The sequence below is a fragment of the Bactrocera neohumeralis genome, chromosome 6 (assembly GCF_024586455.1).
Source record: "Bactrocera neohumeralis isolate Rockhampton chromosome 6, APGP_CSIRO_Bneo_wtdbg2-racon-allhic-juicebox.fasta_v2, whole genome shotgun sequence".
Lineage (NCBI taxonomy): Eukaryota > Metazoa > Arthropoda > Insecta > Diptera > Tephritidae > Bactrocera > Bactrocera neohumeralis.
The window spans coordinates 66,332,428-66,404,516 of NC_065923.1; the positions used below are offsets into that span (position 1 = coordinate 66,332,428).

At 35.0% G+C, this 72,089-nt stretch overlaps 1 protein-coding gene across 1 annotated transcript; it reads left to right on the plus strand.

Annotated features, from left to right (window-relative positions):
• The first annotated feature begins 535 nt into the window (after nt 1–535).
• On the plus strand, nt 536–43,868 carry LOC126761256 (somatostatin receptor type 5-like). Its single transcript, XM_050477261.1, has 2 exons — nt 536–1,350; nt 41,536–43,868. The coding sequence occupies exon 2, from the start codon at nt 41,739–41,741 to the stop codon at nt 43,287–43,289; it is 1,551 nt and encodes a 516-aa protein (XP_050333218.1). The 5' UTR covers nt 536–1,350; nt 41,536–41,738; the 3' UTR covers nt 43,290–43,868.
• Nucleotides 43,869–72,089: the final 28,221 nt, after the last annotated feature.

Below are 72,089 nucleotides of genomic sequence, written 5' to 3' on the forward strand. Positions count from 1 at the left end.
AAACGAAGACGTTTTGAATTTCTTAAAAAACACAAAAAACCTACTAAATTAGAATCAAATCGAAAAGAATTCGAGAAATTACAACAATAAGAACAACAATTTAAACATTTTTTATAAATAAGCGAAGACGTTTTGAATTTAAAACTAAAAAAAACACAAAAATGCCAAATTAGAACGAAGTTGAAACAGTTAATGTAATTACAACAACAAAAGTACCATTTTAAAAATAGCTTAAAAAATCGAAAAGAAAATATGTAAATAATTTCGAGTAATTACAACAACACAAGTAATTTTTTGGAAAATTGCTATAAACAATTGGAAAAAGGTTAGGCTTCTTTCAAAGAGAAAAATAGTGAATTGAATTTAAATATTTAAATTAAATAAAAAAAGTTGCAAAAAATGCAATAACAAAAGCAACATTTTCAAAATATTTTCAATACGGAAAAAATGCCAAAAAATATTATAAATTACAAAAACAAAAGCAACATTTAAAATAACTACTTTTAAAAACCATTCTAAAAGGAATAGTGTTTACATGTATTTTTAAGTCATAAGAAGTATAAAAACATTAACTTAAATATACAAAATTTTTCTCTTACATTTAAACTAAACAACTTGACAACAATTACAGTTTAAATAATAATTTGTTAATATATTTTTAAACTAAGTGTGTGTCAAGGGTGTTGCTATAAGATATACCACAAAAATTGCAATTAAAGTACGGCCTATTAGGTAAAAACCAAAAAACATAAAACTTCGAAATCTCAATTAAGTGTTTAAAATCTAAATTAAATGTAAAAAACTGCAAGAAACTAAAATTAAAATTAAAAAATTTTGCAAAAGTAAAAAAAATTAATTTAAAAAAATTAATAAAAAATTTGGAAAAAAAATAAAAAATAGCTATCAAGCTGAAAACATCGTACGATTTAAAAAAAAAACCGGAAAAAAGTAATAATCGAAAACTACACTGAATGTTTCAAAATATCAGTGTTAAAAAATCATATTTATTTATACAATTTCGCTGGAAATATTTTGTGACACATGTTACCATTTTATATATTTAAATATTTTATAAAAATTAAAGCGATTCAAACACAACGGTAGTCAAATTTACAACAGTGTTGCCCGTTATACTAAACTTGAAAGTTTTTCGAGGCACATAACTAAATATTCCAAAATATAATATATTGTTCAAGTATTCTTCAAAACTTTATTATAAATAAACAAAAACAAAAATCGCAATTATCATATATAACGGATGCGCCATTTCTTTACCTTTGATCTTAAACATAAATTTATGGACGCCTTTATGAATGGTACATAAAGCATCAGCGCGGCAAACCATATAAAGTGAGTACCAAAAAAAAGTCAGAATTTTAAACGACAATATAGCTAAACAAGAAAAACCGTTAAGTTCAGTTGCAACGAAGCTTGCATAATGTTCACAAATAAATACGTTTCTATACAAGGCCAAGATTTTCATCAAACGGTTTGTATGGCAGTTATACGCTATAGTGGTTCGATCTTAAAAATTTGTTCAAATATTGTAGGTTTTCTTTAGAAAATAATATATTGCAAATTTCAAGGTCTTGAGTGTGATCAGTAATTTGTACGGCATCTACTACTATGAGCAAAAAATAGTTAGACTTGGTCACGACACGATTTTGGTCGAAAATTTGCCGAAAAGTCCATAAAGAATCAATGCAGTATGCGACATTGCATTATCGTGATGAAAAAACCAGGAGTGGTCAGCCCTTTATGCCGGCCTCTTTTTACGAATACCTTCACGCAAACGGCGCATATGGCTCAAATAGTATTCTTTGTTAACAGGAAGGAATTCGGCGTGCATCACACCACCTAAATCAAAGATAACTTTCAAGATAACCTTGATTTTTGACCTACTTTGACGTGTTTTTTTCGGCTTCGGTTCACTTTTGCCATTTTTTGATATTCCGGCGATTGATCGTCTGCTTCGCCGTCTTATGTCCAGATATAAGACTCATTGCCAGTAATAATACGTTTCATGACATCCTAGTAGTCGGAGATCATTGTTTTAAAGACGTTAACGCGACTGTTTTTCGAAAAGAATTACTGAATTTGCAACCAATTGTCCTTTCACTTTTTTCGACCCAAATGATCTTTCCAAATGGGTTCACTGTTCCTTCCGATATTCTAACGATGCCAGTAAGATCTTTGACTGTTAATCGTCGATTCCCAAGCAGCAATTCCTTTATTTTTTTGACGTGTTGATCATCAATTGATGTTGATGGTCGTCCTGGACGTTGCTCGTCGCCAACGTGTTCTTGAACCTCTTTGAAGAATTTATACCAATCAAAATACACTGAACTGGCGCAAAAGGCGGTTATCGCCAGGACTGATGTTCAGAAATGTTTTGTTGTACATTTGGTGTTACTAACAGGGTATCATATTCTATGAGCTGGTCTCCTATGCCTTAACTCTTAATTGCGGCTTGTGCAATCAACAATTAGACCGACCGAAGGAAGTAATTGGCCAGAAGCGGCCAGTCATGGCCAATAGCGAAGGTATTGTGTTCCATCATGATATTTAGTGACTTACCAGAATCTCTGGGATCTCAAGTCGATGGCAAATGATTTTGCGTACGAAGAAATTGTCTAAAGAGAAGCTTATGAAAATCGACTGTAACCGGTTTTTGCCAATAAGTACGAGTAAATATTTTTATTAGGAAAAACACATTAAAACTAATAAAGGGCCGATCAGGGCTCATTAAACAAAACTTTTAACTCGTCTCATCATCCTGATCATATGCATGTATATACATTAACTCCATATCTACCTCAATTAGTTGTAGGTGATACGAATAACCGTTTGTTGAACTAAACCATTAATTTTTACAATCAATATATTTTTCGGATTTGGCCTGAAATACTATATATATTGTCGAACGTAAGAACAATCTTAGTCCTTAGTTGAAAAGAAATTTGACGAAAATCAAATAAAAATCGCCGAGACAGGTCCTTATTACAAGCAAACGACAGATTAACATTTTATTACAAGCTTGTAATATTGCTATCCAACTGTTGATGTCGATCAGTTACTGTCGTTGACAGCCAAGTTTCTATTATTCTTACGATAAAAAAAAATCAGGAATTCTGATTATTTTAGTTCATGAAGGTCAACTAAAGTCATACTTTTTATACAGTTTCCTAAAAAAAACTTACAAGTTAAAGAACCTGCAAGTTAAAGAATGAATGCGCCAATTTTATGTTTCCTGACACTAACTTATTCCTCTTTCTTTTGTTTTTTTCGGCGCTTCGCTCGAGCTTCACTTTGGAATTCACTTTTCATTTCTTACTTGTAATATTTCCGAAAAAGAAAAAACAGGAATTTAATTTACCTGACAATCTTTACAGTACTGAGTTATTGGTATTGTTCAGCCAATCGCTGCTCACAGCTCAAATTTCATTGCATTGTCAAGTTGGAGCGATTTTCCTAAAATTTTCCTTTACTGATTTCGTATTTACGTACTTGACTTGCAACCTAAAACTTTGTTGGTAACCAAGGCGGCCGACGACACACCCATCGGGCCAAATGTTGAACGAAATTGGCAAACAACTACAAAGTAAACCAAAGTCAATTGCAAACGAAGTCGCAGATCAGCGAACGAACAAAGAAGCAGCGGCTGGCTAACGCCTTAATGCCGCTTGCGGTCTGAGACAGATAACTGCCAAACGTCATAAATATATAATACAACAACCAAACAGTGTGCACAGCACACCACAAATCGCCTTTGCAGGCAGTCAAATTCCTTGCGAGTCCTTTACGCCCTCCAACTGCCGCGCACTCACCTTAAGCTGAGCGCGCAATTTACTTTCACCGTTAGCTGCTTGCTGCTTTCTCATTATATTCTCTGGCAGTGCGGTGTTTATTACCGTTGCAGCTGTCACCGCAGAGTCATCAGCGCTGAAGTTGTTGTCATTTGAGCGCTCTTACCAGCCAAGCACTCGTGAAATCGCACACACAAAGCACTCTTCGCATCGACACCACTCACCCACGCTTTCACCGATTCACTCACCAACTCACTTAGAAATCGTTTATAAAGTTTACGTGCAACGCAGCGCAAACCTGTTGCCGATAATTGCGTACAGTGGTGTGGTAAGTATTACGACTGAACGAGTGGAAGACATAAAAAGAGGCACGCAAGCGAAATATTATTTAAACGCGCGCGAGTTACGAGCGCATTAATGTGGAAATTCGTATGTATTTGTGAATTTGGATGTACTTTGTTCCGTTTTTTCGATAATGATAGACTTAGCCGCCGACAGAGCATGAAATGAACCACCACACCTGATGACAGGCGTATTGAGCCGTTGCCGTTGTCCATAGCTATAGTGGCAGCCATTGTCATTGTCAATGTCAATGCGCTAGTAAACTGTCATACTTCACGCCACATGCCACACGCTTTCGCTCTATGATGATATAGTTATGATTTTATTCAGCTATAACCACATAACGACACAAAGAAAGATATCAAGGAGTTTTAATGCATTATTCTATTGAAATGTTTATTTGTGTCATCAGGAAACTAAACAAATAATGGGGTTAATGATATTCATTTCAACCATAATACATACAAGTAAAGTGTCTTGATAAGCGTCAGCTATTGACTTTAATGAATATTTATGTATTATAACCATGATATCTACAGATATTAACTCTCATCCTTTCATTTGGCCATGTTTCACAATTTAAAGTTGCATTAAGAACTGCTTTAATCCCAGTGAACCGTAGTTACTGTCTACTTATCAGTCTAAACATGGTATGATCGGCACCGATGAGTCCAAAGCCAAAAAAATACAAGCAAATGCAGTGCCGTAGAACAGGCTGAAGTAGAGACTAACGGGTGATCCAAGCAAAGAAACTTTTTTCAATAGCCTTTTTTTGACAGATCACGCGTGAGTCGTGTCAAGCTGGTATACTAATTTTGTTTAGAATTGTTTGGCATTTGATCGTGGAAAGACTTCCGCCTAGCAACGACATCGCAATCGTATGATATCACACCGTTAAACTTTTGTAATATTTTTGGATATGTAAATAAAGTCTATGCGGACAATCCTGTTTCGATTCAGGCCTTGGAGCAAAACATCACGCTTGTCATTCGCCAGTTACCAGTCGAAACATCAGAACGAGTCAAATGCCAAAGAATGTTTTTTTCGAATGATAATACACATTCCCCATTGTGTTTGAAGTTTTTTTCTTTAAAAAAGTAGTAAACCTCGAAAGAGTGATGCATTTATATAGGTTCAGTTAAGCGCCAACCTCAATTGATTTTGATCTACTTATAGTTGCTCTCTTTATTATAAATTTAGAAATTCCCAGGTACATAGATTGCTCCTTAACTAGTTGTAAATGTAAAGCCTTCATATAAATATTTATGATTATTATAATTTGGAAAGCATCTTTAAAATATTTACGCTCTCTGAGAGCGCGAGAGAAGGACGAAATTGTACAGACAAAATATATTTCATTGACAATATTAAATGATAAAAAAAATTTGGATGAAGCATTAACTGTCCTATGGCTTAAATAATATATAATATTCGAGGTTAATATCGTGAAGATCAGTTTATATCTTACGACACATGCCCATATAAAGCTTATTGAAGTACGAGGTTGTTCTGATATGTGCTTAGCTCCACCGACCTATGACATCACTATCTAAAGATAAATTTTCTTTAGCGCAGTGTCATAATTTCATCCGAATCAGAGTTTACGTTTTATTTTGATCGCGTATGAAATCGGGCGCTTTCGGGAATTTTAGAGAAATGGAAAATATGCAATACCGGTCTGTGATTAGATTCTTACTTTTGGAAGAAAAAAAAGCATTGAAATCAAAGATCGCTTGGACATTGTTATTGCGCACGTTGCCTGCCAAGTATACAGTATGTAGTATGCAACAAATCGTCCAGGTCATATCCATTATCAAATCTTGTCTACAAGAAGCGCAAATGTGAGGCCACTTCATAGCAGAAGCTCTTAAAGCACAATTCGAAGGTAGTTTTGCGGTCTATGATTAGATTTTTGCTTTTGGAAGACAAAACGAAGCACTGAAATCAAAGATCGCTTGGACACTGCAATTGTCCACTTTGCCCAGCAAGTATATAGTAGTATGCATTTCAACAAATCATCTAGGTCATATTCTTTATTTATTTTTAGGTGTTGACTGTATTATCGTGGGATAAGGTAATAGTAACGGCTTTATGTGGTCTACATCGTCTACCTGGTGAAGAGCAAAGTAGTCATAAGGCTGTACTATGACGTATTATTGGCCCGATACGACGCCGAATTGCAGAAAGTTTCGATCGAAGTGGTCTTCCACTCTGACAGCGCTCGGGCTAACACTTCCGCCGTATTTAAGGAAAAATAAATCGAATTATTCAACCTTATTCATATTGCGACCTTCTTTTCTTTCCAAACTGACTGAAAATGATACTCGCTTGGCAAGAATTTCAGTTGACTGAGCAGGTTATCACCGCCAAGGAGCACTACTTTTCGGGCTAGAATACTATATTAAAAATTATTATTAATTTTAATTTTCGGGCTTCTTTCGTAGGCTATTTTTGATGTGGCCGCTCTCATAATGGCGTAAAAGCTTGATGAATGAATTGAATGAAACTTAATTTGTAAAAAAGCCGAAATTATTTAGAATTAGTAGAAAATTCTTATTTTATTATGAATGCCGTCGGGACCATTCTTGAGAAGAGAGTGCTACAATTATTCAGCGATATAAAAATGAATAAAACAATTTTGTATTGTAACACGTTTTAAAATTAGAAATACCCTTCGTTTTGGCAGATTGCTTGTGAAATGATGAAAAGGTCTTAGATTTCATTTCTTATACATTGATCCAATGGTTTTGACTCAGAGTTGTCTTTTCATTTGAAAAAAATTTTTGATAGCTGTTATGAGAAATAGCTTTTCAAGGTTATACCTGCAAGAGAGATGTGATGCTAAAATGAAATATAATTCTCAAATTTAATCAAAATGTGTTCTGTTTTCTTTTTTTTTTTTTTTGAGAAGATAATTTTATGTCATTTATGATTTAAACAAGATGTTGGCCAAATGACCACTACGGCTCCGTTTGCATATTTCTACCGGTTTACGCCAATTTTCAATGACCCAGTGCAGCATTTCTGTTTTTATAGTAGGTGAGAGCATCGAAATCCGCTAAAAGTATCCTACTTTCATCTCATGACTCTCCTACGGAACCACCGGTTAAGTTTCACTTCGTGGAAGGGACGGAATATTTAAGTCTCCTCTATTGGGCGGTTTAATCTGTTGAATGTTGTTGTTGCGAGGGTAAAAAAATATTACATGGTCAGAGTCTTTTATATATTGTATACATGTTGGAAAATTCGGACTAATGCCATTGTGGAATCTGTAAAGGTTGCTTCTAAAGCACTCATGTCCACTAAGTGTTTGGGTCAGATGGAAATCCAGGTCTCCAAGTCGTATGTCTATCCACAAATGGATGTCCGGCATAATTTTGTGCGTCCAACACCCTTTGGATGAGGAATGCCACCACTGCTGCCACATTTTGGTGCTCTTTTTCCTCCCCTCTATTTTTGCCGACACAACTTTAGGCGCTGAAAGCTGATACAATCGCTCGTGTTCATCTCCCAGGATGCCAATGGGTGGCATACTGGCTAGTACTTCAACAGCGTCGATTGATATAGTCGGGAAAGCACTTATTACTCGAAATGCAGATAGCCTATGCTCTGCAATTATTTGTTTAGCATACACTTTTATGTCCATTGCATGTAACTGTAATGCTGCTGCATCCAATATTATGGTACGGTGCAGCATTTCGGCTGTTGTGTGTTGAATGTTTTTTTCGTGCTCCTCGAGCGTTGCTCATTGATTGGCGTAAACCTTTGATTTAACATACATAAAAAAAAACAATAAAGTATATTCATTAAACTGAGTGATCTTCTCGACTATTTGACCGTTGCATCCTCAGAAAGTCACTGCTTGGTGTGCTCTATAAGCAAGAGCAATCAGTGGTCTATATTTGTTCAAAAATCAAGCCGGGCATAACGTTAGAGGCAATGGGGAGCGATATAGAGATATCATTAACGTATCTTTCGTATCTCAATTGGCAGATGTTGATGTGGACGACCTTATGATTATTCGCTAAACAGCAATTTATTGAAGAATATTTTGGTGGGCGGATTATCTCACATCGGGGGCCTGTGGCGTGGTGTCCAAGATCGTGCGACTTAAGCCCGCTGAACTATAATTTGTGGGATGTGTGTGAAGTTGCTGTCTATATAGATAAGCACGAGATGTTGCCTTGGGAGTGACTATTCGAAGCTGTTGCTGACATACAGTCTCAATTGGTACACAAAGTGAACGAAATTGGAACTCTCCGGTGGAATTTATTCCATCCAGCTGCGGGACCCGTTGCCCGAAATTATTTATAAAACATAATATTTTATAATAAAGTTAAGTCTTTGGCCATAACATTAAAGGATACGTGTTTTATTTAATCTTGAAAACCACATGTCTAAAAAAACACGCTGCACTTATTCCAAAATTTGTGCTGCTCTATTAAAAAGGATAATTTTCTAATAGCTAAGAGCTTTTAGCTATAATTTCGAGTTAAATTAAAACAAAGATAAAAGCTTAACACTTTTTCTTATTAGCCATTAATTATTGTATCTAGATATGCAACACAAATAACAGTAAAATAAATACTCATAAAAAAGGATTAAAAATTGTGCGCAAGTAAAAATTTTGTTGCGCTTACGAAACTGGCTACGATTTGCTGAAACCTGATAAATTCGTTTAACTTTCCACAATTAAATTGCAGTTATATAGCAAAGTATATATAGTTTGGTATATATATATACGTACCAAAAATATTCTGCGCTTGTCGACTATAAACTGTAGATACAAGCTAAAAGCTGCAGCTGCAACATTTTAAAATTTAGCTTTTCAGCACACCATTGAGACGGTAAAAGCAGATGAAAATCTTGCCGGCGACGCTACTGCGAGCCAGCAACACAATTACACCTACTACATTTGCTGCAGTTAATTTAGCAATTTATAGACAAACTCTAGAGCTGCAGAAAAAAAATTTGGACTTTGTGAAAGAAGTATAAAGCTGCCACCAAAAACGTGTTGTTGTTCTTGCTTTTGTAGTTGCGTATTTTAAATGGCAATTTTTAGTAGCCACCGGCGAGTTGCCGAAATCTGTGTGCAACACAAACAAAGCGGCACACGCTAACTAAGCAAACCACAATTGCTTGCAGCAGGACGACGGGGCGTATGAGTGATAGCGTTTTTAATCACAATGAACGAAGAACGCTTTGTTGTGGTGAGTGAGTAATATAAAGCGCGCTGAAAAGAAAAAAGTAAATAATATACAACCAGAGTATTCAACGCAGCAGATGAAGCACAAACATTTGCGGCAACCACACGTTGGCACGCACCACATCGCACCAATAACACATTGTTTGCCAGTATATGCCACACGGCGTTGGCAGTTTCTCACAACTACCATGCTACGTGTATTTGCAACGCCTTTCAGTTATTTTTTTTTTTATTCTTTGCACCAAATAACCCCTTTGGCCTTTGGTCTGTCTGCACTCTTGTTGCCCTTCTTGTTGTTGTTGCCCGTTTGTATTACAATGTTTTCCCTTTTGTAGGTCACTTAGCACCAGCGCAATAATGTGGCCGCCAGTGCGCACCCGCTTTCTTTGCATTATGTTGCATTGGTTGCTAGTTGGTAATAATGTGGCAAGTTGTAGCTGCAGTCGAGTTTATCTGTTGTTCAAGTTAGTTGGATAAATTGCTTGCCTTTCCTAATGCAATTTAATGTTGTGGCAAAATTGTTTCGCTTTGAGTGCAGAAGGCTAACAAGGTTTAAGATTTCATAATGGGTTTAGGGTTAGAAAAATATTTTATTAATTTTTTTACAATCTTTTAGATAATAAAAATTATGTCGCTTGATAACTTAAATGTAGGGGTCATTATAAAGAGTTTAGATATTTATTGGCATTCGAAGAACTCTTAACTTAATATACAAGGTCTGTCGCAAAAGAAACAGAACTTTTTAAATATAACTGTTTCTGGTGGCGCCACCTATTGGTGGGTATATGAAATAAAAAGCTTGATCTCTTGTTGACATTTCGGAAAAATTTTAAGACAATTGGATAACTACAGTCGATGTTATCGATCAAAAAGTGACAGCAGCTTTTGGTCATCGGTCGTAAAATGCATTTTGAACAAAGAGCAAATATTAAATTTTGTTTTAAACTTGGGAAAACGTTTACTGAAACACTTCAAATGATGAAAAAAGTTTATGGTGATCAGTGCCTATCCCATAGTAACGTGCATGAGTGGTTTAAGCGATTCCAAGAAGGTGGTGAGGACCTCTGTGACGATCAGAAGTCAGTCGTCTTCAGAAGTCAAAAACAAAGACAATGCTGATTTGTTTTTACGATTCCGAGGGTATTGTACACCGAGAGTTCGTCCCATCTGGCCAAACGATTAATGTTGTGTTTTACCTTGCTGTTATGAAGCGTCTTTTGTCACGCATTCGTCGTGCTCGACCACAATACGTTGAGGCAGGGTCCAGGTGCCTGTTGCACGATAATGCGCCGTGTCATCGGTCGACGCTTGTCACTGATTTTTTGACAAAAAACTCCATATTAACCATTAATCACTCAGGTCAGGTGAGTAGGGTCCCTGACCTGCATCCTGTGATTTTTAACTATTTAGAAAACTTCATTTACCCAAGAAAGGACATTGGTTTCAGGACATTTGAGCTGTCCAAAATGCGACGACCGATATTCTCAAGAGCATTCCGAAAAATGACCTTAAACACTCATTTGAAATGCTAATTGACCAGGCTAAACGCTGTATCGAAGCACAAGGAAACTACTTTGAATAAAAAATATAACTTTTGAAAAATATTAATTTTTTGTTGTTTTTTTAACAGTCCTGTTTCTTTTGCGACAGACCTTGTATATACATATTCTCTTAATATATACCAAAAAATTTAAAATTGATCCAGAAAACAGTTTCGGAGATATGAGCTATTTTTAACAAAAAGCTCAATTTAAAAAAAAAAAATTTTAAACTTTTTTTTTTGGAAAACCGCAATTTAGTCAAAATTTAGACCAGTCCTTTGATTACTACCTGTATTCATCTATATAAATAATAGATTTCTTTGGTTTTTGTATCTGAGATAATTTTAAGCTGAAAAATCTTCCGAATCAGACATCCTTTTTCAGAGGTGCCCTTGGTGATCGGAGTTTTATTGAAGTACAAAATAAATGCTGTAAATGTAAAATATTTTTATTTTTTCTGACTTGCAGGTTGATGTCATGTGGTATTCTACATACTTTCTCATTAACTATCTTCTTACAACTACCACCATCGCACGATCTTAATGAGATATCCTTCACTGATTTTTTAAAACAATTATTTCCAATACCAGTTAATTTGTCTAAATGTAGGTAAGCATTTTGTAAGGCTTCCATTACTTTTCTGTAATTCTAATAAGAATTATCGAGATAGGCAATTGTAGGCACTTTCTTTCTCTCTTTTGCTTGTTAAACTCTTAGTTAAGATTTTTATACAAGGTTATGCAATATCCAAGCTCTTGTTTCTATATTATTTATGCTCAAACGAGCCTAATAAACTTTAATTTAGGATCGGTCAAAGGACTAAGAGTTACAATTTATTAACAAGTCAATTAAAAAATTCAGCATGGCGGTACTAGGATGAAATCCATATAATTTCTCCTAACCTTCAAAAGGCGCGTGTATAAATTTAATAGCTGTCATCAGGCTTGCCATCAGGTTTTACATTTCTGGATCTATTTTTATTCAATATGGATGATATTTCGCTGTTCATAATATACACACACACACACAGTTATAAACAAAAGGCAAACATTTGTGTTTAAAATAATTATCTTCTTTTCAAACTCGGGATATATCAAACCAAAGCTGCCTTACTTCTTTCAAGGTTCTGCAAAATTGCACAGTGAGTTTCCACCAACCACTTAAAATTATAATATTATTATTTATTAAAAGCATCAGAGCCATAAACCAATAACGCTGTAAATAAACTAATAACTAAATATTAGACCAAGGTCTTCATCCGGCGGAAAGCGGATCACCATATGAACACTTACATGCGAGAATGTAATTTTACCTATAACACAATAGCTCCATAATAAGTGGATTTACGTATAAAAAAACTTAGTTATATATGTGCTTGCCCATATTAACACTGAATTGTTTGTTGTTTTAACAGAACACTTCGCCCACTGTGAACTTTGTTTGCTTTAGTTCAGTCAGTTCAGCGGAAGTTTGTTAACAACCGGATATGGGTTTGGTGTATACAATAACAACACTTTCTCTCCTATTGTAGACTTGTCTGTGTTTACTAAACTCTTGTTAACATTTATTAGCTACATAATTAAAATTCCACGAACACTCAGCGGTCGGGTGATACGCTGAAGCGTCAGAAGTGAAGCGAAGTGTCTCTTGGGCATACGCAGACATGTGTGAAAACTTGGTGTACGTTATTATTCTAAATGGCGACTTTTTGATGTGGGCGTAAATATATACATATATGCCTTTTTATACCCTGAACGGGGTATATTAAGTTTGTCACGAAGTTTGTAACACCCAGAAGGAAGCGTCGGAGACCGTATAAAGTATACATATATATAAATGATCAGTATGTTGAGCTGAGTCGATTTAACCATGTCGGTCTGTCCGTCCGTTCGTCCGTCCGTCTGTAAATATACGAACTAGTCCCTCAGTTTTTAAGATATCGTTTTGAAATTTTGCAAACGTCATTTTCTCATCAAGAAGCTGCTCATTTGTCGGAACTGAGGCTATCGGATCAATATAGCATATAGCTGCCATACAAACTGAACAATCGGAATCAAGTTCTTGTATGGAAAAATTGAACATTTGGCAATGTGTCTTCACAAAAGTTGGCAAAGGTATTTTTTTAAGGCAACAATGTAATATACGCAGAAATTGTTCAGATCGGCTCACTATACCATATAGCTGTCATAGAAACTGAACGATCAGAAAAAAGTTCTTGTATGAAACACTTTTGCATTTGACGGGATATCTTCACGAACTTTGACATAGATTACATATATAAGGTAATAATGTAATTTCCAAAAAAAAATTTCAGATCGGATTACTATAGCATATACTACAGCTTCCATTTAAAATGAACACAAAGTTACTAAAAGAAATGCACCTGTGAAGGGTATATTAGCATCGGTGCAGCCGAAGTTAACGTTTTTTCTTGTTTTTTCCTCATCTTGCAAAATTTCATTTAATTTGCAAAGCCGAAAATGAGTTAAGTATATACTTAAGCAACACTTATTAGGTTTGCCAACGGCTGGCGGCAATTTCATCAAGAAAAACAAAATGTGAATAAAGTGCATATGTCGTTTAACGGCGGCATAATCATATAAACAACAACGCCTGAGGGATTTAATTACAATGTATGCCAAAGTTGGCTCTAGATTATGCAGTGTCTCTATTTTATAACATGTCGCTCACAGCCCACATAATTCAAAATTTATAGGTATTGGCAAAAACTTTTGAACAAGATGGTGTGAAGAAAACCTTCCAATTTCGCGTAACTTTGTTTTAGAATTTGGCAAAAGAGAGCGAAATAATGCTTCTGCGCCGAATTCGTAAAACTAGTTCGGTTGGATGGAACTCCTCAGCTTTATTGTACGTTGATGTGGCTGGCGATAAAGAAATGAAATGCTTATGACGATATACTTAGACCAAGAAGATAAACAAAACAAAAGAGACAGCGAAAAGTTGAGAAACATATAAAAATAAAGAAAGTAAAAGCAAGTGAGAGCAAAAATGAGAGGGAAATATATAGTAACTAGGGGATCCGGCCACGCGTTGCTGTGGTATATATTTTATAATATTATTCATATAATCTCTGAATATCTACATTGACAACGGCATTTCCAACATTGAATAATGCTGTTCAAGTTTCTCTGATAAAGAGAAAAAGGATCGAAGAGAGAGTAACAGAGAATCGCATCTATAGAGATGCAACTGGACGTTTTTTGATAAACAAAAAACTTCTATGTTAACGAAAAATAAGAGAAACATATAAAAAATAAAGAAAGTAAAAGTAATGTTGAGAGCAAAATTTTCATTGAAAATATATAGTAACTGAGCTGATGAGAGTTTCAAACTCGCGTTGCTGTCTGTATATATTTTATAATATTATTCATATAATAAACTATTCGATTCTTCTAAGTTGGTTCGAACTGGACACAGTGTGCTAAATTTTACTAAAATCGGTTCAGTAGTTTAGGAGTCCATCGCGAACAAACAACGTGACACGTACTGTTTATATATAAAGGTTAGTACAAAAAGTTCAATATCTTCTATCGTTATTCATTTCAACTTTAAATAGTGAATAGCTCTGCAGCAAAATCACTGGAAGTGTAAATGAAGAATGTGGTTATGGCCTCATTCTCAGGTAGTTGATGCGGATTTACTCAAAACTAAGCTACACCATGAACTTTGCCTAGCTTCATAAATAAGGTGCGAATCGGAATTAGTTAACTTTTAATCTTCTGCTTTGAGTTCTAGATGACTTGCACTTCAAAAAAATAGTGGAATATTATATACGAAGAGTTATCAGAATAGAATTATATTGACATTTATGGTATATAACTGGCACTTACATCTCTGACTTATGCTTGACCAATCTACTCTCTTCAGATTAGCTATTAAGAAGTAGACTTATCATTTGGGACTTCAGAAGTTTGGCTTACTACAGGTCAGGCTTAGCAGCAATGTCACAAAGCATTGAATGTTGAAATTTTAATGTGAAAACTATAGTATATAAACTTTCTGATGAATATATATTTTGGATGCCACTTAATTAATTCAGTTAAAGTTAGAATCTAAATGGTAAGTCTAAGAGATGTAGCCTTTGCAGTCGGCGAGTCTCTTCACTATTGTCCAGTAGGTTAATGGCGTGTATGTTGGGGTGGCAGCTTAGGCGATTAAGATATCTTGAACTGAGTTACTGAATGTCGCACTTCACCATATTTATTCCGCGTTCTTTCTGTAAGTTAATATATTTGATGTACCACGAAGGGTTTGCGCTCAACCTACCTGTTTTCGACTGATAGCTTTGAATTTGTTCTACGTTCGATTTACTTGCAGTTCTTCAGATTTGTATTCCATATGTCCAAATCGCTTCTAAAATGCTTTTACATAAGATTACCTTATTTTTAAGGCTAGGTTTCGATTTAGGATCCACTAACCAGTACATTTTTCTTGTCTTGATTTCAAGATGATCGCGTTTGGTTTTATGTGTTGCTGCTATGTTAGTCTTCTGCTTAATTGCATCCCGAGATACTTAGCGCTAGTGCTTTTTGGGATAATGGTTTGAATTGAGATTGACACTGGGGCAATCTACTGTTTTCATGATGAAGGTAGCATGTGCTGATTTTGTTTCATTTACCATAGTGTTTCAATTTTGAAGCCAAGATTGTACTGCGTTCAGTTCTTTTTGAACAGTTTCAGTGTCTTCGTTTGCAGAGTAAGCAGATGCAAGAATGATGGTGTCGTCTGTATATGTGGCAATTATTATATATTCGCCGTTTATTATTGACATGTCGGCAGCGGAAATTGTGTATAATGTAAGGCCAAGCACACAGCGGAATACTAACTTTGACTTCATATTTGTCGGATGTGTCATTATTAATTATAACGTAGAAATGTCTGTAATCTAGGTATGACATAAGAAATAGGTAGAGTGGAGGTATTAGTTTCATTTTTATTTTTAGGAGTTGTTATCCTTGTGCCAGACTTTGTCAAGAGCTTGTTGAATCTCTAAGAAAACTGTCTCAGAGCACCGTTTCTCTTACAGATATTTTAGTATGGTTTTAACGATTCTGTGACAGTGTGCAGGACTTCCACGTAGTTGCCTGAAACCAAATTGATAGTGCAGGATAACGGTTAAGGATTCCAGAACTGGCAGTAATCGACGAAGAAATGTTCTTTCAAATATTTTTATGAATATTGTCAGCAAACTTATTGGCCTGTAAAAGGATATTTCGGTCTCAGGCTGGTTTGACTTCGAACGTAAGGTTTAAAATGTTTAATCGCATTCACAGGACAATATTGCTAAAATGTAACCGAGCGAATGCGAATAGAATGATATATGATAGTGAAAAAGAGCTTTGAAAGCCAATAACCGGTTCTTGGTATTTAAGCATTTGAAACAATATGACCAAATTCATTATTCCATAAAGCCTTAATACTGAACTTGAATTTCTATATGATTTTGAATTGAAGTAACTGTGTAATGCTGCTTAGCATTTGTGAATCTTTCTTTGAGTTGCACCCAACAGAAAAAGTTGTTGACGTTTTATGTGTTCCTTTGTTAATAAACAAACTTAAATTCCTTGCAAGCCTATGGCCCACCTATCAACACATAATGTGCACAATTATGGCATATCGCACAAAAGCTCCACTCCTGCAAGTATCTTCCATACAAACAACATAAAGGCGGAAGAAAGCAATTATACGCTCCCTTAATGCCGCCGATAAGTACAGCAACTAAATGACCTAATGCAGGGCATAAAATATTTACAATGTCTACAAACATAGCATGGCATAACCAAGCATAGCATAGCATTTGGCGTTAGCAACCGTCCAAGCACAACCAGCCAAATTTCATGCAATTTGAAATTACAAAGATAAACAATAAATGGATAAAGGAGAAGCGACAAAAACGAATTTAAATAAATATCAACAGTAAATCGAACGAAACACACAAACATACCAGCAAAAACATGGATTTGTGGGTGGGTTGGTTGAGGCAAAACTGCTTTTGGATGTCGCAAGAGCACTTGGCTAGCGGCGTTGACTACATAGCACCAGCAGTATAGCATAAATACAATTGCTTGTTGTTGTTGTAGCATTTTTCTTTTTACGCGATTTATATGCAAACTTCTTTGTTTGTATTTGTCCAATTCGAAAGTAAATTGAATGCAGTGAAATTCTGAAATTTCTTTATGCCGTTTACTTAGTGACGCCTGCGGCAACAAAAGCTTCAGCGCAACGCATAGAAATTGAAAGATAGCAAGGCAGTGCTGAAAAATCTAGCAACAAATAAATGTTGCCAATGGCTAAGTGGCGGACAATTGAAACAAACCGACAGACACTTCGCGCCACTTCAAATAATACACGCGGAAATAAAGCCAGAATTTTATTTCCTTTTAGAAAGAAGAAATTCAATGTTTTTTTTTGCGTCGAGAAAAAAAAGGAAAATTTTTTTTTTTTAATTTTTTTCTCCAAAGCAAACAAAGATTTGAATTTTATATGCATTTGATATTGTACAAAAAGTATTTTATATTCAAGGTTGCGTGAGTGAAATGCTCAACACAAAGCAGGAGCATGTTAAAATATTTTATTTGATATAAACAAGTAACTGTAAACAAGTAAGGAAGAGCTAAGTTCGGGTCCAAGCGAACATTTTATACTAGTGCAGCTTGCAAGAATCAAAACCACGGAAATAACTTAAAGCGCAAACCGTCAACCAAGGGATCGGAATCCATACATATACATATGTATATTAGGGTGCTTTTTTTTGGAACTATTTATTTTTTTCAGTCCCGTCACGAAATTTCCTTGTGAAATTCAGGGGAATTTTTATTTTCAGGGTATTTCCAAGGAAATTTCTTGACGGGACTGAAAAAAATTAATAGTTTCAAAAAAACACCCTAATGCACATGTATAACTCATACACTAACCGACATATTCGACAAAAAGAAAAACATTGTACATATGTAGTATATTAGAGTTGGGAGTAGTCTCATACTAATAAACTGTTCTGAGATTCATTAAGATACCTCACATACCATCACCTATCATATGGAGTAAAGTCAGCCGGATATTATATGTTTGTTATATGGAGACTAGGTCAAGTTTCCACCCAATTTTATAATCATGCTCTATCATTTTCCTTGAGATAACTCAGATATTGGTCAATATATGCGTACAAAGTCACTCAAAAGTTCTTTATATTAGGTATATGGAGATAAGGGAAGTATTGGTCCGATTCAATCCATTTTTAACACACAGACATATCATTATCAGAAAGAATTATCCAAGAATTTTAATTATATATCTTACACATTGACTGATATTTTCGGTCAAAAGTCAACTATTTGTACTGCAGTCCACCTATTCGATACCTAGCGCCTAAAACCGTTTATTTTAGATTTGAACAAATCTTGGTCATGAGGGGGTATACACTAAATGTAATATTCGTACGGAGTTGTATTCCATTATATTGGTTACTTCTTGATTTGTGTACTGGGAACTGATATCAAGTGAAATTTAAAAGCATGCTATATGGGAAGTAGGCGTAGCTGCAGTCCGATTTCGCCTATTTTCACACTGTAACATAGAAATGTCACCTACCAAAATTGGTTGAAATTGACAGGTGGGTCTCGAGATATGTGGTTGCACCAAAAAGTGAGCGGTACCTTGCCCTTCGTCCAATTTTAAGCCCGGCTCCCATAAAGCCTTCTCATATGATCTCGGAGGTAAAATTTAATGTTTCTGGCGTATCTAGTTATAGATTTATTACGCTCTTAGACTTAGATTTTAACAGTACTGTTATCGATTTTAACACTATCGATAGGAGTTTTTGTAGCTTCAGTGGTTTAGGAGATACATATGTACATTAAATTTATTAGAAGGCGGTGGCACGCCCATTTTTTTCAAAATTTTTCACCCACAGGTGCTCTTGCTACTTATATTTCTTAATTTACTGCCAAGTTATGGTACTTTATATTATAAATTTACGGCTAATGACATTTTTGAGCGTGGCAGTGGTTCAATTACGCCTATCTACGAAGTCGTAAGTTTTCCAGATGTCGACTCGTCTCGTCATACTGATCTTTATATATATATAACCCTATATCTATCTCACTTAGTTTCAGATGTACAACCGTTAGGTGAATTAAACTATTATACTATTTAGCAAGTTGTTAGAAGAGTATAAATATGTAAAACAGATCAAACAGTTAAAATAATAAAATATATAAAAGTAAAACCAAATAAGATTTGAAATAACAAAACAGGATTCACGCAATTTTGTACACATGTATGCTAATCAGCAGGTTTGCGATAATATATTCCTTTGAAATGCAAATAAATCTGTCTCTTTATTCATACAACATTACAAATAAAGCATTTTTGCCTAAAAAACAGATGAATAAATAAAGTTTTTCAAATAAACTAAGAATCAATATGGAAATTGTTTGAAGTGTATGCATGTTTGCACAGAAAGTGGTTGAATATACAAACAAAATATGAATTTAATTAAATCTAAAAATTTTTTCAGGTTTTTAAACATTTTTACGCCAAATACATTTTTGGTATTAATTTCAATATTAAATTTCGCCAACACTTTCAAAAACTGCTCCAACAAAATGTTAAACACAAATACTCGACTTGATAAATAATTTTATGGAAATTCTTTATATTATGGTGACTTGTCAATAATACTGTAAATTATAATTATCACTTATTAATAACAAAACTATTATAAATCTCCATAACAATTCAAAAATTTACCTCTGGTGGCCAGTATGTGCTACTGCAAGGGACAACATGTCATCTGTTTCTGCAAGAAGTTATCATTTTTGCTTGAAAAAGCTCTGAATTAATTATTCAAAGGAATAATAAATATGCAAAAATAATGTTCTCTTTTGTAGGCTCTCATAGGCCACTTCATACATTACATTCATACTTCATACAAACAAATGAATTAAACGCAATGAATCTGAATTCACCTGAAAATCGACTTCCCAAATAAAAAGGTGCGTCCATTATTTCCATTATATGGAAAATATTTAAAAGAAGACGGATTTTGTCTTGTGAGAACGAGCTAGATTAGTGAAGAGATTAAATATAATAATCTTAAAATAAGTATTAGAATATTAAAAATTAAACTATGCCTAATTTTCATGTTTCGTGAAATTCTTATGAAGCTATTGAGATCAAAAAAATTTCGTTAAATTAACTTTTATTTTTTTTTTTGAATCGATATAAATGTTTAATTTTCTGTTTTGTAGAAATATAAAAAAAGTATAAAAATTTGGTTCGTTGGAAAAAAATTTCGTTAAATTGGAAATTCTTAATATTAATATCTCGAAACTTCTCACTATCTAATCGATATCGACATGTTTGAGAAGCGTTATAACAAATGTATTACTCTAGAATCAAAAGACTAGAAATAATAAGCTGTCAAAGGCTTCTTTTTGCTGAAGATATCGTGACTCAAATACGTGTATGACAACAAGATGCTTCCTGGAGAAGTTTACTGGAGACTTAGCTGTATATTTTCTCACATGAGAAAACAAGAAACCAATTTTTTTAGTTGCAGTAATGATAAATTTTAAATTATCTTGGCAACAGGGGGATCAAATCTGAGTATACGGAACGAAATCGGATTTATAGCTGTCAAAGGACTATCAACCTAGCAGCTTCAATACAATTTAATGCATCCTTTCTCGCACCAAAACCAAAACAATGAAAAGTAAAAATTAGATTCCGAATTAATAATCTTCAACGAACTCTTCATATTAATTGGAAATGCGAAAAACTTTCATACTATCTCTAGACAAATAGTTAAAAAAAAAGATTTGGTAACTACCTAGACAGTCCAAAAAATGTGTTTTTTGAATATTCTGACAATTTTTTTAATAATTAATTGAAGCCAACTTTGTATTATACTATATACATATTGACAAAATTAGAAACTAAACTCCACAAACTATTTAGACGTTTAAATCCATACATAGTATAAGAATTATAATAACAAAAACATTACAATAGCAGCAGCTTAAAAGCGTGCAAAACAAAGCTGCAAACAAATCACTTTGACTTCCTGTTAAGCTTGAGAAAAAACCGCACACTAAGCGCCTTTCAAATCTCAAACATCATTACGCTTTAATCAACTCGACATTGAGTCATTGGAATTAATTTAGACTCATTTAGTTGTGTTTAAAGTCAATTTCCACAACGAGCTGTTAATGAATATTAATTAGCTAATTATATTTAAAGTGTGGTAGCGCCTAAATGTAGGCTACGTTAAAACAAAACAAAGCACGCCTAATGTGTTTACGCACACAACAGAATTACAATGACTACAAATACATATAAGAATGTGCGGCGGATTATATATATGTATATAAAACGTTATTTGTATATACAGCACAGATAAATACAAACATATATGAGTACTTACAGTCTTTCAAAGAACTTTTGAGCCCTGAATAGGATATCATAAGTTTGTCAAGAAGCTTGCGGTAGCCAAAGGAAACATCGGAGAGCATACCAAATATCTAAAATAGCGGCAGAAAAAATGTCTGAAGCAATTACGAGGCCTGGTTCGGGCTCGTTCCGTTTACCCGACGGTCGTGGGAACGGAAAAACGAACTCAGTAGTGTCCAACTATCTGTCCGCTTGTAAAAACGTGAAGTAGTATCTAAGTTTTTGAGATATCGATTTTAATTTTTAAATACGTCTATTTCCCTCCAAAAAACTACTCACTTGTCGAAAGCGCCATTATCGGACGTATCGTTGCCACTCCAACCAAACGTTCAAAATAAACTTCTTGTTTGGAAACTTTTTGATTTGCAAAGGATATTACAGCCGGAGTTAATATTATATCTTCTCTTTATAAAAATTAAGCTGCCCATTTGATCAAAGCAATTAAAGCAAACTATTTTCCAGTATTTTTATTGTTTTTTTTATGTATGTTTTCTATTATCATCCATTTTCAACACTTCATATCCTCAGGGTAGGATTTGCATAAAGTCAACTAACAACAGGGATCAAAGCAATAATCCTATTAGCAAAGAGACCTTGAGCTTTAAGTATGCGCTGCGCTTCCTTAAAGCTACCAAAAACTATCAAGAAACTTATTTTGCTTTCATTCACTACTCTACTTTTTACTCACTACTTCCGCTTCGCTACTTAAATTTTCTGACACTAACAACATTTTTTTCCCCGAGTTGCCTATTCCACTTTCATACACTGTTTCCTATAACCAAACTTGACTTAAATTCACTACTCTATATACAAACTTGTTTCCATCTTCGCGCTTTAGTCATACTCGCTTCACTTTTCGCTCTTATCTTAGTCGTTTGCTCATCCGCATGGTAAATGCACACATTTGCAACACTTATTGTAACGAACACACACATACATATATTTTAAGTGTGGCATATTTTCTTTAAGCACGCTTACATTTAGCACCAACATTAGCGCATACAAACACACATACACGCTCAGACATGGTTAAACGAATACATGTAATCTCATCCGAACACATAGACACAAACTAACCATCCACTTGAGAACGTTTCGCTGCACTCCATTGCTCGCCAAAATTAATGGGCAATTGGTTCAGTTTGCGCCACTTGAGCGTGGCAAGGAAGCGGAAAAAACTTTCTGGATATTTTTGTTTATAGTAAAAGTACCTAATTGGAATCAATCGTCGTAAAAATTAACTTTCATATTTTAACAAGAGAAAATCGCCTTTAAAGTTTAGATTCGACGACTTTACAAAATAATAAAAATTTATAAAATAATGAACAACTTCGCAATGCACTTCAGTTATAGAACAATATTTTAGTTCACTCAAAACTAAATCAAAAATCGACCATTTGCCAGTCAGTTTTGTTAACACAATATGACACTTTTAAGTTCATAAAAATTGAGTGCTTGATTCAAAGGCAATGAAAATATATACGGAGTACCAATAAACCTTCAGCAAATTTTCTACCGTTTACACCATTTACTTGAAACAATTAGTTCTACCAAGTTAAGTTATATTTTGCTCAAAGGCTTCAATTATCAAAAAAAAAAGTTTGAAACGTGTGAATATCAAGAGCTTGAGAAGCTAGCAGACGGAAATAATGCTCGAAAATTGTACGAAAAGATGAGGCGACCAACCAACCGCCGAAGTTTTAAAACCGGAGCATACTATAGTAGGACTCAAAGAAGAGATCTATCGGCTGATGCCCAGAGCAGACTGAATTTATGGAGGGAACACTTCTTCAGGCTGTTGAACTGCAGTGAAAGTGTAACAATCGGTGGATTTTCCGTCGAGCCATTCAAAAGGCGTAGAACTCACAATGTGCATGCGTTAGCATCTCTGCAAGATATGGTCAGACGAAAGCATGCTGCATTCATAAAAATGACAACCCCCCAATCTGCATCAATTACCGTCGGATAAGTCTCCCAAAATCTCATATAAGGTTCTATCGGGCGTACTATGTTAAAGACAAAAGCCCGCCGTCAACAAACCTGTTGGATACTCAGCTTTAAAAGTACTCAAGGAGAAAAGAAGAAGTATTCACTAATTTCAAAACTATGTTCAAAATTCATCAATAAAAAATCGCGTTTATACAAATACTGCCTTCAAACATGGCCATAATTAATTAAATTATGTTTCAAGCTGAGGTGTTTGCTATTGTGAAACCGGCGAAACTGTCCTCCAATGCACCTGCAGTCAATTCCAGAGTCAACAGCTACGTAGACAGCCAAACAGCAATCAATGCAGTATTCTCGTATCGTATATGGGCAGAAGTGCCTTAAGAAGTAGGACAGCAGTGGAAAGTGTTGCCAGAAGCAGGCAGCTTCACTACTACTGGGTGCCTGGCGACAAAGGCTTCGGAGGCAATGAAATGCCGATAGAACGAGACAGAAGTCATCAGCAAAAAGATAGATCGGAAGTACACAAAACTCCGATTATCACTCTACAAGTATAAAAGAAACTGTAGGAACATGATTGGAATACTGGTCACTGTCTGGTGGCGACACACTCCCGAAGAAAGAAATGTCTAAAGCAAGGTAGCAGAGAAACAATGAAACATCTCTTGTGCACTTGTTCCGCATTGGCAAGACTATGCTGAAGACATCTGGAGTCCCCACGGTATAAAACACTAGAGGAAGTATCGATAGTGAGGTCACAGAGTCTGTTGAAATTCGCGTCAATCACAGGCATCCTAAATGTTGACTACTCCTCATGTACCTAGTAACTGAACTCCATCTGGTATCGCATATGACCAAAACTAGTCTATGCTTGGCTTATTGGCCTACCAGATTAACCCAACCTAACCGGCTTCATAATATTCAAAAATTATCTTTTATTCAAAACCATTAATTAATTGAGTCAATTAAGAGCTAAATATAGTCGACATGCTCGATGTTCATGCACATTCACTTCACTATAGATATCTTGATTCACAACTTCATAACAAAACTATTAAATACTGGATATTTTCTTCAACTTCAACATTTCTTAAAAGCTTATTGAAACAAATTTTTATATATTTCACAAAGTCAGTTCGATTTACAACTGAAATATATTTGAATTCGAATCCATATAATGGGTTGTCAAAAAAGTCTTGCGGTATTTTTATTGATTTTTTTTTTTTTTTGTTGAAATTGAAATGAATTTTTGATGACTCATGCCCAGCTCTTGGCCGATGCTACGATTGCTACTATGCCGGTCTCTTTCCAACAATTCAGCGATTTTGTCGCAATTTTCGACGACAGGCCTTCCGGAGCGCGGCGCATCTTCGACCACCTTTACACCAGAACGAAAACGTTGAAACCATCGTTGTGCGTTGGAAATGGAAACTGTATCGGGTCCATAAACTGCACAAATTTTATTGGCGGCTTGAGATGCATTTTTGCCTTTATCGTAGTAGTACTGAAAAATATGCCGTATAACTCACGAAAGACTTAAAAGAAACGACAATCAATCAAACACGTGTTAGCACGTGAAATGAGCTTTCCAAAAAAGGTATAGCATGACCCGATGCGACGAATAAAACTTGCGAAAATACCGCAAGACTTTTTTGACAACCATTATTTATTGTCTTAGCTTTTCCTGATAGGCAAATAATATGTGATTTTAAGCTAGTGCTAAGTAAATCAATATCGTTGTTCAATTCGTCACTACTCTCGTTATGTTTGTCTCTCCTGTTAACCGATTTGCATAAGAAAATAGGCGGTTTAAATCATTACATGTTGATGGCTTATGAGAGTCTATATCATCTTTCTCTTCTCTTTCTTTTTGCTTATGACAGTCTTCAACTTATACGAGAATAAATAAGTTATGTGTAACTTTCGCCATTAGCAGAATTTTGACGGTGATTTGTAACAGCCAGAAAGCATCGTTTGAGACCCTATATATATATAAAAAATCAGCGTGACGAGCTGAGTTGAGTCTCTCAGTTTTTGAGATATTAATCTGAAATTTTTTACACGCCTTCTCCGCCCGAAGAAACTAGTTTGCTGGAATCACCAGTATGGGATCTCTATAGCATACATCTTCAGAATGAGATATACGTATGTGTCACCAGTTCAGAATTTCTCGACAGGTTACATGCATATTTATATGTACATATATCTGCATGCGTATTTGCTTTATTACAAAAAATACACAATAAATTCGCTGCTATTCGTTCAGTAAACATAATAATGTGACATATAAATCTATTTAGCTTATTTATTTGCGCAAAGACAATAATTTATATGTACATACATTAGTAAAATGGCACCAGCGCCAATGACTCAAACGCCTTACCATTTATACCACTATGAACACAATTCCATGTTTATTGTCTTTCGCATATTTATGTATGTGTAAAGGCATTTGTTTCCGTATTGTATAGTATATGTGCCACACGCAACTGTTTGCCTGTTGTGAGTGTTTTATACACTTAAATCAAACAAGAGAAATTTATAGAACTCTCCACACAAGCAAACAACTCTGCTATAAAGTGCTTTACAAAGCCAAATATTTGCATTACTCCACAGAAATATATATAGCATCATATATGGTATATATTTATCTCATATTTATTTGCACCATTGCTCATTTCACCACACACGGATAAGTTGCAGAGTCTAACCCTCGCCTTATATGTACATGTATGAAGGTTTATTTGTTGTATTTGTACATTACTGCAGCTACTTACTCAACGCTAAATCGCACTTTTACGTGTTATAATGTTTCTGTTGCCAGATGAGTGGCACGCAATTTCTTTGTCATTGTTGCAATTTTTGTTACATTATAACCTTCCGTTGCGCTTCTCTGGTAAACAAAAAGAGCGGGAATGATTCGTAGAAATAGTTGTATTAGTTATGCACTTATGAAACCTGTTGGAAATCCCTTTTATTCTTAAAAGAAAATTCGAATTGATATTAATTCCGATAGAACCTACATCTGAAAGAATCTAAATCTCCGCTTGGAGCAATATCATAACAAATGAGATCACCAGATTTTATAGCGCATACACAGAAATTGTCATATTCTTAAACAAAAATGGAAAAATAGCTTCAACATATGTGTTTTCTTTATACGACAGTGACACAGTCAAATGTTTAATCAAAAAGTGGAGAAATAGAATCGAAACGGTCATGTCCATCAACCAGTTTCTGACAAGAATTGATTTTCAAGAGAGAAATTTTCTCAGCTGCGAGCAATAATGGTAAAGTCGGCTTAATGATAAGGGCAAAGTATCAGTCAAATTAATCATAGAACTCAAATTTTAAAAAAGCAACAGGAAAAGCCGTAAAGAAATATCGGATTATGAACCATGGGTAATAAAAACGTTTAGCTTCTTTCAACAGCTTAAGGTGAAGAAATTATACAACAAAAGAAAAGTTTACCAAAATTGAAAAACTGAGTTCCGAAATCTATACCTGTTTTGAGATCTTTACTTAAACTAATATGTCGCAACTTTGGAAGAAATGCTTAATAAGAAAAGAGACTGAAAATATACTATGAGTAAAGTAACATACAACCTAACCTTAAACACTAAATTTATTTATCCTAATTAAACGTCAATTAAACTAACTTGAACGCACCTTGCCAAAGCTAACCTAACTTAACTTGACCTGATTCAATCTAACCTAACGTAGCCTAACCTAACCTAACTTAACTGAATATAACCTAAACTTGACACATTCATTAACTAAAAATCGTTAAAAGTTTTGTTCAAATCTCGTCTCAATAAATTTGTTTTCCTTTATAAGAAATACACCATATAAAGCCAAAAAACTTAGAATTGCTTAAACCAAAGTCACATTAAGTTTTATATTTCCCAGCAAATTACTAAGCAGCAATAATTATATTAATTGTTTGATAGCCACGTGTCATTAACCTATTCCAAGTCACTCACTACATATCCTAAGAGAGTATGCGACTCAGTGTGTACTGTCTACAAGTGCTTAAGCCTCGGTTGAGTCACGCGATTCGCGCGTGTTTTCAATAAACTTGCTGAATAATATGGCTTGTGTGAGTGCTGAGTAATTAAATTAATAGCTTTTGTTTTATTAGAAGTTTACTGAAGTAATAACACTTTATTTGATTTAATTCAAAGAGATAAGCTATATAAGTAAACTTAAATAAACATGTACTTATATACACTCATAGAAGTCTTTTAGAGTTTCGACAAAGAGACGTCTGTAAAAAGAGATGTAAAAGTGTTCTGTGTTCTCAACTAGCTCCCTAAGTTCGAGCTGGCTTGACAAAAGCAATGAATACACATATACATATGTACTATAATGGGGTTTTCAATAAGAACGCCACACAAGTTTTTTTTAATAAAACAAAAACCCTTTTTGTTGTGAATTTATTCCTGTGAAAATACATTCGATGCCATTATTTATGAACGCTTATAGAAGTCCAGACACTGAACACAGTTTTCGAAGGTTTTCAAGAATAAATCGGCCGATACTGTTGCAATTTCACGTTCGATATTCGTACGAAGTTCATCAATCGTCGCTGGCTTGTTGCCATAGACCATAGACTTTACGTAGCCCAACAGGGAATAGTCTAACGGCGTCAAATCGCACAACCGAGGCGGCCAATTGACTAGGCTGTTTCGTCAGATAACACATTCACCAAATTCGCTGTGTGGCTAGTGGCGCCGTTCTGTTGGAGTCACATATTGTCGAAGCCAATATCATCCAATTTGATCCAAAAATATTCGATTATCATTAAGCGGTAGCGATCTCCATTAACAGTAACGTGCAGGTCTTGATCATCACGAAATAATGACGTCCAATGACGCCGCCGACCCATAAACCGCACCCAGCCGAAATTTTTGCAGGATGCAATGGTGACTCATGGAGTACATTTGGATTGCTGTCTTCACGAACATATGACGATTATGGTGGTAAAGCGGCTTCAGTTCAGATGCCCTAGGTCTTCTTCAATTGATGCGCTAGCGGCAGCAATATTCTCGAGACTACGGCCACTTCTTTGTCTCACTGGCACGGGAATATCTGGACTCTGCCTGTGGATTAAATTTTTCTACTAGACGCTCAATTGTTGATCAGAGAGGAGCTGACTCCGAATTTCGGAAGTAAATTTTAATATCGACTAATTGTTGGATCGTATATCTTTCAACGATGAAATAGCGAACCTTAGTGAAGAGAAATATCAAAAGGGCGGGAAAAAATAAGGCGTCGTTTTCTGTCCCTACCCGTCTACTTTTGTAGCGTCCCTATTGAAAATACCGTTTTAAGTTTTCGTTTTCTTATCACCTGACTCCAAATTATTCGTTGTTAATGAGAACAAAATCAAAAAAAAAAAAAGATTTTTAACGAAGTCGAGTTTGGTTCTGTCACACACAGCTGTTTTGAAATTGACTACATATATAACTTGCAAAAGTCCACGATTTATTGCGTAAAAGCTGAGACAGCCTGAGAAAGGTATCTCAGGAGACCATGACGCATACCGGCGTGAGTTTCTACGTAATTTCGTGATCGCCAATGAAATATGATCGTCTTCACCCGGTGAAGCTGATCCCAAGAAAAGTCTATTGGCGGAAAAGTTGATGGCAACAGTTTCCTGGAATTCACGAACTGAATTCAACATCGAATATCTATAGAAGTACAAAAGATCACAGAGATAGTAAAGTTATTTGGCCGATCCGTCGCTGATGAGCCAAATTGCAGTGATAACAGCCCAATTTGTGCTTTTCCATCATGATCCTACAGATTGGGCCACAAGTGACTTAGTTTTACCAAAATGAAGTAATTATTTAAAGAGTGCGAATTGGAGGTAATCGTAATTATGGAGGCCTACTTTGTGAACCACCAAATAACGTATTTTCTATATCAGTTAAAAGAGTTGGATAATCACTATATTAAGTTTGTTGAGTTGAGTTGAAAGAAGCCTATCTTCAGAAGTAAGTTTACATTTCCCCACCTACTCCAGGCCTACCCACCTTCACCACGTATTCACTCACACATTTGCCTTCAATAATGTTCTCATAACACAATTTATGCTGCGAAATTAATAATTATCTTAACTAACACTTCCAACCATAGAAATTATTATCACAATTTAACATGCAACGCGGCACCGCACTCGCCGCCTTTCGTTGAGTCAACACAATTGAGCAATTAAAGTCAACCATCCCAGCGGTAATGGAACTATTTGGCTTGCTTCATTACAGCAGCGCTGTTGGCGACGCAGTTGGCGAGTTTATTACGCCTTAAGTGCGGCTATTTTCGGCGCTCGCTTGGCGCTATAAATGTATTTGATTAGGACAATGAAGAGTTTTATTAGTCAACCGGCATGCCAAGTAAATGGCAAGCGCGTTAACTTGATTATATGCATGTTGAACGGAGTCAAGAATGTTTACTAGTTGAATATAGAAATAGATTTCGAGTTATTATATGCAGCTGTGTTGATAAGGAGCGTTAGCGATAGAGCGCTTTAGAAATTGTCTTCTCATAAAACATTTTTTTCATGATTAAGATAATTATGATTTCCTCCAACAACATGTTACACAGCGCGTTATTGATTCTTTCTTCTAACGGTTGTTTGTCACTTCTCAAAATAAGCGTGATAGATATAAAGTTAGATTCAGTACTCTCCCACAACACCCTGCAAGTTGGTATTGCTAATGGAGAAACCCGTACTAGGGCCACGCCCACAAAACATGTACATATGGTTCAGCAGTTCACGACTTTCGATCTTAAACCAAGTATCCTCTGAATAGCCAAAAACATCTATTAAAAGCCGAGCTAAAGGGAAAAGCGAAAAGTCCCTCACATGATCCTGCGCTGGGTTTGGAACGCGTCACGTAGATACACCCTCAATGAAAAGTAGAAAATAGCCTAGAGTGAGAGATCCCCCTTTTGATGACGACCACTGCAAACGTGTTGAGGATTACGATTTGAGGGAATACACCGCGAATATGCGGTCCCTTAATGGGAAAGGTAAAATTCAGCAAGCTACCTGCCTTTCTCCGGATCCAAAAATCACCAACCAAATCGATTATGTTTTGATAGATGGAAGACTTTAAGGTCTTAACATTTACTCGGACTAATACCTTGTTGGGGAGAAGATATGCACCAAAACATGGTGAACCCGATTCCCCAATTGATGCCGATGGAATAGTTGTCCCATTGCCCGACTCTGATGAGGTTCGAATAGCAATGACCCGTCTGTAGAACAACAAAGCGGTTAGGGCCGATGGATTACCAGTCGACCTATTTAAATACGTCGGCGAAAAACTGACAAGGTGCATGTATCAGCTTCTATAGAGTATGTTCGAACGAAAGCATGCCCGCTGATTGGAATTTAAGTGTCCTCTGTCCAATCCATAAAAGAGGAGACCCCACAATTTGGAACTTATCAGTGTGGCTTTAGACCTGAAAAGTCAAGAACTGACCAGATATTCACCATCTGCCAAATCTTGGAAAAGACCCGTCAAAAGAGAATCGACACACACCACCTTTTCGTCGATTTCAAAGCTGCTTTTGAAAGCACGAAAAGTAACTGCCTTTAAGCCGCGATGTCTGGATATGGTATGTATGTCCCCGCAAAACTAATATGGCTGTATAAACTGACGTTTAGTAATAGCAAAAGCTCCGTCAGCATGGGAAAGGACCTCTCAGAGCCTTTCGCTACCAAACGAGGTTTCAGACAAAGCGACACCCTATCGTGCGACTTCTATCTCTGCTCTTGGAAAAATAATTCGTTTATCGAAATCGGTTAGAATTATCGCTATTTCGTATATAACCCAACACTATTTAGGTCAGATTATGTCGCTTTCCTATATACACCTGGCTGAAAACATCGGAATAAAATTTTGTACAAATACATAATATCAAAAATCCTCTCTCTGGTCTCTCATCTCTTGGGACATTGCTGGCAGAATATATCTGTCAGTTCGTTAACATACTAAGTTAAAAATTATGTATTTCCTTATACGTACATACATTATAATACGGTCTGGCTAAAAATGGTTAAAATCCTTTGTGTATCCTCCAGCGCGCATATAGCCAGTGTAGTGTTTTTAACTGTCCGGTTGTATTTTCTATCGCAATAACAGTCAATATGTGTGGTGTTTTAATTAGTTTGCTTTCTTGAACATATACATATATACGAGTATATGTATGCATGAATAAAATCCGTACAGAGTTTTGTCTATCTCCACATACCATCTCCAATAACTAACCAATATAGGTGTAATATACTTGAGTTTATATCGCTTATTTCGATATTAGCGTAAGACCTTTTAGTAAGTTATGGCAATAATATTTCAATTAATATTATATGATTATAGATTGGACAACACCTAAAAATATTTTCCCAGCTTTAATCTATTCCAATTGTAAAAGTATCTATAGAATATGTATATTGCTGCACCCGAACTTAATCTTTCCATACTTATTTCTTAATCGACTCCTCTTTAACCCTGTGCAATAGTTATTGTCATTTTTTCACTTCACATACATACCATCTGCAATAAATTTAATTCAATTTCTCACTTAAAAACTGAATTTATCCCGTTAATTCCCCCTCGCTCGCTGCATTTTGCACATATTAAATTTACAACCACTTAAACCGGCTACGAAAGCCCTCCCTTCCGCTTGATTGCATTTAAACACACCGTCGTTTTATTATCCGCCTCTTTAATATCCACGCCATGCACGCGCCACTACACCAACTCCTCTTGATGCTTCTGTCCAGCTCACTCTCTCTCCTCGTCGCCTGTATTTTCAAGTACATCAAACGAATGGCTGAGTCTTGAATTGCAATGAAATTTTGCAATTTACATGCAAAATTATGCCAAAGTGGAGTGAAGCGAGCGTTTCGCGACGACAAAGCAACAGCTAGAGAAAACAACAAACCGCTGTTCACGTTTATATACTATATACCATACATTCTGCTATATATATTTATGTACATATAAGTATAACAATGTCAACAGCAACCGCAAGTGTTGGCTTCAACAACACTCAAACACATTCTTGCACAGGTACAAACAAACAACCAAGCACAATATGTTTACGTCTGCCGTCGCCGTTATTATGTAAATATGACCGTCGACTACTCATCATCATTGTTATCATGTCCTTTTTGTCGTTGGTCACCTTAGTGGCCACTCAAGGTTTGGTCCTTGTTTGCGTGTTGCACTCGTGCATGCCTGCGTGTGAACGCTTTTAGTTTCCGGACTGTGTTTTAAATTTACTGGCGATTTAACGGTTTTTTATGGCAAAAAATAGTATTTTTTATATATAAATTTGTAATATAATCAGTTGGGTATGATGGCATTTCTCAAGAGCCTTTATGCGTGCTTCTTTTTATATGATTTAAAGAATTTAAGAGTATAAAGATTATAAGGTTTTCAATAAAGATTACGGTGAGTAGAGAAGATTGAGACAATATTATTTCCGACTTACTACTAATGGGCAGCACTATTCAGTGGTACACTGACGGCTCTAAAATACCGGAAGGCATTAAAGCAGGACCGCATACTACTTGTAAGCTATCCATATCAATGGAACGTTTTTCAAACATCTTCAAGCAGAAGTCTTTGCATAAGTCAGTGTGCAGAAATCAATCAACATCGCAACCAGCGTATCGCTATATTCAGCGATAGTCAAGCAGCGCTAAAAGCGTTCTGAGCTTATGAGGTCAAATCGTTTTTAGTGGAGGAGTGTATAGGACGGCTGAACCGCCTATCATTTTGCAATGAGCTGGCCGACGAACTAGCCGCTCTGCGTCAACGTCCTGGTTGATAGGGCCAAAACCGTGCATTGCGGGGGGCACGCACCATAAAAGAGTTGATACTTGTCGCGGTGTATACAGGGCACTGCCTGCTCAAGAAGCACTTGTCCGGCTCAAGAAGCACTTGTCCAACAGGTTTTGCTTCTTCATTTCAAATAATTTTTGATCCGGAATGGTCCTTATAAACTCAACGAATAGACCGGATTTGTTTCCTAGACTCGTAGCAACCTTTTTTATATTCCTTCGAAGTTTGATTACCACATGCCAATTAGGAACCAACTATTTGCTTATGTCGCGAACAGTTTTTGTGGAAGTTTTAACCATGGAAAAAAAGTTTGTTTGAAATTTTGTGTTTCCAATAGAATCATACGTATAAAATCATTGAGATTCTAACAGAAGTATTTTGAGTAGAGCATTTAACCCCGAACACACATATTTTAGTGGCACAAAGCATTCAGAGAAAGGCGTGAAATCATCGAAAACTTGCCATATGCGAATTGTCCTCCCATCTCTTATAAATACGATAACAACGAACCAGCTAGCAGAGGATCTCAACATCTCTTTTGGAACGGCTCATCGATTTTGGTTACTGTTTTGGGTAGGCAACGTGTCAATTCTATACTTGCACCTTTTGCTAAAACGATGTACAGTATAAGTCCCAAAGCAGTTGATTGACACGTTGTCAGCTCAGAACCCACATTCAGAAAACGTATCCAAAAATTAGCTGAAACCGAAAAAATCATAGTACACCGAAGATACTGAAGCCTATCTTAGCTGAAACTGACGAAAAATGTATTGAAAATTGGATTAAGAATGAAAAGGTAGTTTTTTTTATAAGTTCGGTTCAAATTTGATCGGATGGTCTACCGGCTATAGTAAAGACTTCGCTAATTGCTAACCCATTGAGCTTCCCATAGGAGAAAATTTAGTTCGTATTAATCATTTAAGATTTTTATACATTAAACATAATCAAAATAGTTCTAAAGAATGCTGCTGAGATAAGAATCGCTCGTCGGATATAATTTCCGGTTCCATCTTCACAGATTCGACTACCGTGGAAACATATTTAAAGTTATTGGAACTAGAATTCAGTTCCTTTGACGCAAGCGGGTTAATTCCAATTTTCCAACCTTGGAAAATCCAGCATTGACATGAGACCTATGTTCTTCATAGGTTTTGTCTAAATTGCACTAGAAAACTAGTAAAAAGTTATTTGGCCGAAAGTACTACTACCTGTTTTAGTTTCTAGCCCTTATTCTTATATAACGACATCCTTTAGAATCAGCTGCATTTTACTACATGAAGAATTCTATTTTTGTATTTTGTATTGAAACAGACTCTTTCATTGCTTGTTAAATTCTACTTTCCATTGCATTCACACGGGCAACACGAATCCGACAACTTGAGTCGAATAAATTTCTGCATTCCCTTTCATATCACATTTTCAACATCTTGCAAGTTTCATGTAAGCGGTGCAGAAAAGAATATTTTCAATAAATTTAAATTACGAACAAGAACACAGAGCGTGCCTCAACCACTTTGTCTTTCTTCGTCGTTCTCTAAAAACCCGGTTTAGACAGAAACGTCCGTGTGTGAACCGGCACTTATATTAGGTTGTCAAAAAGTCTTGCGGTATTTTCGCTAGTTGGCGCTGAAAGCGCGTAGTTCTAGTTTTATTCGTCGCATCGGCATATTTTACAGTACTATTACGATAAAGGCAAAAATGCATCTCAAGCCGCCAATAAAATTTGTGCAGTTTATGGACCCGATACAGTTTCCATTTCCACCGCACAACGATGGTTTCAACGTTTTCGTTCTGGTGTAGAGGTGGTCGAAGATGCGCCACGCTCCGGAAGGCCTGTCTTCGAAAATTGCGATAAAATCGCTGAATTGGTCGAAAGAGACCGGCATAGTAGCAGCCGTAGCATCGGTCAAGAGCTGGGCAAGAGTCATCAAAAATTCATTTCAATTTCAATAAAAAAAAAAAAAATAAAACAAAAAAAAATACCGCAAGACTTTTTTGACAACCCATTATAATATTTTAAACGATGATATACTAGAATAATCGCTGTAACATATCTCATACAACTCTTGGAATTAAAAAGGAGTCGAAAGAGAGAAAGAAGAGAGAGAATGCGTCATAAGAAAATTCTGTTAAAAGTTATAAATAATAGAAAGATACCATAACAGAAGTAAGTAATCACTAAATTAATCAATTTTCCAGCCTCTAAAGAATTTACAGGTGTACAAAAACAACTTTTGTTTTAAATTTTAAAAAGTATCTCTTTAGGCGGACAGTTTATTATACAAAATTAAATGAGTTAAATGCTGATTAGTATCAGCAGAACCACAAAAGTTAACTGTCAGTTATATTTAAGGTAGTAATTTAGCGTATACTTTTCACCAAAAGAGAACCCGCTCCCATTATGCTATACATTTATGGATTATTAAAAATTCTCGCTCTCCGAAATGTCTTTACTTTCGGCTTCATTCACTCAACGTCTCATAAAAAAATCCCTTTGAAGGCCATATTATTTATTGAATACCATTACACCATTACCGTTAAAGCGCCCTTTATTAACGCCGCATTAAGACAGTATGACTACCCCGACACCAGCAACGCAAGAGTTACATAAGATGCGCAAAAGACAAGGTTATTGACCCAGATTACATAACATGAAAGATACGACTATGAGTTATTAATGGACAAAAACAAAAAATAACTCACTAAAAGCAAATTTATCATTAGAGCCATTTAATATTAACGAAACGCACATCAAATACTTATAATGCTTAAGCAAGGCTCGTTAACGCGCCCAACATAGTGAATGCATAAAAGTCTTCGACTTCTATCTACCAGTGCTGCCAATCAGTTTTGATGTATGGTAAATAAAAACGAGACGAAAGCCATTCAGGTCAGCTGCGTGTGTCTCAAAAGATGCGCACAAAGTGAAGGAGATATGGTGCATACATAGATATAATATGTATATATAAATTCACATTAGGGTGAGCCAAAAAATGAAATTATTTCCAATTTTTGGATGGAAAAATTAACTTGAAGTAGACCTTTCATGTTTTAAGTTAAACAATCTTCTTCTTTATTGGCGTAAGCAACGCTTACGCGGTTTACAACAGCGGTCCAGTCGTTCTTCCTTTTCGCTGTTTGAAGCCAATTGGAGATTCCAAGTGAAGTCAGGTCCTGCTCTACCTGGTCTTTCCAATGGGGTGGAGGTCTTCCTCTTCCTCTGCTTTCACCGGCAGCTACTGCATCGAATACTCTCAGAGTTGGAGTATTTTCATTCATTCGGACGACATGACTTAGCCTCTTAACATCGACTTATCAGATGTTTTCATCATCCATGTCTCTGCACCATAAAGCAGGACGGGGGTGGTGAGAAAGAGGAAATTATCTTGATGACAGGAGATATTTCATCACACAGTACGCTCGGCAGAAGCTTATTTGCGATTTTGAGAAGGCTTATCCCACGTTAGCTGTAGCAGATTGTATTCCTGCTGCCGTATTTGTATAGCTCGGTCTGTAATCCATCGGTCTATCATTGACGTCAGTCACTAGATCACCGCCGGGGGTTCCACAAGAGTATGCTCCGGTCTTGAAGCCTTCTATTAGTAGCCGCATTTTTTCGTAGAATTTTCGAGCACTAACCCAGCTTTTAAAGCTCTTCGTACTGATGCATTGCGGCCTCTCTCGTTTTTTTATACCTCGCAACTCTAAGGAGAGTATTATTTTTTGTTTGTAAATGCGTCTCGCTTCCCTCTTCAGCTCTCGGTATCTATCCCATTCCGCATGTGTTGTGGTCGCCTGTAAGGTTGCGAGGTAAGTTTGCTCTGTATACGAAGTTCATTTCAACATGTAAATTCGGGATCAGTTTTTTTGGACACCCTAATAAAATTCAACATATATTTATACATTTTGATGTGTAAGAAAAATAGGAAATGTGGCATAAAATGCCTTTCAATCACACGTAAGGCGTACGCGTTCATTACGTTTATCACTTGCCATATTTCTTTTGCTTCCACTTTTATCTAAATGTGCTTTGTTTTCAGTTTTATCTACTGTGGGTCACATATATATGCACCAGCGAGCGCCAGCATAAATCGTTTCACTGAGCAATTTCATGCGCGCCAAAGTGTGTCGATAATCGGCAGATACACAACCAAACATATAGACTTATATATATATTCTGTTTTATATATATAAATATATATATATATGTATATATATGTAGCACACTTATGCACCAGAGCAAAGTAACTGAAAGCTATTGTTATGCAGAGCCTATGACAATGCCGGCGATTCCGAGCTAATATTTGCAAAGATTTCATTTTTCTTCCAACCAAATAACGCCTAAATATATACAAGAGTAAATATGTGCCTATATTTATGTATGTAAATATACATGTGCACATACATATATACTTGTATATTTGTATATCTGCATAGCAATGTAGCTTCGATTTTATCGCTGCCGACATATTGGCGCGTGCGAATGAAGTAAACAATTGTTTGGTGTTGAAAGTTGCCAAATTCCTTTTGCCTACACAAATACATACGTACATACATATGTTTTAAGAACATGTCTACGCCTAGTGTTGAAACCTCCTCTGCCAAAAACAGCCCGTCCTGACAAAAACAGCTGTCCCACATTGCCAACAACAAGTAGGTGCGGCATTGCGCCCCTATAAAGCTGCGATTTGCATAATACTCCTATCTAATTTATATATTATTGTCGGCAGGAAGCTTTTCGGGCATACAGTTATTTGATTTTGATGAATATATTACGGAATTTAGCTAAAGTATGTAGCAAGGTTTAAATGTTGAGGACAGAAGTTATTTGCATGTATGAAGGGCAGAAAGAGAGAAACTCAAACACATACCCAGATATGTGGGAAGAGAGACTGCTGGAAATATAAAAGGTAAGCATCGAATTGTTTCTGTACCAATAGTCGAGAATCCTACTAGTTTAGCAACTATCAAGTCCTAAAAGGACCTAAAGTTTTGTAAAAAGTTCTTTTATTGAGAACATAAGTATTAATTTTCACAAAATATTTATACCCGGCACATTCTGCGCCACAAAACAGGTTTCAAGGCATAAGCCCTTGCTTGACTGATATCAGCTGCTGCCAAGGATCGATTTAGATCTCTCTAGTCTTCTTCTTCTTTATTGGCGTAGACACCGCTTACGCGATTATAGCTGATCTCTCTAGTATAAAATTTTATACATTTAAATGTTTTGTGATGTGTGATGTGATGTATTTCTTAAAGTCATTTTTTGAAGACCTTTAAAGACAATTTTTCTATATTGCCAGCAATGTTGAGTCGTCTAAAGTTTTTGGGGCTAAACAAATTTTAAACTCTTTATTATTATGGGATCTTCTTTCCAATTTTCCATCCACGTTTCTGGTAGAGCATTTTCAACCCTTTCAGGCGCCTCTGCTTTAACCTTCCTTAGCTACAAGAGGAATACCAAAAAGACCAAACAACAAAACGTTCTAAGTAAATGAAATTTAAGCCCCATCCAATTTTGTTTTAAATACCCATATCAGAATAACATTATATAACTTCCGTATCTATTGAATTGCGCTAAAGGCAACGCCACCAAGTGCCCGCAGTCCTTCTTGTAGCCAACTGACAAACGTGACAGCTGAGACAAGCCTTTACAGATGATTGCTGCATGTTAATGTGCTGTCACTTTCAATGAAGCGCATGTCCAACGAACCATTAGAAACCCGCAAAGTAGTAAAAGTATAAAAACACCCACGACAAAAATGTTGTAGTACATACCACCAAGGATTAAAAATTACTCTTGGGTTGAAGCGAGCTGAACGAAGGTGCTAGTTACTATGTTTCTAAATATCTATAGTTGTATGTACATATGTATATTGTGTACCCGTGAACTATATATATAAACATACATATATCTACTTAACCATGTAGCTGTCAGTTTACTAATTTTAACTTGAACAAAATAATTTTACATGCGGATCCTTAAATTCTTTAATTATGCTCAAAGTGAACGGAACCATGTGACTATTAAATCCATAAACACTGAACCAATTAATCACTTGAAATACTTTTGCATGTACATTGAAGGAGTTGCCATCTGTCTAAAAGGTACAATTGTTTTAATATTTCTCTTTATTTAACTATGAAATTATACTTTTTTGAGTAAAAGATATTTTTAAGACCGCTAAGGATCAAAAAAATTATAAACAGAGTTGCCACCTTTTCGAAAAGTTATTGCAATATGGATTTTAAAATAGAAGTATTTTCTCGAATACTAATGCACACTGAACCAACTAACCCCTTGAAATACTTTTGTATGTATGTACATTGAAGGAGTTGCCATATGTCTAAAAATTACATTTGTTTTAATATTTCTTTTTATTTAGCTATAAAATGATATCTTATTGAGTAAAAGGTAGTTTTAAGACTACTAATGACCAAAAATATTTTAAGCAGAGTTGCCACCTTTTTGAAAAAATATTATAAATATGGATTTCAAACAGGAAGTATTTTTAGGAATAACAATGCACATAAATTTGTCAAACAGAGTTGCCACCTTTTTAAAAAAATTGCATAATAGATTTCAAAACGCAAGTAATTTTACGGATACTAATACACATAAATTTGTCAAATGAAATTGCCACCTGTTAAAAAAAAATATTGCATAACAGATTTCAATCAGGAAGTATTTTTACGAATAACAATGCACATAAATTTATCAAACAGAGTTGCCACCTTTTTGAAAAAATAGTACTTTATGGATTTCAAACAGGAAGTATTTTTAGGAATAACAACGCACAAAAATTTGTCAAACAGAGTTGCCACCTTTTTAAAAAAATATTGCATAATAGATTTCAATCAGTAAGTATTTTGACGGATACTAATACACATAAATTTGTCAAATGGAGTTGCCACTTTTTGAAAAATTTTACAATATGAATGCAAATAGATATTATTGGGTGATACTTTCGCCTTTAGGAAAAGTTTTAAATAAAATGAAGTTAAATAGGGTTGTCATAGAACGCGTAAAAACTGCAAACTTAAGAATAAAAAAAGCTTTAATGAAGTTAGGATTGTCTTCGTAATTTGAAAGCCGCTATCATTGTTCATTTTTTTATTTTTATGTAAATAGTTATAATTAAATATTTTGCTGATTTGTTTAAATAAGCGTTATAGAAATCCGAAGAGTGCTTTTCCGATACCGATATTCATAGCTGTCGGCGGATTATTTTCTTCTTCTTTGGCTCTTAAAGGTTTTGTTTCTGTAACTGTGTGGTTTAAGATCTCGAAGCTTAAAAACCCCTCTTGCTTTCATCAGTCGGCTAATTCCGCACTTATGCGGTTGAACTCCTCGCGTGGGATCTGCGCAAGGCGGGTAATCGTAGGGTTAATAATAATAATAAGAAGGCTGAACCGAGAAGCCCGAAACAAATGTAGACAAGCCCGTACGCACTTGGTCCTTCCCTTGCATACATGGACGCTCTTGTTTCGTTTTCCACCCATGCATCTAGAATCGAAACTGCTGTGCGATGGAGCATCTGCTTCTACCAATACAACATGGCCTCACCAACGAATTTGTCGGTTGTTTATGCACCTTACTATATCCATGTCATTGCAAGGCTCAAAAATTCAGTTGGTTCCATCTTCTTTTCAAATCATCGCTCACACGGACGGCTTCAAAGAAGAACAATTCTTTCGGAACTAATTTCTTTCTAAAAGCTTTCTCATCGCGTTTCAACATCGTCCATGTTTCAGCACTTCATTTTATTGTCTACCACCTATTGGCAAAGGATATTCTTAGCTTGACCACCACGCTTTTATGTCTGTATTTTTATTGTAGGATCATGGGCTTTTCTCATCGAATCCGATCCATAATTAGATCCACTTCCGCTACAAAAAAATCATCGCCCCTATATTTCACACTGTTTGCCAATATCTGCTTGCTATCCCAAACACACCTTCTTTTTTTGTATTTGCTTCCACTTCCTGTCTCTTTCGATATTCCTTTCCACCTCAATATACAACACTCATATTTCCACAGCGCACCACCCAATACCACTTGTGTATCTCTCTAAACTTTTTACTTTTTGCAGGCTATTTGTGTTGTATTATGATTTATGAGAGCCCATCAATGTGACGTGTTGACTTTATTGAGTAGCCTTAAAGGTATTGTGTGTCGAAGCAATGGTAAACAAGTAGAAAAAGAAATGGTAAACAAGTTAGGCGAGAAATATATAAAGTGAAAAATGTGCAATTAAGCTCTTACTCATCTGTCATATATGTCAACCGTTAACAACAACGATTACTCATACTCAACTAACCAATTAACTGTTTCGTGTTATTTTGCTCTTCACTTGCAGAAATGACAACCTAAAGGACGTTTGATGATGGACACTGAGTAAAAAGCGGTGTTTAAAATATAACATAAAAAGAAGTAAAATCCAAATTCGTCTAAAAAATAGTATTTCCCTCAACATCAAAACTGTAGCAGCTCACTCTCTTCAAATCCAGCGCCCTTACGCTCAACTCAATAGCAACTAAGGTGCAGTACAGGCTATACAACATGTCACACAACATTGTTACAAACGCTTCCCCCGATGAACCGCAGATCCCGACTCTGGCGCTCTTCCCGCTCGAAGAGGCTATCGACTCGCCGTTGCTTCAAAATCTCAGCACAACGATGGCTGTGAGCATAGAGAATGACACCTATAATACAACCATGGAATATTCATACTATGAGAATTGTCCAACAAATGGCGACTCTATTGGACATATTGTGAATTTTGTGCTCTATGTGATTGTTTGTGTTATTGGCCTGTTCGGCAATACGCTTGTGATCTATGTCGTGTTGCGTTATTCGAAAATGCAAACCATTACTAATGTTTACATACTCAATTTGGCAGTGGCTGATGAGTGTTTCCTCATTGGCATACCCTTCCTGCTGCATACCATAGTTAGCGGTAGTTGGCAATTCGGCAACTTCATGTGTAAAGCTTATATGGTCAGCACGTCAATTACACAATTCACTTCGTCAATCTTCTTGTTGATCATGTCGGCAGATCGTTACATTGCCGTCTGTCATCCAATATCTTCGACGCAATACCGCACGCCACTCATTTCAAAATTAGTATCCGGCTTCGCTTGGCTTACTTCGGCTCTGCTGATGTTGCCGGTCATCATATTCGCCAACACGGTGGAGCAGAATGGACACATTTCATGTCACATCAAGTGGCCTGAGTTGGGACATCATGAGACAGGTTTCACTTTTATTATGTATGTCTTCACGCTCGGCTTCGCCACACCGCTCATCTTCATACTCTGCTTTTACTATCTCGTCATACGGAAATTGCGCACTGTCGGCCCACAGAATAAGTCGAAAGAGAAGAAACGTTCTCACCGCAAGGTAACACGTTTAGTACTGACCGTCATCACGGTTTATATACTTTGTTGGTTGCCCTTCTGGATCTCACAACTAATACTCATCACGACTACACCCAGTCCATGTGCTACACGCCTGGAAATTGCCATCTTTCTGCTTGTCGGCTGTCTCGGTTACTCCAACTCGGCGATGAATCCCTTTCTCTACGCTTTTCTAAGTGAAAACTTTAAAAAGAGCTTCCGCAAAGCATTCGCCGCCATAACCGCATTAAACGCGAAGGACACAACGTTCACGGCCAGCGGCACCGGTACTGTGCCTACAGCTGAACTGCATAGCAAAGATATTAGTATGTTCAGCAAGTTGGGTAAGAAGAGTCGCAAATTAGCGGCTATACGACAACAACGGCAAAAGCAAAAGGAGGCGCTACTAGGTGTGGATAGTAATACAACAACTTTGCTTACAAATACCACATACGGCACGGCTACAACCGCGACAACAATGACCGTGGCCGAAACGTCCGAGACATTGCCGACGGAAATTACAAATGCCAATCCCACGCTCGTTGCGTGCTGTGACAATGGTCAGCTGATTAAAGGCGACAATACAACAGCTGATTCTTCGACGCTGAGCGCTGTCAGTGTGGTGAACACGGCGGCAGACTTGCAAGCCAATGGCGCTGTGGCACATGCAAATGCGGCAACGGAGCGACCGCCGGTGTTGCGCACAGATTTATAAGACGAATTGAAGCGAAATGGGTATGTGGGTGTGGAAAGCGAGTTTAGAAACGTTAGAGAAGAAACGTAAGGCGAGCTCATCTGTATACTCTCTGTCGCACTGCTAGAGTGCTTAGCGCTTAAGTTTAAGTAATTAATTTACGGCTGTTCAAACTGTTTAAGATGAAAGAGTACTTACATAATATTAATAATGACTACTGTTAATTATCTCACTTTGTTTTTGCAACTATATAAGTACTACATAAATAATTAATTATATGTCTGCCACTGTAAAAACTCTGCATAAACCTTATTAGTTATGGATAAATATGTATATAATTGCTCAGCAAACCATTTATAAAATTATAATTCTAAGCTTCTAATTTAATAATAGCAACTACTAAAATAATTAATAATAATTCCTAATGCTGATATGCAAAAAAAAAATATTTTCTACCATAGTATTCAATGTCTTCTGGGTAGTATGTGTTAAGCTCCTTGCATAATGTATAAAGTATTAAATAGTCCGTTAAGTATTTGTGTACCTGTACATATCAGTGATTGTATGTAAATTAATGTTCAAATGTCATTCAATGGTAAATATATAATAAATTATATATGAATATGTACTACTGAAAAAGTGATATGAATTAATTTACCTGACGAAACAGACGTGAGTATATAGCATGTCAGATACTACTTTTTGGTTTAATTAAATGTATTTGCGACTCCACCGAGCTATCGCATCCGATGTACACTAATGCTTATTCTAAAAGAGATTTTTCTTCCTCTTCTCAATTCTCTACTAAATTATTAAAACTACACAAATAGGCTTAATTGGGTCAATTAATCTTAATTTACTGCAAAAAAAATACTGAAACATCCGCTCAATCCTTAACAAAAATTAATTAATTGAATTTTATATTGACTAATATTTTTTCAGATAAGAACTAATTTGTCTGACGAAACCGAATGGCTACATAGCTTGTTTGATACTAATTTTGGCATAATTAGTGGGTTAGCGATTTCATCCATTTATCGTATCCGATGTACAGCAATAATTAATTATTCTAAGATAGATTTTTCTATATCAATTTCTAACCTTATTGTGGTTACTAACAAGTAGAAGACGAAATATAAAGACAATTCTCTACGAAATTATTTAAACTATTAACTACTAAACTTATTCAAATTATTAAAACTATATAATTAATCAAATTCTATACTCACAAATATTGGGAAAAGAGCTTTACTGCAGAAAAATTGTTGGAACATTGACTTTAATCGGGTCCATTATATTTGGGTAAAGTAATTTTATTTATATTCAATAAAAAAATAAGCGAAGAAATCTTGAAAGTCCAAATCTTTAATAGAATCAGAAAAAACTTCCTTAGCTGAGTAAATTAAGCTTAATTGAGCTAATTAGTCCATTTTTATATTGACTAATACTCTTTTGCAGATCACATCAATAACAAAATATTAAATCATTTAGCATAATTGAGTTAATTAAACTTAATTGAGTTAGTTGATTTGGGTTGGTAAATTATTGAAACAGTTACAAAGTTGCTTAATTGAATCAATTATGCTTAATTGAGTTAATCGATCAAATTGTATACAGACTTGTACTCAGAAATCGCTAGTAAAATATTAAGGGGTCCTGGTGGTCTAGAATTTTCAAAAAATCGATTTGGTATTTTTGATAGTTCGAAAGTATAGTCCTTTAAGAATATACTGTAAAATTATTGGAAGGAGATTCACATTATTTTAGCTTCTACAGCCGTTTTAGCAGGTAGCGCGCGGTCGAGGGGCTCGATAAATGGATGCTTTGTACGTTATTTATCTATCAAAAGATCAATATCTGTCGCTGGGACTACGATCAAATTTTAATTTTAAGAACTTCGATTTTTTTTCGATCTAAAACTGGTCCAAAAATAGCTGTTTTCAGAATCTGAACTTCAGAAGCGCGAAATTTTTTTAATTTTCATTTTTTTTTGTTGTAGTCCCAGCGATGGCTGATTAATAATTTATTTAGTTTTTATGTTTCAAATGTTCAGAAGAGTCAAACTCAACCACGGCACCGGGAGTCATATTCTAAGATAGCTTTTTTTGGACGCCATTTTTAATATTGTTAAAAATTTTTTTTATTTAACAAAAAAATATTTTTGTACTTTTCATAAGTGTATAAATAAACTGTGAAAATTTTAAATTGATTGCTCGTTATTTAAACCTTACAAATAAATCCAGAAAAACACCCTTAATTTGAGGGTTCTAGACCACCGGGACCCCTTAAATCATTTAACTAAATTGAGACAACTGAACTTAATTGAGTTAGTTGATTAGTTGTATTTTATATTCACTAATTCTCATTTCAATAAAGATATTTTTGGATATAAACTGTTGAAACAGTAACAAATTTGCTTAACTGAGTCAATTATGCTTAATTGAGATAGTTAATCGAGTTTTTTTAGTATTGGCTAAAATTCTTTTTCAGATCAAATCACGAATAAATTATTAAATCATTTAGCTTAATAAAGTCAGTTAAACTTGATTGAGTTAGTTGATTAGTCGAGGTTTATATTCTACTAATTTTCATTTGAAGAAAGATCTTTTGGAGAAATAAACTATTGAAACAATAACCTTAATTGGGTCCATTATACCTAAAACGGGGAAGAAGAAATCATTTTTTACAATTAATCAACAGAAAGCAAAATTACGAATAATTAAAAAATATGTAAATTTAATCTTAGTTCAATTGTTTAAGTTTCAAAACGAGTTAACGAATTTTATGTCAACGAATTACAATTTAAGAACTAATACAACAAATTTTCAATTGTGAGTACTTCCTTTTGACCAACCTGACAAATGACTATTTCTATTTTGACAAATTCGAAAAAATTACACCGGGTACTTAATTGGAAAATATGATAAAATTTTGGTAAGCTAAATATGAGTTTAATTATAAAAAAGTAAATTGAGCTCAATATATAAATAAATTCTTACATGAGGTGGTAAATTATTAAGAATATTTTTGAACTAGAAGAAAAAAAATACACACTTTAAACTCGGACATTTTTTTACGCAATTTGTATTGACCGGCCGTCCGTATTTCTTCTTTACTGAGGTAGAGACTGCTTACAGCACGCCAGTCTTTTCCTCCTTTCGCAATCCCGGGCGGGTACTACGTTAAATACTTTCAGAACTGGAGTGTTTTAATCCATACGGACGATGTGACCTAGCCAGCGGATCCGTCTCCTCATTCGCTAAACTATGTCGATGTCGTCGTATAACTAGTACAGCTCATCGTTTTATCGAATGCGATATTTGCCGTTGCCAAGGCGCTAAGGACCATAAATCTTCCACATAAACTCATAAGATGTTGTCATCGTCCAGACAACCATATAGCAGGATGCTAGTATTGAGAGACTTATAGAGCTTTGTTTTTGCTCGTCGAGAGAGGTCTTTACTTTTCGATTGCCTACTGAGGTTGAAGTCCACAATATTTAAATGAGAATTCCTTTTTGTATTATGCTGTGTATAACTAAAAGTTACCTTCGAACTGAGTATACATTTATGTATATAACTATTCGTTCTGAGCGTGGTGAATACTTCTATTAACGTCAAATCAATCAGAAAGTATTAAATGAGACTTCCGATGCACTATGTCACTAATGCTGGTTAACACTTTTTATATAATGTACATATACATATATTCCAAGGCAATTTGATCCAGCCTTAAAATTGATTACTCATCCTTCAAGAGCCTTCAGTAGTCGATGTTAAAATATTCACCGTCTTTTTTCTCCTACTCAAATTCATCGATTTCAATCGCTTCATCAAATATCAAACCAACAAACCAGCTGTCCTCTCCGCATTCCAGTAATCAAAAGCAATGATTTTATTGCCTGCAATGAAAGTCAGGTCGCATTAATTACACATAGAAAGTTAGGCGATTGAATTCCAGGAATTCATTTCAATTGACATCAATCAACAGCTAACAAGGAGAGACTTTTTTAACGCCAAAAGCAGAGGCAAAATAAAGCGATTAATTTTCTGTAAAAATAAATTAGCAATAGAAAGAACAATGACGGTGCAAATTAAGATAATTAAATGTGTAGTCAAGTGCAGAAAGTAAGTAATAAGTTCAGTGAAAGATGAAGTATAATGCCAAAATTTGGGTTAAATAGATTTGGTGAATGCAGTGAAAATATGGACTGTTTCAAATAGGAAAATTTACATTGATGTTTAATCCAAAGTGTAGTTTTACTTGAGGAACCCTAGATCAGATAGTTGGTGCCATAAAAGTGAGGTTAGAATGTAAAAGTTTCTAATGGTACAGAATACGTTTAGGTTCTAGAGGAAAATGTGTTTCTTTATTGAAAGGTGAGCACTGAATACGGTAAGGAGGTGAAGAATCGCTAAGAAAGCAAATATTGAAACTCACGAGTTTATTCAATTTATACAAATTAAAGTTATTAAAATATTTAAGGGGGTATTCTGGTGTGGAAGCCCCAATTTTAGGTGCTTCTTTTGACGCGATAAAAAAAAATCAAAAATTATTTCGACTATCCATTTTTCTACATGCTCTTTATTGATATTCTAAGAATACAAAACAAAAATAATATAAAAAAAAAAATAAATTTAAAAAAACTGCGGCGAAGTAGAGACTGATGAAACAATGGCTTGTCCTGGTGTGCAGGATATAAATCCTTTCCGTGACCTAAAATGAAAGTTTATGCGAAATCCGAAGAAGAGTTTCGCACTACGAAACGTTTTTGAAAAATAAATTTTTTTTTACAAAATGGTGGAGGTTTGAAAAAAAGTTTCGTATTTTCCGTTTTTTTTGTGGTTCCGAATTTTTTAAAAATAAAAAAAACTCTCACAAGCTCTTCGTGGTGCGATACTATAATGTATAAGAAAGCTCTGTGTAAAATTTCATATGAATCGGTGGAGTAGAACTTGAGATTTCATGCACACCGTTTCTAGAAAAGTAGTTATGAGAAAAACGAGTTTAAATTTTGAGAACTAGTCGCGCGCAGTCGGAGTCGGAGTCCAAAATGAGCTGTAACTCGGAAAATAATTTGAATTTTGAAAAATCCTCCTAGGGACATTTTCTTGAAGGCTTATACTATAAAAATATGCAAAAAAAATCAATTTTTTCGAATTTCTAAACCAGAATACCCCCTTAAGCGGGGCTGTAATCAACATAGAAAGAGGAAAAATTCAAATTTCTTTAATGATTTCTATTTAAAAATAAAGGCAAGGAAAAGAGCTCTACTATACTTTTATTCATTTTATCTATTCTTCTCATTCGCACAATGTATCTTTATCTCTCTTTCTCTAGTATGCTCTGTCCCTCTCTAAAACTTTTTCTCTCCCAACCATTCTTTATCTCTTTCACGTTTGATCTTATCATAGATAAATACGGATATTCACTAGAGAGCTATTCTATTTCAAAATGAATAGATAGTCGCAGGTGGAGAAATAGTTGGTAAAACTATTGCAAGTTGCCAAAAAGAGTACCAAATCGCTGAGCAGTAATAATGCTACCTATTTTACAGTTATTTGGGAAAAACCATGGTAAACGTGATCCTGGCAAAAGTAGAGGTAGTCTCATTTTTCCAAAAATGTGGTTAAAGTATCCAAATTTTGCCAATCAAAAAGTCTAACATCCAATTTCCACTTTATTGGCAAGCATACATCCAATATTCTTTTCTAAATTTAAATCGCATGCGATAAAATTTTCAAAGTAGTAAACATTTTCATTGCCCGAGCAAGAATTTGTTTAAAGAAAATTAAGACATCCACGGTGTTTCTCATCTTTATACACAAATATTTTTATGATACTTTTCTGCTTGCCGTTGAGCCATCAATTGAGTTTAATTTGTCATATAAAATGATTTGAAATGACAAAGAAGGGCGCTTGTATGCTTGTCAGTTGCTAATACTACGGCTTTACACGCACAATTCATGTCGAGCTCAGTTTCGTTAAGTGATTTTACACGCATTCATACATACATGCAACGTTATATACCAATCTAAGTGTTTGTATTTGCGCGTGCTCATTAATCCCAAGTATTTGGAGGCCTTTAAAAAGAGATAAATCGCTTGACATCGAGATATTGATGTGCCAAATTAAGTATATGGTAAAAGCAGTGACGCATTCGTGACAGCTTGTAAGCTTATAAAAACCTTCGTTCTCGTCAAACATTTTTCATTTAATTAAGTGCTTTCTTCTGTACAGATCGGTAGGTGTGTGTTAGGATTTATGTGTGCGTAGATACATACGTATAGCGATGTCAACTGGATAAGGCATTGAATTTTCGCTTGTTTGCCTTCTGGAAAATTTTGTTCATTGAAGCAACCCTTGCATAAATTTCTTTGAAAATAAAATACAGGTTAGTTTATCGATAATTAATATGACTTGAATATTTTGTTTATATTATCTTTAATTATTCATTGCAATAATTTTATTTAAGGAATTATATTGGCAAATATCGAAGACTTTGCAAGTTAAATGTGGAAATATTTAGCTCAAAACAGTTTCCCCGGGCGATCGTTTGAGTTTGCTGAATAGCCAGAAGTCACACGAAGCTAAATCAGGCGAATACGGTAGTTGCGGCCAAATATTGGTTGAAAATTTGGCGAAAAACTCCCGAAGAATCAATGCAGTATGTGACGGTGCATTGTGGTGGTGCAAAAACCAGGATTCTGGCCTCTTTTTACGCGAATAGCTTCACGCAAACGACGTATAATACTCAGACAGCATTCCTTGTTGACAGTTTGGTCGGTCGGAAGGAATTCAGAGCGCACCACACCTCGATAATCGAAGAAAATTGTCAACATAGTCTTAATTTTTGACTTGCTTTGGCGTGGTTTTTTCGGATGAGCTCAACTTTGTTATGATATTCGGCCAATTGATCATCTGCTTCTGAGTCGTAAGCATTGATCCAAGACTCATCGCCAAATATAATAATATGTTTCATGACATTCTCGTAGTTGAAAAGCATTTTTTCACAGACATTAACGCGACTATGTTTTTCGAAAAAATTTAATGATCTTGGAATCACTTCACTGCTTTCACTATTCTTAGGTCCAAAAGATCTTTCAAATTGATTTTCACTGGTCCTTCCGATATTCCAACGATGTCAGTAAGATATCTTACTGTGAATCGTCGATTCTCAAGCACCAGTTCCTTTATTTTATTGACGTCTTTATCATCAGTTGATGTTGATGACCGTCCTGGACGTGGTTCGTCGTCAACGGGTTCTTGACCCTCATTGTACATATAATTTGTATCAATCAAAAACACTTGCTCGCGGCAAACAATTATCACCGAAGGCCTTTTTCAACATTCTGAATGCTTCGGCACCAGAAATTTCATTTCGCACCTAAAATTTAATGGAACTTCTTTGTTGAATAATTTAACTCATCATAAAATTCACCAAATGGACGAATATTTATTTCAGAAAGATAAGCGTATACCAAACACTAATGATTATTGTTATGTGATATTTGGCACAGACGTTGCTGACTATCATACCAACCTAGAAAAGAAAATATTTCAACGAATGGGTTTTCCCGCGCAATTTAAATTAAAAAGTCTTACTATTTTTTGCCCATAGCGATGTAGTAGTATACAAATATTTGTGTTTAAATTATCTTTACTCTTGGCTTCCATTTTATATTTTTTTGTTAAACAGCAACAAAATATTTCAATTCGAACTGAGAATCACTCGAGCAGAAGTTATATCTTTAAAAACTTGTTTTGCATAGCAACAAATACAAGCATGGATTAACAAGAATAGTTTTGTATTTATAATAATTATATTTTATTCGTAAATATTATGTATAAAGTGGAAAGTTCACACACATTTGCTGCCTAGCATGCAAGGACTAGCCACTTCACACATTTGCATATGATTAAAACAAAACTGGAATAGCTTTCCGCACGCTATATGCTTCCAAAGTACCATTAAATAGATAAACATACATACGTTATATTATATCCCTAACAATAATGCTAAATAAATGGAGACATTTTGGCAAGCGAGATATTTTCAAATTTACATTTAGTTATCTGTATATTTGGAGGCATATTTGTATATTGTAAAGGTATATAGCAAAGGGTATATGTACATATATGCTTATACATAAATACATATGTATCCGCACAATCATATGTTTATGCATATCTGCAAATTCATGTGGGGATATCCACTATTTTATTCATATCTCCAACTACCCATGAAATTGTGTGTTGCTATGTATGTTGGGTCATTTTCGCGTATATTTGGCAAACGCACTGAACCGTTATTTATTGGCAGTTAAAATATTTTTCGCCAATTAAGTTTTTGAAAACTTTGTTCTAGGCATTTTTGGCTCAGTTTAAGAAAGAAAGAAAGAACTATTTGCTTGTTAACAGATTGTGGAACTTAATTTTATATGGAAACTTGAATATGGATATAGCGATAACAACAGCGAACTTTGCAGACAGCGTTAAACGTATAAGTCGTTATCATTAATATTTGTTTAGAAATGCATATGGATATTACAAAATCAAGGCTCGAATCTTTACACTACAGGAACACTAGCGCTCGTGTTATAATCGGAGTAGTATAAACGCCTAAGAATATGCTATAGAAGTAACTTATGAATTTATAAAAAATATTGTAAATATTTTTATAGGCAAACTCGCACATGCATTATAATAAAATGAGTATAGTGCAAGAGCCTAAAAGTAAACTAATTAGCGCTTAATATAAAATGAAGCTTTGAAAATTTCAATTTATTTGAAATAAAAACTTAATAGTTTCAAACTTTTTTTTTAAAACGTGAAAATTAGAAGTAAAGTTGCTAACTAATTGCCGTCTTAAGCTAAATATCCTTATTTCTCAAATCTAGTACCAAGAAAAAGCGTGAAAGTTACTTAAATGGCTTTAGACGCAACGGTCATTTTATAGTTATATGATACAGATATGAAAAATAAAATGAATGAACGAAATGAAGACACCCACATGTATGCTAAAATAATCAAATTTACGTGAGCGCCTTAAAGCATGCTATGAATTGCTTAAAGTGGCAGTAAAACTTCAAAACTAAATATTATAAATAAATTCTGAAATTATGTGAGGATTGGAAGTATATACAGTTGAACTTGCATAACTCGAACTTCTATAACTCGAAATTCTCCATAACTTGGACTCTTGAATTTGCAATAGAAGTCACATTTCATACAAATTTCCTTTCATAATTTGAAGTCTCTCTAACTTAAAGTTTTTTTGTGGATTATTGTAATAGAGTTAAGGAATTTCAACAGTATATGAAACCAGCAGTCATAATGCGCGTATATTGCTTTATAAACTTTCACCCAATCACTCCAAAATAATTGAACACCTAAAGGTATGCTATGAATATTATTGCCTTACATTAAACTAGTAATGACATTTTCCAACCAGTTTACCGTTAATTTTGAATTTTTATGAATTATTTTTTTTATATATATTCTTTATGTATTCCTTTATAATAAAGAAATATAATTATAACCACAAGCACTGCAGTATCATACTCGCTTATCAGTTAAAAAAATTAAATCAAAATAAAATTTCAATACGAAACATGATAATAGCGTTTAACCACAAATGCCATACCAAAAAAACTAAAAACAGTTATTTCTCCACCAATTGATTGGAGTTTGTGGGCTCTTTCGAAAAATAAAGCAAGTGATATGTGCGGTCCAGCAACTAACAGTATTTTATGTCAACAACAAAAACTAAAACTTTTTTTTTTTTTGTAAAACAATTTAAAACTGCGTATAAATAACATTTATTTATTGCCTACAAGTAGCCTTAAAATTGATAGAAATTAATAAATTTCTGGTTCAAAGCAATTTATGTTAGTAGTGGTGAAAAAGTGGCTTATCAGTGCAAAGCACGATAACAATTGCATATATTTCGTTATATAATAATTCTCTTTAATCAAACAGCAGTTTTTCATGCTACTTACAGGCAATTTTTGTTCAATTTGACCGAAAAATGTTTGTGGTGTGGTTGGGAAATCAAAGCAATAGAGTTTGCGATGAAAAATCCATGTTTTCTATTATTATACGGAAGTGCTTGGCTATTTTCTTCATGTGAAAATTAGCCAGGTTTTCAACTTTGGAACAACAAAGCTGTCAAAGAATATTTGTCATAAATGACAAGTCGTTTTTCAAAGTGTAGGAAGTGTTTGTTGGACAGAAGTGTCTGGGCAAGCTGGGCAGCAGTGGAAAGTGTTGCCAGAAGTAAGCAACTTCACCACTACTGATCAAGGCCACGAAATCATGGAGGGCATTGAAATGGTAGATGAGATTGCAAAGAATAATTTACAGCTAACACCCGAAAACGTGATCAAATTGGGAGGAAACCCATGCATTGTCTAAACGAGGATCTGGACAGAAGCATGGTAAAGAAAGTAAAAACCCGATGGAGCGAGCAACTTAGGTGCAAGACTGCAAAAGTCATGTGATCGGAAATACTCAAAATTCCTATAGGCACTCGTTAAAAGAGGCTATAAGAACATGAATACTACCTGGTCACAGTCTGGTGGCGACTCACGCCCGCAGAATGGATCTGACAGATCGAGAAGACTGCAGGAAATGTCTAGATCAAGGCTCTAGGGAAGCAATGGAAGCATTTCTTGTGCACTTGCCCGTGCTGGCAAGACTACGTTTAAGCATCTGGGCTCCTCACGGTATGATACACCGGAGGAGGCATCGATAGTAAGGCCAGCTAGTAACTGAACTCCATCTGGTATCACAAAGAGCCAGAACTGGTCTAGGCGTGGCTCATGGGTCTACCAGATCAAGCCAACCTAACCTATTAAAGCAATATATTTTATATTTTCAGTTAAAACTTCAGGTTTCACATATCTTTATCATTCATTAACCAGTTAAGGGTGAAAAGAAAATTTATAGCTATTTTTAATTACAGTCTCTACAGCCTCACCCCATTTTAATCCTATGCTTTTGCCATTTCTTATTTAGGCTAAACTCTTCTTCTTCTTTATTGGCCAAGACACCGCTCACGCAGTTATAGTCAAATTTACAACAGGGTGAACTCACAGCCGACAAAAATATGAGGGTAAAACTCATAAAATCATACATATATGCTGCGTCAACAAAAAACTGCTATGTGCGGTCATAAATAAATTTTATCAACTAAATAGTGTTAAATGTAAGAAAAAACTTTTTAGCAGCATTTTAGGCGTCAAAGGCAATAAAACTACTTTAACTTGCGAACTCAGCACCATTTGACGAAGAAGTAATGTTGAGAAAAACAGTGTCGAAAAAAATACCAATATAGATAAACATAATGTGACTTTTCGCGAACACTAAAAAAAACATGAGCGCCTAAAAGCATGCTACAGTGTTTACATAATGTTTCAAATAAAAAAATATTACATTTATTGTAAAAACAAGTGAAAATTACTAAGAAATTTTGTATAAAAATCATGATTCTCTGGAAAATTACTATAAAAATTACAAGCCATCCTAAAGGTATGCAAATATGAGGATCTAAAGTTCACTTTCGATAGGTTAATAATTGATTGTGTAAATAACTAAGTATGCGATGGCTATATTTATGTAGCTATTTTCAATCCTAACACGCGCAATCTTAAGCGCGTTGCGCCTAAAATAACACAGCACCAAAAGTCAGAATTTATAAAAATAGTTTCTTATAAAAAGCGTTTAATGTAAAAATAGCAAACACATATATGCAAATTTTCTTAGACCATAAGCCTTTGGAGACAGCTCCTATATATTCAAAGTTGATAGCGGATGACTTGACACGCATGCCTTTAATAGCCCAAAGTATGCACAAATTTGCGTTAAAACATTTTTATATACCCTTATAAATTTTTGGCATACATTAGACGCACGCAACAGCCGGTCTCAAAAATCTCAGCATCGCACAGCAGCAAGAAGCGTGTACACAGTTTGCCGTTAACATTAATCAACAACGCTTGGGCGCCTAAAAGGTTGCTTGCCTTTGCCACATACAACACTTATTTGCTATGCCGCACGTTTTTTTTCGTTTTTTTTCTCGTTTTTCTTTTTCTCTTTTTCTTTTGTTTCTGTTTTTTATATTTCTTGGTTTTCGGTGTGTCTTTTGCACTGTTTACCCGTCCATTGCACACACTTTGCAAAGGCAACGACCAAAAAAAATATTTACCTTTAAGAGATAATTTGAAATTTATTTGTTTAGTAACTAAGCCGGTTCTAGGCTTTCATTTGCATGCTCGTGTACGTGGCGTGTAGGTGAGTGAAAATACATATGTATGTCCAACGCACGTGTGGAAATTTTTTCATAGTTTCTTTGATTCTTTTTTGCAAGGGAATTTCCAGGGCATCTAAAAACAGTTTAAACACCTCACTTTGCTGCCGCATGCTTAAGTGTGTCTTCCTCTTCCTATTTTTGAGTCTCCAAAAAACGTTTTCCATAACTCGTAGCTTTGCTCGTGTGCATTTGTAAGGGGTTTCTTTAATTTTTTCCTCACGTACGTTTTCTGTGCTTCCCTTTTAGACAATTTGCTTTGAATTTGCGGTGCAAAAACTTCGTCTTCCGTTTGCTGTTTCCATACTTGTTTGTGGAAAACTTTGTCTAAAGACTTTATTGCTGTATGTGCTTTTGAGTTTGTGGAATTTTGTTTATCACTTTTCAGGCACACACACATAAACGCTTACTTGCGCGCTTATTGTTTCCCTTCCCGAGCAGAATTGTCTTAAAAATTTTGCTCATATAACTTTAATAACGGTAAATAAGTGCGGTACTTTGTTAGACAATTTGGAGGTACATAAGTACAAAGTGATGTCTGCATATGTTTCGTAACTGTTTCCTAGTATTCGAAATGAATTGGAGCAAGAAAGCGAAGACAAATAGAGAAACATATTTGAATATGTTAAAATTTTTGTTTAACAGAAGCGCCAAGTATTGTTTTGTCACGGGGATGGAAAATCGATAAGTCCATTTTTGAGCGAAGCAGTCAGCTAAAGCTATTTAATTAGATATGTGGGCTAGGTATTAGTGGCCGAGTGCTTAGAGCACATCTTTTCCACAGTCCAAAATATATATTGAAGAGGGTGTATGAAAATATGAATTCAACTAAAAGCCGCAATAATCCAAGTCCGTGTTGTTAAAAATTAAATCGTAGACTATGCCTTCTTCTTCTACTTTTTTGGCGTAGACACATCTTACGCGGCTGTAACCGTCTCTCATCTAAAGATATTTTGTTCTTTTCATTGGGGGTGGTTCTTCACGTGGCGAGTCTCAAGCCCAAAGGACACTTGATCTAAGACCGGAAGTCGTGAGCTGCTTGAGACATATGTAAAAGAATCGTTTCTGGTCACTCCCAAGTGTATGGCGCTCAGAGAACTTTTCTCACTTGCGTGAATTTCTACATATATCTCCATCCTCCACACATGGATATATCCTGCAGAATATGCCTTCATTCAACAAAAAAAAGCGGGAAATTCAGTTTTTAAATTAAAATCTTAACAGATAATAAAACCTGCTCCGCTCTAAGAAAATATTTACTTTGAACACAGAACTTTGCTCTTAATCCAGAACTTTGTCTTTGAATATTTCCTAGAAATCAATCGTTATTCCAGGAACAGACAAAAACACTTAATATTAATTTCAAATGCTCAATCGTTTGTTGTTTTTGTACACAGGTATACATGTCGGCAGAAGGATACTAAACTGCTATTAAGGTCAATTGTACGAGCATCAAAAATATGCTACCTAAAACAGACATTCTTACTTACATAAGTGTTTAATTGAGTTAATATATTGGGTGATCCCTACAGTAAGAAAGAAAAAAATTAAAACAGATTATAGCTCTAAATGTTAAGCTCTAAATTGGTGTAGTCATAATGCAAAAAAAGTTTTAATACTCCAATATATTTTTTAAATGGCCACCCTAATGTAAAACAATTAATTCGACTAAATATAAATACCCCGCCCAGAAATAGCATGTCTTCTTTTAGCACTAAATACAAACACCAGCACTTTTTCTGAACAAATATCAAAGCGAGCGAGTAGTTAGATTAAGTGTGGTAAATTCAGTGTTGGAAGCAATTTTCGAAGATCATATTAATCGAAATGTTTCAAAATTGATCAAAAGCATCACCACTTTTTATTTAAATTTTAATATTTGTATCTATTAAATACATATATTTAAATAAACTCTGGCAATTTAAAGTCCAATATATTCGCCGATCAAGCGGAGGGCATGCAATGATTCAATATGATATTTTATGCAGTCACTCATACGCACCTACGTACAAAGAAACAGTTCAATGCATACCAAGGGTTTGCTCATACTCATCGACAAACAACTGATTTACAAGACCTAATCGACGAAAGCAAAGCGATTTTGTTTTTTTTATAAGTTAGTTTTATAATGTGTTCAAAATTTATTAAAAAGATTGAGCTGAGAGAAACCATAAATATTGTCTACAAGATGTTTAAATGAACACGAAGCCAACTTGCTCTGCCAGTTAGGGCTTTTCTGAACTTTCTAGTAGTTTCTTAGAAAATATAGCTTATTTTCAGTGAAACAGCTTTTTGGATTATTGTGTTGTGAATTATATTTCGATAGAGCCAAGGTTAATGACAAAGCGTTAGGCTGGTCCAGGATAAACATTTTTTTTTTTGGCATTCAAGTACACTTTGGGATCGTAAAAATTATGTAAGAGTGTAAAGTAATTTTGTGCCTGTTCAAACCGCTTTAGTGGCGAAGCACAGTTACTCTAAGAACAAATTATAAAAGTAAAGTTTTTCAAATAGGAAATCATTTGCACATGAAGATGTTAAAAATCTATTATAATAATAAATAATAATTATTTTTAAAATTTGTAGCCCTAACTACTTACACATATACATCAAAAACTTTTAATTTAAAAATATATTTAGCATTATATATTTTCCACGAAATTTAATTTTATGCCAATCTCAACAGTTTTTTCAACTAAATCATTAATCTTTTTACCCACACCAATTCGCGCGCATTTATCAAATTTATTGAAGCATATGAAGGCAAACAACTATGCCTTTTAATGGTGATAAATTGCTGAGCTTGACCAGAGTTATAAATAAATTATGAATTGGCGCCACAGTGGGCGGATCACAAACAGAATTTGAAAGGTGTTTTACTTATGTTTTGTTTTTTAATAAATTGATTTTGCGTTACGTACACGTATATTATGCATAAATTATTAATTTATTTAATCAATTCATGTTAATGATTTCTTAAATGCATTAAACCATTTTGGTATGCCTTTGAACTTTTGTTATTTGTTTTAAGAAGCGATTTTTGGCGCTTTGATTTTGAATGATTTTTAGCACAAATGTTTCAAATAAATTTTTATGAGCTGTAATTTATATTTTTTCAATTTAGGTTAATTATTACACCTTTATTTTCATATTTTCCAAACATTGAAAGGCATAAAAAATAATTGTGTTTTTCATATTTTTATAAAAAAAATTAAAAATGTACAAAATTTATTTCCAGTCATAAAATTAGTTGAATAAACAAGCTAGCATGTTCAAAGCAACTATTGTTTATGAAATATTTTTATATTTTCGTAATTTTTACAAATTTACGTCTATTTAATATCCACAACTGCGCGTGTTTTCAGTCATATTTATCTAGCAACATGAATATCTAAGTATTTGTATGTATGTGTGCACGCTTTTCACTTGCTAACCTGCCACTAACACTAGTTTTGAATTACCATAAAAAAGTGCTTATGAAAATTGCTTTGAATTATGCCCACCATAAGCAATTACCTGCTCTCCTCACACACCGTAGCTACTTGTCAACTTAAGAGACCATATCTTACACATGCTGCTGTCACAAAATTTACTGGGCACTTGTGCATAATCAAATAGTCAAGAGAACTTTGTTTTCGGTGAGTTCTTTTAGCGACTTCAAGGCCTGCGGCAGTCAAAAAGCCAGTCAATAACATGTTGCAAGAAATAAATTTGGCCTAACAGACGCATAATAGCTACAAATAAAGATCTATGCATGTATGTGTGCGGATTAGTGCGCTTTTATTTAAATGAATTTGTTGTTACGTGCGCCCAAAAGGTCGACGTTTTAAAAATTGTCGTCTGTATTGCAAATATTTGCATGCAATAAATTTATGTCGCATAATAAAAATACCATAAATATTGGCAAGCAAATAGAACGAATGCATGTAATTTATGTAGAATTTTATTGCTGTAAAGCCAGAGATTATTGTTTGTGAGAGACATGAAAAGTTGATGTACTATTTGTAGATATAAGAAAATAATTTTTATGCAGGAAAATTACCAATGACTTACTGGTTTTAAGAAACCAAAAGAATCATTAAAATTCATTAAAAATATTAATATATTAAAAAAATATATATAGATACTTGTATATTTATTTAAAAAACTAAAAATAAAAAAAAATTAAAAAATATGTATATTTATTTATTTATATACTTCTAAAATTTTTTATTTACCAGCATCTACTCTCTCATTACTCAACTAATAACAGCTCAGCTTCTCACTTCTGTTTACAATAAAATAAAAACGTTCATCATACGCCACGTGCTACCCCTAGCTGTTAAGCAAGCATAGATAGAGGCGTCACATTTTTCGATTGTTCACGTCAACAGCTGATAGGATAGATGTTGTGGACATTTTTGGCAGCAATTTTTGTTTGTCATACAAGCTTGTCAACTGTCATAATTTACATTCTCTTAACAAGAATACAAGCTTAATATACATATATTTATATTATTGCACGAGTATATGTTAGTATAGTTAAATTAAAATTTTCTTTTATATAGATGAGAAGATTAAAAGTAAGATTATAAGAAAAAGGCGCTCGAATGTGTTGTTAAAGCTTAACAATAAGTTACAAAATCAGCACTTATCTCTCATCATCAGATATGAAATCTCCCACTTTAACCTTAAATTGTCTATTTTTTAAATAAGACTCCAATTTTTATACAGTTCCAAAGGTAGAATTTTTTTAATCTTATATAAAAGGCCTTCATTCCACAACTTATCAAACGCCTGAGCTACGTCTAGAAATATTGCTGAACAGTTTGTGCTCAAATGGTTTTCTTATTTCGTTAGTAATTCTATTTACTTGCTCTATTGTGCTACGTTTTGCACGAAACCCGAATTGTGGGTTGCTATTATATTATTTTCGAGGAGGAAAGGAGACATCTTTGATAGTAACACTTTTTCAAATACTTTAGCAGTGCAGAATAGAAGACTGATTGGTATGTATGAAAACGGCTGTGTTAAGTCTTTCCCAGGTTTATCTATCAAGATAATCTGCGACTTTTCCCATGAAATTGGATAGTATCCGAAACTAAGAAATGCATTGAAGAGCAAAACGAGAACCTTTACAGCAATATTCGGTAACTGAGTTAGCATTTTTGAAGTAAGATTATCCTATCCTTTGGATTAAGTTCTTTTATGATTTTAAAAATTCTTAAAAGACTCGAGCGACTCGTTAGCTATGTCAGATAAGATTGACAGCTTATAGTTGTTCTTTGGGCAATTAGGTTGAATTACTTTTTCTGGGAGATTTACAAAACAACTAGCATTTTCCGTTGATGGCTTCATGGACTTTTGGGCTTTCCAAAGGGAATTTTGCTTGCTTGAATTTGGACAAAGCTTCTTTATATACATTTCAGCGTTTAATTCTTCCTCGTATCTAAGCGCATGTTTTAATTTACGTACAGCAGATTCAATTGTACCTGAGTGGAAGTGGAGCGATTTATATGCCATTCTCGTTTTGCATGCCCTTTTTCATATACTGGCTTTTCTATTTCTCTATTAGTGATTTATCTGAGACCAAAGGACTTATAATTGTCAAATATGTATCTAACGAGATGTTTCAATCTCAGTCCGACAAAAGCTGGGCAATAGAGAAGGCAATGGCGAGATAATTTTTCCTCTGTCATTCTCTTAAGAGCGTCCGATGAAATACTTATCCGCACCAAATGTAAACCTATTGGCCAGCGTCCAGTCAGAACACATATCAGAAACTCTATTTATCAAAATTACAGTATGCTGCAGTTCAAGAAATAATAAAAAGCCATTCAATTAATTTATAATCTCCAAGTACTAGTAAGAATTTATTATCATATTATTTTTTCAATGTCCCAAATAAACATTAACGTGATAAGTTGTAACGAAAAACTTTCCGTCTCTTACAAAATTCCTTCGAAGCTCTTGATATTATATTTCAATATATGAATGATTGAAGTATGGGGTTTAGCTTTGGTACAACAATAACAAAATTTGGTTTCTACACTTTCGTGCATAAAAAATATTTTCTGATGATTTACTTGATAATGTTTTGAACCACTATCAGCTACAACATTTTCTGTGGCTTTAAAGAAAAAACAGATTCTTAGACTATTTATACACTGAATGGGTTATATAAAAATTGCCAAGTAGTTTGAAAATTCCATAAGGAAGTCTCAGAGACCTTATAAAACATATACTTCCATATACTGACACTTAATAGTATGCAGTATGCACGATTCGTACTGCTCCCTAAAAGAAAACCCTATTCGGGGCCACGCCTAATCAGTATTAAGTTACTATATTGGAGTTGTCTGTACGCCTGCGTGCTAAACTCTTAAGTCCGACATCTGTAGCTTTGTGGAAAGCCCCTGCAGGACCGTTGCTAAGCATTACATCACGGGCCAGCATAGCCTATTGGCTCACGTCATTAGCTCGTAGTTCGCGTCTCCTGCTTCACTGCTTCTTTGTTTTTCGACTCTTACAGTATATAATCTCTGCATTTTCGCTCCTGCTACCATAGAAAGAGCATTGTCAGCTATCATTTTGCTTTTGTCATAGATCCGCTTCTGTACCCGAGCCATTATGTCTGGCGGCATTAGATGCGCTAATAGTTCTGATTGCCCTTAGCCGGCATAGTGATTTTGCTATTCTTTCAGATGTATTTTGCATCAATGCTGGTCCCCAAACAGGTGCGGCATACATCAAAACTGATTGGCTAACCTTCGCCAAAAGTACTCTGCTGCTTTGTTTTGGTCCTCTTATGCCGGCTATGATTCTGAATAAGACCACATTAACACAGACAACTTTTTCGCACAATTTCTCAATATGGACTTTCTAGCTGAGTCTCACGTCTATCATTACGCCAAGATACTTTAGTGCTGTTTGAGTTGCAGTACTATGTTCATCAATATTTAGGGACATATTCTCGAGTTTTTTCCTGCTTGTAATAAGCACTGCCTCCGTTCTTTGTTTTAAATTTTCTGTGAGTTGAACTTTTTATCTATTTAGCCAATGTTTTATTTTTGGTACAGCCTCATTACACACATATATACTGAATTTGGTGAAGTACTTTGGCTACTATGGTTTTTGCTAAGTCATCGACGTATCCGATAATCTGTACTTCTTTAGGCAGCATGACAAGCTGAGTCCGTCTGTACATACGCTAAATAGTTCTTCGTCCTTTTCTCCCTCATTTATCGGAACCGCTGATTTTGGACCATCTTAACATTTAGCTGCCGAACAAACTGAATGCCAAAAATCTTGCCCTTGTAAAGAAACCTTTTTTATTGGACAAGATGTCTTCACGAAATTTGGCATGGATCCTTTTTCTAACCATTTGTACAATCGCCGAAGAAATTGTTCAAATCGGATCACTAAAGCATACAGCTTGAAACGGTGGCACAAAAATAACCTCTCCCAAAAAAATGGACGCTGAAAGCATTAAATTGCTCTCTAAAGGAAACGCTTTATAAAGCTGTGGGCAAACATTAAAATTGGCTTGAAAGCTTTCAGCAGCACCGATTTTAAGAAAGTCCATACCACTAACCCCATGTCAAAATTGCAATTAAAAAAACAGCTCCTTTTATATGTTTAAGTTGGATTCATTTTTGAGCTTTTATTTTATTTAAAAAATTTTTATTTTAATAATTTTCGGAAAACTTCTACAGCTCGTTTAAATAAGTCTTGAACTGCTACAAAAATCTTAAGTCGATTCAAAGAAGACCAACACAGAAGACGATTTTAAATAACAGAGAAATGAGCTTGAAAACAAAATGTTATTCTCTAATAACTGTTCTCTTTCTTCACGCAATTTTAAATCTGACAGACTATATTTAAGTAGACTAGTAGAGATCCACACCGATTGTGGTGCTCATCAAAAAAAGGGAAAATATTTAACAACCGTCTTCAACAACTTCATCTACCCAACTCAGTAAATTATTCGCCGCCTACACTAGTAATACACAGCTTTCGATGGAAATTGCAACGGTGTTTCAACCCGAAATGATTGCATAAATCAGCTGTTCGCCAAGCTGTGTCTTCATTTTAATTTCCGCCCATCAATGGTCTATGATATTTTCACTTGTCAAACGACTTTATCGCACGCATATAACCAACGGCGCCAACATATCTTTCACTGACAATTAAAGCGCACGCAGCAAAACATGAAATACGCAGAAATGCGTATAAACTGAGAGATAAGCGGTCGTACGGCATGGTCCGGCAATTTACTTAGCGTTTGTGTAATTGCAGCTGAGCCAATTACGGCGAACAGTTGACTGTCATAAATACGACAGAGCTTTATACTATACGAATTTTACAAGTAAATGTATGTGCGTGAACTATATTTTCCAGCGAAATGTCAGCAGGCGGCGTGAAATAAGAGAAAATGCGGGAATTCTGCCGCTCGTGAATGCAAGAAAGCCGTTACTTTAAAGGAAATGAAATTGCTACCTATATATTGATATGTGCAACAACAACAGCAATGTGCATGACATATGCAAAAACAATATGCATGATATATGCAACAATAACTGCAAATGTATGTAAATCCATTTATTGCGAATCTGCTGGTGTGCAAATGCAGCGTTACGTATACGCACTGTTTCACGCGGCGCCTTTATAGTATGCAGAACACATGAAAAGGAAATTGCCACAAATTTGTAACAACCGTTGAAAAGAAGCATGCTGCACCGCGTACAATGCGAATGTGGCTGCACATAAGGTTGAGAGCACAATATTGTATGCACCTCACACACCGACATGCACCTTTCAACTCGCTTAGTCGTATTTCTTTGTGCGTTATTTCATGGGAATTCCTTTACTTTCGCGCTTTTCGTTACTTTGTTCCAACTTACAATACGAATTTCGGCTTTTGTGTGTGTGCTCGCAAACACTTGATTGCTTTGTGAGCGCAGGTAATCTTTTTCGGATTTCGCGCGTACCATGTATGTGTAAATGTAAATAAAGGTGTGGGATGTAAGAATTATTCTGTACTTTTGTTTACGTTTTTCGATTGATTGCTTCGGCGTGATAACATACTGGTGTGGAATATGTGAAGTAAGCCCAACGAAAGCTCATGCTCCAATTTTTTATGACATACTAAGAACGACCTGGCATAATATCCGCAATACGGCTTTAAAATAGGCAGCAAATATATTAAACCTTGCGAAAATGCTGCAGTAATTCCCTCTTAATTACCTATAACTTAATTCTCCTGGTAGATATTGCTACTGATTTCTTGAAAACTAGTCTAAAAGTGGTTTATTGAGGAAAACTTCGAAGACTTTATTTGCTTCTCATCGCTAATGATTCAACTAATTAGTCAAACAATTAAAAAGAAGAAAAAATGGTTTTGCACTGAGGCTAGAATATCTTTCACAAATAAAAAGTGTTCATACGAGGACTTTTTATTTGTTATACTATATAAACATGGATGCTCTAGCATTGCCTTGAATAATGATCCAGGCGAAATTTCGTGAAGACATCTAGTCAAATATAAAAGTCTTCATTCAAGAGCTTGCTCAGAATTGCATTAAGAGAAGCCCTAAAGAAATGTTTAAGGGAGCAAGGTCCAAAACGATTAGAACAGAAATAAGCTGGAGGATAAAGTTTTCAATCAAAATGCACTTAGCTATTTAAAAGTTCTTGTATTCAACTATATCACTGGACTCACTATCTTGGAAATAACTTATCACAATGTATATCCTTACAATACCATTGCAATAAAGACAGCCATATGAGATTTGTATAGGTTTTGTTAAAGGTTCTTAAGAGGACGCAGTAAGTATAACAGCCTAATATCGTATGCTTTATAAGCTTAAAAAAATCGATTTTTTTCAAATTCTTTAAAATTAATCTAAGAATATATCCCCAAAGTTTTAGATGGGAATTCGTAATATTTTCGAAGCAAGAAGTGAAATAGTGACCGCGTCTAGCAGATATATGAGCAATTGGGCAGAAAGCGAAAACTTTGACGCGCGATTTCTCGGTTTTTCATTTTTACGATTTTTTTTAATTGGCGGGCAGGATAGAAAAAACTAAACGTCGTATAGAATTGGGGCAAAGTTTATTATCTTTGGCATTAAATTATCTTCTATTTGAACTAAAAAAAAAACTCAGAAAAGTCAAGTTTGAACATATTTTTAAACAATGTAAAGTCAATTTTTTGGTCAAAAACCACTTTTTTTAAATTAAAAAAAATTTTAAAATTTTACACTCTTTTTTTGGAATTTTTTTAGTTTAACTAGAAGATAGATTATTAAAAAATATGAATCTCTTTGAATTGTTTGTTTCCGATAGAAATTGCGACATCCTGCCCGCCGTTCGACAAATGCACATGCGAGATGGGTTGGGCAGTTGCTTTCCAAAAGTAGAATATCAAAAATTTCGTATCCAAAAAATTTGTGAATGATGCTTAAATATATAACTATGAGCCCTAGAAATTTCGCTTTAATCACTTATTTCTTTCCCTCCCAAAAAAATCCTGAAAAAATCGATTTTTTAAAGCCTCTAAAGCAAGCTCCCCCTTAAATTTAAAAATAAACTTTTAAGGATATATTTATTTATTCTCCGTGGATGAAGTCTAATTGAAGGTATTGCCCTATAATGATCTGCAGTCAACTTTTTCAACGTTTATGTTTTATAGAGACAAATTTTTTTCATTTAAAATGCATGTCCTTGGGCTTTTATCCTCTCCATTCAAAACACACACTTGCTTGTATAGACACATGTTTTTCAGACAAATTTTAACTCACTAAAAAGTCAAGCGATTGGTTCTAATTCCTAAACCAAAAAAGAAGAACTTTCATCATATCGGCCTCTGTGCTGCTTGACGAAATTGGTAAAATCAAACAATTAGCAAAACGAAATCACAGTAAGAAACTGCTTGGAGTTAGTAATCTAGAAAGCCGGCTGATTATCATAAAGACAATACGGCTTTATGAAAAAGAGGTCCACCATTGACGCACTGAACAAAGTCGTTGACACATTAAATGCGCAGTAAGTGGCAAGCGTTGGAAAAGCGGAACAAAAACGTGTTATGCGCTGATCATTCTGGATGTGAATAATACCTTCAACTCAGCAAAGTGGGCAGACATAATCAAGGCTCTGTATGTAAAGCTCCTCAATATCTTATGATAATTTTTGATCAGACACTAAAAGAGTGGAGTACGCAAGAGTTCTAGCACCCTTCTCTATGGAACCTAATGTATAGTGCTAGAGTTAAATTTCAGTAAAATCACCATAGAGGCGTGTTAGATTCATTCACAGCCACAACTAAAGTATCAGGGAGCAATAATAGACTCAAGGCTCAAATTTCAGTAACACCTAGAATACCCCGCAGGGTAAGTGAATAAAATCCTAGACGCCTTATAAAATGATGGCAAATACAGGCTGAGCGCGTTCCAGTGGGCGATTTTTACTCGGAAAGGTAATGACATCGGTTTTGTTATATGCGGCACCAAAATGGATCCAGATGCTAGGCATTAAAGCATATGCGAGACAAATAAGCACAGTTCACCGGCTGTCGGTACTAAGATTTATCACTGCTTTCCGAAGAATATCAAGCGATGCTGCTGAAGTAATAGACAGTACTTTGACATCCAGGGTGATGAATGATGAGCAGGTATACAAGTTATCAGAGCTGTGTATAGGAGCCAAAAGAGAAGTGAGAGTCAAAAGCTTAAAAATATGCCAGCAGCGGTCGCAGACCTCACTCAGAGGATGGTGGACCCATCAGTTCGTGGATAGGCAGATGACATGGGAACCTGGATTTTCACCCTAACCCAAATACTATGTTGACATGGGTGCTTTAGAAGCTACCTGTACAGATCCCAGCAAGACATTAGTTCGAATTGTCCGACGTGTTCAGAGTGCTTTGAACACCCTGAGTATGTATTCTTTTATTGCCCTTTCCAAATAGAAGGATAAAACATAAAACTACACTCTGGAAGGGGCAGCCTTAATTATGACAAGACTTAAACATATAGAGCAGATAAAGCGTCCGTCAGTCCATGTCCTAGGTTCCGCGAGAGTGTCTAGAGTTGAGAGTAGGCTAGGTTTAGCGGATTGAAGTTCCGCATTCCGGCTTTTAGTGCTTCCCGCTAATTAAAAACAAGATAAAAAAAAACAAAAACACTAAAAATTGTCAAATAAAAACTCTTTTTCTGTTAAGAACATTTTATTTCCATTCATCTAAACGAATATATCCAGCGATTCACCAAAGCATTCCGAGGTGACGAAAAAATATAAGGGGGTATTCTAGTCTAGAAATGCTATTTAACGGCATTTCTTAAAGTCCCAAAAAAAAAAAACTAAGAACATTTTTACCATCCAATTTTTTCTCAGATATTTATTGATATTTTAAGAATACAAAAAAAAAATATATATAAAAATTTTTGTGATAATTTGATTAAGTGCGGCGTGGTGCGTGGTTTGGCGGGCGTTGAAAATAAGGGTTTTGCACAATTTTTTGTTCTGAAAAAATCGACTGTTTGAATTTTTTAAAAATAGTTTTTTAAAGATCAAAATTTTTTAAAAATAGTAAAAATCAAAATTTTTTAATAATCCTAGTTCCAACCATAGAGAAATATATAAAGAAGGTCCACACCAAATTTCAAGTTAATCGGTTCATTAGAACTTGAGAAATCATGTCAGAAGTGTTGAAAATAGTAGTTTCGAGAAAAACGCTATTAAAGATTTGAGTCTAACTGCAGCCGGTTTGCACGCTGCGTCGTAGCTATAAGTCGGTAAATAATAGAAATTTTAAAAATTCCTTTGGGGAATATATTCTTAAAGTTCCAGTCTTTAGGAATATGCAAAAAAAATCAAAATTCTAGACTAGAATACCCCCATAAATTAATCAAAACAAATTTTTCAAGATTAATTAGAAGCCCCTATATTGATTTTATCTAACGGCGGGAAGTTGTCTGTAAAATCGGTATTATATATATCTTAAGTTAGTTTCTCCTTACTTAAAGCCCTTTTAAATCTTTCGCTTTGCTACATTGCACACCTAAAACAAATAAACGCTTTCGCAAATTACTTTTCTTGCATAATTTCCAAACACACATATTAACATAACTTGCAACTTCTTGCCATTTTATGCGGAAATACTTTAGATTTACGGCGTCTACGTATTTACATAGTACGCCGTGGCAAAGCTTATTATGCAGCCACAGAATTGCAACCGCAAGTCTGTCACACACGCATTGTGCCCCAAAACAGTGGTGCAACAAAGTTGCATGCATATGCTAACGATGTCAACATGTTGCACACACGCAGAGGGGACGCGCATGCACAGCGGAAACCGCCATTTAATGTATTACTGAGGTTAAACACACATTTTGGAGGTGTGGTTATGCTCGAGCGGGTGGCAACGCCAGTCAAGCGTGTAAATATGTTTGCTTTTCCGTCAAATTTGCCGCACTATGGCATATTTATGTGGCATACACAAATATTTTTCTGCGCTTTTGACTCGTGTTTATGTTGTTAGTAACTTACAAACGCACACACATACAATTTGTTGCACTTGCAGTGCATGCAAAAATATTTGATGCAAATTTGTCTTTCATTGTGTTTGACTGCAACTTTGCACGCTGCTACAGCGCCGTTATACGCACAAGTTGCTGTTTTATAAAGCAAAATCTTCAAAGCAAACATATTTATGTATTCCTTGCCGCACGCTCTACACGTACATATTTCGGCTGCCGTAAATTAATGTCTAATTACCCTAATTAAAGAGAAAATGCCCAGAGGGTTCGCTGCGGAGTTCTAGGGTTGCAGCTAAACACAATTTTCGGGCAATAAAGGTTTGAATAGAAAGTTCAACCATTAATCAGTGGACGGGTTGAGGCTCTAAGCAAAATATTTTTCTTTTCTCGCTTTCTGTAATCAATTATCCCATGTTCACCTTTTGCGCTGAGAGAAGGTTACACGAGAATTTTGTTTGTTAAAATCACGGAATAGATTTAATTTTTGCGTCAAAAATATTAAAGTAGTTTTAAATTTTTCTATTTACAAATCAATCATTGCGCACAAATCGTTTTATCAATATGGTATGTGTCTTTGTTAATATTTAGTAAATGGGTCAAACCACGTCAAGTGGTCCATGAAAATTTCCCAAAATCACCGATTTTGAAAATTAGCAGTTCATTAGGAAGGAGGAGATCCCGTAATATAAATATTTCGTCAAAACTATTTTTTTTTCTTAAAGTTAATGAAGGTTGAAATTTAGAGTAAGATAAATTGTAAAATTATTTTCTTATAAACTACTGATAATAAAATCGATGACATTTTGTGAAGTCAAAGAAAACTGTTTGTGCTAAATTATATGTAGATATTTTTTCACGAACCATTTGGTTAAATAATAATATTTTACATAATTGTTTTTTAAATGTTTCAAATTTTTCATGTGTTCTTCACGCTAGAAAAAACTGAAAAGTATGTAACACAACGCGGAAACTATTCAAATATTGGAAAATTGTTTATTCATACCATTCCAAAGATATTGAATTTTTTGTCCCCCTACCGCTCTTAAAACGTATGGCACATCCATCGTAGCGTAGTGGGCTTGTAAGCTTTGAATAGTATATAAACCTCCAAAAGTGTTAAAGGCATGCTTGCCATATAGTCATTTCTGTTTAAAAGAGAATCTTATTTATTAATTTAACTTAAGCGTGGAAATTAGAAAAATTTAAATGTACTCACATTAAAGCCTGCCAAATCCAAGATCCAAATCTTTTATTAAGAAGTAAAATAGTAAGTAACTAAAAACGTCTGCTGTAGAAATTAATGTCTATTAAGAAGCCTTAAAAAGTTGCCAGTTACACTAAATTCTAGTACTTTTGTCATATAACACGAATCTTAATTTTCAAAATGTGACCTCATATATAATGGGTTGTCAAAAAAGTCTTGCGGTATTTTTATTGCATTTTTTTTATTGAAATTGAAATGAATTTTTGATGACTCATGCCCAGCACTTGACCGATGCTACGGCTGCTACTATGCCGCTCTCTTTCGACCAATTCAGCGATTTTATCGGAATTTTCGACGACAGGCCTTCCGGAGCGTGGCGCATCTCCAGAACAAAAACGTTGAAACCATCGTTGTGCGGTGGAAATGGAAACTGTATCGGGTCCATAAACTGCACAAATTTTATTGGCGGCTTGAAATGCATTTTTGCCTTTATAGTAGTAGTACTGTAAAGTATGCCGTATTTTCTCTTTAGTTTGCTCCATGTTTGCGACGCTATAACTCACGAACGACTTAAAAGAAACGACAATCAATCAAACACACGTGAGCTTTCCAAAAAGGTATAGCATGACCCGATGCGACGAACAAAACTAGAACTACGCGCTTTCAGCGCCAACTAGCGAAAATACCGCAAGACTTTTTTGACAACCTAATATATTTTCATATTGCATGAACATGTAAAAAGCGATTTTATTCTGGGCAATCTCTCTACTGTGGGCAAATAATAGTAAGACTTTTTAATTTACTAAATTATAAAAATCAGTCAGAGATCTTACTGGCATCGTTGGAATATTGGGTGAAAATCATTTTGAAAGATCATTTGTGCCTAAGAAAAACGAATGCACGATTGGTTACAAAATCACTCAAGTTTTTCGAAAATCAGCGTCGTAAAAGGAATACTATTTGAGTGCTATGCATCAAAAGGCCGTATTCGCCTGATTTAGCTCCGTGTGACTTCTGGCAAACTCAAACGACCGCTCCGGGGAAGCCATGTTGAGTCAATTAAAGACATTGAATATGAATAGATATCAGCATTGAATGCTATTCCGGAAATTTACTTCAACAACTGTTTAAGGGGTTTAAAAAAACCTTGTCGCAAGTATAAAGGGGAAGGGGGACGAAATAGATTTTGAAGAATACAAGTAAATTAAGAATTTAAAAATTATGAACAAAGTCTAACAATTTTTTGCTCTCAGTAGTAGTTATATTCTTTGAAGAACTGAAATATCGTGCATATGAAGACGGTGTCAGTACGTCAATATTCATGCAATAATTTACTGAAAAGAACATTAAAATTCGACATTAAGAGTACTATCATAATAGAAATTTGTAGTCTACGAAGGTCCTATAATAAAATTGGAGCAATTTTCAAAACATCAAAATATTTCTCCAGCAAAATCGGCCGTCAATTACAAAAACTCACTTACTTCTGCCATAAGAGAGCGGAAAAAGGAAGAAAACTGAAAACTGTTTAAAATTTTTTTTATTTTCTGTTCTCTTTGCATTCCTTCAACAGCCAAAAGCCAAAAAGAAGTCATGAGATCCTAAATTGAATACAAATAAGAATAGGTATCGGCAACAAAATACTGAATTTTCTCAAAATACAAACCATTTAGTGGCATCCTTATTTAATTTAATTTTCTTTACACTCTGTGTCATCATAAATACACCGAATATACAAAACCATAAATGTTTACATATATGCATTTTGTGACCTTGGTCTTTATGTTATA

Excerpts from the sequence above, each read along its gene's own strand:
- LOC126761256 (XM_050477261.1), top strand. The coding sequence starts at position 41,739 with ATGTCACACAACATTGTTACAAACGCTTCCCCCGATGAACCGCAGATC.